Below are 62,635 nucleotides of genomic sequence, written 5' to 3'. Positions count from 1 at the left end.
ATGTATAATTATATTTAAAGATTATCGCAAAATGATAGCTATTAACTGCAGACGTCTAAAGGTGAAGAGATCAGTGCATTATTTATTATCCACAGGAAAACAAAATGATTCAACTGTTATGTCATCATATCATTTAGTAACTACATGGAGAACAGTGCTGACTGGCTGAGTTATTCTTAGTGTATAACAGTGACGACGGGAAGCCTGGACATTATCAGGATAACAAATCCATTAAAGAACACTTAGCCGGTCCAAAGCGCCCCCTGAGGAATTACACCTGTCACACCTGAGCACTCAGTGAGCCTCTGTCTCCAACAGCCACACACCCGCCTGAGCCTGTCTGTCCACCTGACACAGGTGTGTGTGTGTGTGTGTGTGTGCCAAAAAAAATACACACGCTGAGAAACATGTTCAAACACACACACACACACACACACACACACACACACACACACACACACACACACACAGCTCACTTTCACCTAAACAATTTACTGTGTTTATGGGATTCTGTTCAGACATGTATGATCTTCTAATGATCACTGATATATAATAGTGTGATAATGATCAGGTTCTCTCTCTTACTCTCTCTCTGTCTTCTTCATTCCCACACACAATCTCTCTTTCTCTCCTTTCTCTCCTTCCTCCTTTCTTCCCCTTCTCTCTTATATATATATATATATATATATATATATATATATATATATATATATATATATATATATATATATATATCCCTTTCTCTTGCTTCATCTTTTTTTATTTCTCTTTTCTTTCATTCTGTCTCTATCTGTCTTTTCTCTTTCTCTTTATCAGTCTTTTGCTCTCTCTCATCTCACATTCTCTTTTCTCTGTCTCTCTCTCTTTTTTCTTTCTTTTGTTTCTCTTTTCTCTCATTCTCATTCTGCGTCTATCTCTTTTTCTTTTTTCTCTCACTCTCTTGTTCTGTTCATGTCTATTTTCTCCGTCTTCTGCTATCTCTTCTATCTTTGTCTCTATCTCCCTCTCTCTCTTGCTATAAATGTAAGTCTAACAGAACTACATTTAATAACAGAAAATAATAATCCTAGATTTAATAAAATAATGTTCTAGATTTGTTCTCACATAAAAAATAAACCTATTTTTTTTTTTACATTTTCCTGCTAATTTCTTGAATGACTAGTTTTTTTGTTTGTTTGCTTTGTGTGTGTGTGTGTGTGTGTGTGTGTGTGTGTGAGTGAGAGAGAGAGAGAGAGAGAGAGAGAGAGAGAGAGAGAGAAGGAGATTTAGACTATGCATGCACGCATAGGTATGGTTAGAATGAAGTTCTGCTTGCTTACTCTCGTTCTAACCCCGGAGTAAAAAGCTTCATTGTTTCCTCAGGTACTGTCCTCTTCACACCTGCTGATCTGCACACATGAACCTCTTGAAAGTGGTAAAACAGAAATGAGAGGCAGAAAAAAGACAAAATAAATGGATAAATGAGTTCTTGTCAAAGAATACAGGGGAGAGTGAAAAGGAAATATGGTCAGTACTGAGATATGAATGCAGCTGCTGCCCCCTTATGAGGATCGGCAGTAGCTGCAGGCTGCCGGGGTGAAACGTCTCTGAAATACTTTTGGAATAGCATCACTAATTACAGTGCATTTTCTTTATTATTTAAAAACACATCTTTGGGATACGTAGGATACTTATAACAGCACACTATGCTAAATGAAGTATAATTACATAAACATTTTGTAATTGCTGAATATTTTGTATGGTAAGATTTCCCACATTTCATAACAGAAGCATGTCAAAAAAATATTTGTACTTTTGTCAGTCAGTCTTGTTCTTTGTGCAGCTCTGAAATTTCAAGTAAACCTAAACAGCTGCACTGGGGATGATTGAGTAGTTCATGGAAAGCAGGCCTAGTGGATTTATTCCTTTAATTTTCACTGCGCAATAATCATAAAAACATTGGTATTTGTGTGGCACAGGTCTACAGTCGGCCTTGCACTGGTACAAAAATCCTTGCCAACAAAATTTTGACCAGCAAAATAGAGCTACTTTAATAAGACTAGCATACCAACATCTAGTGTTGTTATAACGACCCTTAACAACACTGATAGCAAGAGGATAGTGGGCCACTTTGGGCCCACTGATGGCAAAGCTGGTGGTCCACTGGTGTTTTGCTCAGCATTTTCTGGGCAGGTGGTTAAGCAGAGTATTAGACTATTATTCCACTAATCATTGCTCATTTTCCAATTACCCTTAAATTTACTTATTTTTCCTTCTTTCTGTAGTTATCCTTTGTAAATTTGTCAAAATTTAGTGAAATAATTATAGCCTAGCACCGTGTCCGCAACAATGTTTTCTATAAAATCACTTTATATCAGGCCTAGTCAATTTTTTTTTCTCTCTCAGTTGTTTGTAATATTTGTTATAGTTTATTTTCTGAAATAAAAGTCTATGTGCATTCAAAATCTAGGTAGAGCTTGTAAGAAGGACAATAATCTGGATGGTCCGAGGGTGGACCAGCAGTGGCAAACAGTCAGCGGAGAGCTGACCTTATTGAGCCAGCAGACCGATACATGCTTAATACCAATGTTTAGTCACAAAGATGACAGACTATCTAATTCACAATTGTCAGGCTCCAGTCCTTGTGGGCCAAAACACCACAATCTTCAGCACACTGCTTCATTAAACAGACCTGATTCAGCTCATCAGCTGATTAGCAAGGCCTTCCTGAACTGATTTCCAAGTGTTATATGAGGGTAAACGCTAATCTCTGCAGCACTTTGGCCCAGAAGGTCCCCAGTTTGAAACGTCTGATCTAATAGCACTATAGAACTGGTCCAGTGGATCTTGAAACAGGTTAACCTTCATCAGCCGGCTGCATGGCTACACTGGGCTTTCTTTGAAATGGAAATGTTGAAGATCAACCTCAGGTTCTTTATGACTATAGTTCATAGGAACTTGAAGGACCCTACAGCCTGAAGTTTGCTAATGAATAAGACAGCCACAGGATTGTGCTGGATTTTGGCTGTCTGTCCAGGAACATATGAATTCCTTTCACGGAAACAGAATCCAAGAATTTACCCAATTCAACCCGTACAAAGAATGGATTACATACAACTCTCAAAGGTGCACTTTTGGACACTAGGCAGCGCTGCAACCACAAAATATCAGGTCAGAAAACATCAGATCCACTGAACTTAGTATAAAAAAATTAAGTCACTGGCTGAGTGTCCAGGAATTTTACCGAGCTGAAATGGCAACTCTATCAATGACACCACAGTCGCTGGTTTAGATTGAAGTAGTGATGAGTCAGATGAGTGGTTGAACAGCTGGTCCACTGGAGCAGTCACAACAACTTGGAGCCCCAACAGAAGACCATGTCGGACTTCAGGAGAAGCCCCCATCCCTGCCATCGATCCCATTCTTGTGTAGGATAGTGAGGAGCCCCTATCCTTGCCAAGTACATCATCTCCACTCTTTTAAGCATGATGAGCTACAAATTGCTGTGACCACTCCAGAAAACCAACTGTTCAAAGACCCGTCTGTGTTTTGCTATACTGACTGTTTTTGGTTATAGAGAAGAGGTAACTTGTTCTCACATGAAGTGTGTCTTCTTGTAAAATGTGAAAAAAACTTGACTGGCTGCCATGCCACACCTGTAAACCTGTTTCTCTTGCTCAGTCAGAGCTGTGGCATACACATCAAGACTGTTCTGTAACAGGTGTGTTAATCCAAATGACTGACTTCTTTGTTTCATTTCAGTGGACGTTCTCCATAGGCAGAAGCTTCTTGGAGTGATGGCGATCTCTCTATCCCCGCTCGAACAGGACCTGACGTGTCCCGTGTGTTTAGAAATCTTTACCGACCCAGTGATTCTGCCCTGCAGTCACAGTTTCTGCAGGAAGTGTCTAGAGCGGTCCTGGCAAGAGAAATTGGAAAACAACTGTCCTGTCTGCAGGTGTCGACCATCAGATCATTTTTCTCCCAACCTGGCTCTGAGGAACACCTGTGAATCTTACTTGCAGCAGAAAAGAGTGCGGGATTCAGATCCCCAGAGATGTTCTTTACACTCTGAGAAGCTCATTCTGTTCTGTGTGCATGATGAGAAGCTGGTGTGTACACAGTGTGTGTCTCAGGATCATCAGAATCACAGTTTCTGCTCCATCAGCAAGGCTGCCAGCCCACGCAAGGTAGGAGTTTTATTTTGTGTTTCAAGATTACTGATTGTTCCAAACATCAGGTGATTTACCACCCATAACTGTGCTGTAAAGCCAAACAAAATCTTGCTTGACCTCATGAGAAATTGCATGCCTTCCATTCTGGACATAGCTGCCTAATTGATCTCTGCATGCTCCTAATGTGTTCTTAGACCGTTAGAAAAGTTCAATGGTGGAGTCACAAATCCTATACTTGTGATTTGGTCATAGATTGTCAGTCAGCAATGCTGGGATGTTATTTCTGATAACACATGACCTCAAGTGTGTCACTGCTTGTATACAACCACAAAATGAAGAAAACATTGTATCAGATGCCTCAATATTCTCCCACTTTGTCTAAGTTCATTGGATAACTTGAAGAAAACACGATCAGATACAATGGCACATGTCCACAGTCTCATTGGTTGCTGTTTACATGTTTCACCAATTGACAGTCTACAGACAAATTTGGGTTTGACCTCCCAGAATACACACTGCCAACTGCCAAAAGTTTAGGCACACTGCCAAAAGTTTTGGCTGAGGAGGAATAATAAGCTGGGGCTGTTCTTTGTGGTTTGGGTGGGTTCCCTAGATCCAGTGAGTGACATTTTAGAGGATTGTTTAGTTCCAAATTTGTAGCAACAGTTTCCAGTTTCAACATGACAATCCCAAAAGGAATCTACTGTTGTAGAGTTGAGTACTGTCTTGACCTCAACCCCACCCAATATTGGGATGAATTGGAGTGTGAGACAGACATTAGTGCCTTACACACAGGCCGGCAACATGAGGCTCCGGAGCTGCATGCAGCTCTTTTACTACCCTGTTGCGGCTGCGTTTTCATTTCTATGATATTTTTAGCCTATACTAGCGCATTCGCACATACTCAGACATATTGACAGCCAAGATGGTAAAATGGACATAAAATGTTGTGGCTCCCAAGGTGGTTTGATTTCTGTTGAAAAAGACAAGATGGCTCTTCTTAACGTTTGGGTTGCTGACCCCTGCATAAAATGACAAAGAGCAGAGAAATCAGGGTGTGCAAGAGCAGTTTGATGTGTCAGTCATGTGTATATTGTCGTCTCTCACCACATTATAGCATGTTATGACATGTTCTGATAGATGTAAATTACCTAAAAAAAATTTAAAAATCATATAATTTTGAAAGACATCACATCATATGTTACATTCATCCTTATCAGTCTTGATTTTATTCAAGTTAACTAGCTCAAGACTTTGTAGTTTCCTTACTTTTTACAAAGAAGCATTTTCATTTAATTGAACAGATTGAATTACACTGATTTATTTAATTAATTTGAGTGTCATTTTATCTGGTAATTTACTGTGTCTTTTTAGGAAAAGCTGAAGACTCATCTAACAAGCTTAGAGGCAAAACTTGAAATTTTCGAAAAATTTAAAGATATCAGTGACCAGGAAGCTGCACATATTAAGGTGGGTCATCAGTAACGGTCTTCATATGAAACTTGATTTGTTAAAGAAATGTAAATGAAAACTTTTTTATTGCCCTGCTCCCAGTCTCAGGCTCAGAACATAGAGACACAGATAAGGGAGGAGTTTGAGAAGCTTCACCAGTTCCTCATGGAAGAGGAGGAAGCCACTATAGCTGCATTGAAAGAGGAAGAAGAGAAGAAGAGCCAGAGGATGAAGAAGAAGATCGAACAGCTAGATGAGCAAATAATGGAAATAAGTTCTAGAGTCACAGAATTAAACATTATACTAAAGAATGATGCACTGATTGTACAGGTAAGGTGTTTGATATACAATATGGCTAAAAGTATGTGGACACTATTCTAAATAGGAGCTCTGGCTATTTCAGCCAAAATCAAGCACATAGCCTTGTAATCACCATAGAGAAACACTAGAATGAGTTAGCGATGTTATTGTGAAGAACAAATGCCTAGGGCAGCTCAGCTACTGGACTCTGGAGCATTGGAACCGTCTTCTCTGGGGTGATGAATTATGCCTCTCCATCTGTTAGTCTGATAGACAAAATATGAGTTTAGCAGATGCAGGAGAACAGAACAGTTTAGGGAAGCAACCTTCATAAAGAAACTAACTGGCCTGCACCTGACCTCAACCCCATCCAACACCTTTGGGATGAATTGGAATGTGTGTAAGCCAGGTTTTATCACCTAACATCAGTGCCTGATCTCACTAATGCTGTTGCAGCTGAATGGGAGCAAATCCCTGCAGCCACCATGTTCCAAAATCTAGTGTAAAGCCTAGTGGAGGCTGTTCCTGCAGCAAATGGAGACAAAGTATATATTAATACCCATGTTTTTGGAATGAGATGCTCAGTAAGCACCTGATCTTGATGTGATGTCCATATACTTTTGGCAACAATATTGTTTGTATAAATATGGAAGTAACTCTATTAAAATAACTTAGTAATACATAATTTCTTAATTTATTTCACAGGATTTCAAGAAGGCAAGTCAAAGGTAAACACATACATGTATACATTTACAGGCTAATTCTGCATAAATTTCATGTGTCCTTTTTTTGATGTTATAAAATGTAAAGAGACTATTCTATATATTTGTATCTTCAGAGCTCAATACACAGTACCAGATCCAGAACTTGAGTCAGGAGCTCTGATTGATGTGGCCAAACACTTAGGAAATCTGAGTTGCAAAGTTTGGAAGAAGATGAAGAACCTCTGTCCTTACTGTGAGTTACAAATGGTTAAAGATGCACTGTGTAAGATATTTTTGTAGCACTACTGAGTCAGGAGAAAAACAGCAAGTCATCCATGTGCTGCTGCAAGACACCTTGTAAAGTCTGAAATGGTCATTTAAAAGAGATAGCAGGTCGGGTTTTGCAGTTTTTCATACTACGCCATGCATGTTTAAGCTTTAATCACACACAAGCTCAAAAAAAGATCCAGCTTGATTTTTAGGTCTCAAAAGCAAAGTCAACATTATACTGGTGAAGATATGAAGTTTTGATGCTTTGAATTCTCTTGTAACACACTCACAATCATCAGATTTATCTGCTTCATACTTTTCATGCAATTACACATTTCCACCAGAGGGTCTCCAAATCCCCAAGCTCACATAGTGCAGATTTAAATTTGAATTGTGTAAGATTATTTTAACTGAAAATTTAAAGAACTAGCGTAACTGTGTCAGTAAAGAAAATTATGTTCACATATGTTCCTTTTTTGTTTTGAGTCATGCTGCCAAAAATTCACTTAAGTCAACAAGTTGGATGTAGCAAGGTTGGCTAGCTGACTTTTTTCTCAAAATCCAGTTATTCTCATCTCAACATTTTACATATTGTCTATCCACCTAACTGACTCAAACAACATTGAACACTGAAGCCTTTATGTGAAATGTCGGAAAATTGACATAGCTAATTCAAAACCATTGTGTATGTGCCATACCTTTCCAATGGGAATTCTCTCGATTCTCCTGATTTTTCATTCTGGGAGTACTGGGGATATATTGGGATATAAAATAGTTGCCCAGGACATAGAAGAATTAAGGCTGCCAAAGGAGACCCAGCAAAAACTGCAACACAAGGCAAATAACTTTTACTTAAATATCTGCTACAAGTTTATTTGTTTAAGTTAAAGTTTATATGTTATTCCACACTCCACTGCTAGATTGCTTACATTGCAAACCCCATAGATATACTAGCAGAAACTATTATAATCCTGTAATCGGGGTAACTGTTAAAACAACGGCTAACAAATGTTCAAAAATGGACATCTGACTGTCACAAATATCACAACTTCATAATTATTGGCACGTTTGGTAAAGTTGGATAAAAAGTAATGTCTTTGTGGTCAATCACACACTAAATGTATGAGAAAAATCCTAACCTTGAATTGATAATTGAAGTATATTAGTCTACGAAAACTGAAAACGTTCTCTTGCAAGTTGCTCTTGCAATTTGATATATCCACCATAGAGGGCTCCAAATCCTTATTTAATGTTCAATATTTTAAATGTAAAAAAAAATACATGTCTGAATGTTGAAGCATCAGTTTAATATAAATATTTTTTGCTTTTCTGCAGTTCCAGTGGTCCTGGACCCCAACACTGCAAACCCCTCCCTCAGTATTTCTGCAGATTTGAGCAGTTTCTCACCCTCTGCTAAAAACCTTTCACTTCCAGACAACCCAGAGAGGATAAATGCATATAGCGGCATTCTGGGTTCTGAAGGGTTCTCCTCAGGAACTCACAGATGGGAGGTGGTGGTTGGAGATAGTGAGGACTGGATTGTAGGAGTGGCTGCAGAATCCGTCAGCAGGAAGGAAGCCTGTTTATCACTCCCAGAACATGGGTTCTGCTGTATATGGAGGGATGCTGACGAGATTAGTGCTGGAATTTCCATGAATTCTTCGAAAACTCTTATGACAAAGCCAACCATTCAGAGAATCCGCGTGACTCTTAATTGGGAGAAAGGTCTAGTGACTTTTACCGACCCACATTCTAATAAAGACTTGTATTCTTTTGATCTAACATTCACCAAGAAGATGTATCCATACTTCAACAATGATGGCAAGAACTCCTTAAAAGTTCTACCTGCCTACATCAAATTTTAATCAAGAAGCACAATTTCTGCTTTGTTTTTTTAATGGTATCATACATATTATATGTTATGCCTGAATGATCACAGTCTTGTTCGATTATGGTGTTTGTTATAGGTATTGTGTTGGTACATTTGTTTTGAATAATTAGGGCAATGATGTAAAAGGGATGTTAGGGAAGTTATATGCTTTTCTTTCATATATAAGTTAGACAAGGATCAAACAGATCTATTATAATGTATGATTTTCAAATACAGGAAAATGTTCATCAATTATGTTATTTAGTGATTTTATAAAATTCAGTTTCATCAATTTATTCTTTTACATCACACAGCTCCAAAACCTCAGGCCCTAGTAGTGAAACTCATATCTGCAGTATAAAAAGCAGTGGGGAAACCTCAAGGCTTGCTAGGCCTCCATGCAAGAAGGCATAAGAATTTCTGTGAAATAAAAAATTCATTGTTAAATTTAATTCCATTTGAGTGAACTTACAGCACCCCTGGCCACCTCCCGGTAAAGGTTTACCAGGCTCGGCCAACTGGGATGAGGTCCCGAGGTCATCCTAGGACTCGCTGGAGGGATTATATCTCTAAATTGGCCTGGGAGTGGCGTGGGGTCCCCCTGGAATTAGCTGGAATACCCTAGCTGGATTAAGCGGTTTAAGATAATGATGATGATGATGATGATTATGAGTGGATTTAACCAACTACATTTTGATTTCCAGTGAAACATATTTTCTGAGAAGAACATCACTCTAGGCCTTCTGGAATCTCTGCATACACTATAGACTGTGAATACGGGTGGAAGCCTGACCAATGCGCTTCAGTCCGTTGCTAGAAATAGAAAACAGTGGTGGCAGCTCTATGTTAGGACCAGTGGCAGCTGGTACTTTCCCACACAGGTGGAGAGAATCTAATGGTAAAAAAGTAATACTCATAAAGTACTGTTCAAAAGTTTCAAAGCCTTATTCAGTTTGTATTATTTTACCTGTTAGGGACCAGGTGAAAAAAAATCACTGAGATGCTAAGTAGCTAACAATTAGCATGCTATACCAGCTTTGATGACAAGGGGACAATTCAATTTGAAGTTAGCATGAAATGTTAGCCAGTTAGCTCCTCAATTAATTTTTCTCCACTTTGATGTCAAAGAGCAAAGCAAAAAAAAAAACAGATGCCCCACGTACTACTAGTAACGTACTACTAGTGGAAAAACATTGTGAGGGAGAAAAATAATTGAAGTCCTTGATGGATGGAACTGTGTGAGTGATTTTACTTGTATTTTTTCAGTTCTTTTTGGTATTTTAAACAAGCAGAAGAATAAAAAAAAATGTCGAACTTAGTCTCATTCACTGTACTTATCAAACGGGTTTCATTTGATTGAAAACATCAATTCCAAACCTTTGAATGTAGCTCAGTAAACAGTGTCTGCCCACAGCTTCAAAAAGCATTACACATAAGCTGTACTACACAATGCTTTCCTATTAATAGTTACCTTACCAAACAAAATGATCGGTCTCAGAATTCAGAAGTATTTACAGTTTATTCCAGATACATTTCTTGTTGACTAAAAAATAAAAAAAACAGTGAGTTTTATTAAGTCAGCAACACCAGTGCGAAAGGCTCCCCTGAATTACTGAGCATGTATTCAACAACAGACTTTCATAAGTTTAAGACAATAACAGTCAGGCACGTTACAGTGTCCGTACAGATGGTTTCTTTTGAGATCCTGCCTCTTTGACAACTCCACCAATCATCAGACACAGAAGCTGAGCTTCCAGGTGGGATAAGATGTACGTTTGTAAAAGCCTACTGGTCAGTAAAGTTGAGATATTTTTTGTATATGCAAAACCCACTTGCGAGAGCCTCAAAGACTCCCTGTGAAGCACAGCATCCAGGCGGCACCCAAAATAATCCTTAAAAAGCCTGTCGTCTAATGAATGTTGATCTTTTATTTCAGTAGCGTTCTAACAGCTGTGCTTCAGTGAAGTCTCTATGCAATATGTTTCAGTAGGGTTCTATTGGCTGAGCTTCAGTCAGGTCTCTATGCAATATGTTTCAGTAGGGTTCTAGGGGCTGAGCTTCAGTCAGGTCTCTATGCAATATGTTTCAGTAGGGTTCTATGGGCTGAGCTTCAGTCAGGTCTCTATGCAATATGTTTCAGTAGGGTTCTATTGGCTGAGCTTCAGTCAGGTCTCTATGCAGTATGTTTCAGTAGGGTTCTATGGGCTGAGCTTCAGTCAGGTCTCTATGCAATATGTTTCAGTAGGGTTCTAGGGGCTGAGCTTCAGTCAGGTCTCTATGCAGTATGTTTCAGTAGGGTTCTTGGCTGAGCTCCAGTAGGATTACGTTTCCGTTTCCACCGAGAGAACACCAAGCGCAATTGGCAGACGCTTCTTGGTGTGTGTGTGTTTGTTGTCATTGATCTTTTGTCATTGGATTACACATCACCAAGCTTTCATCCTGGACTGTTTCATGGACTGGACTGTCCTCTTACCTGGTTTGGGTTGTCATATTGCACAGCTTTTGGCCGGTCTGACATTTTGGACTGTTGCATGCCCTCCGAATAGCTGGACTTTTCCACTAACACAGTCTCATCCTTGCAGTGCCTAAAAGCCTTCTCTCCCATCGCTGTTCCAGGTGCACTGTGCTAATTGGCCTGTTTACTGAGTAAGTGTCCCCTCCCTTGGCAAACATTGACCGATGGCTCTGTTTGTTGCTGATGTAGGGCCAGATGGCTGGTGTTTTGATTTGGAATACTCACTTTGAATCTCCCAATCAACGTACTTGAATATACACCACCATACTTATGTAACTGGAACTGCTGTTTACATTTACATTTTCCTCAATAAATAAATGACCAAGTCTAATATTTTTGTCTCTTTTGTTGAATTTGGTTCTTTTTACCTACTATTGGGCTTGTTAGAAAATCTGATGAAGTTTTAACTTGAATTTATGCAGAAATTTAGAAACTTAGTATTTTGATATTTAGTCATCTTAATATGGCAACATATTCTAGACTTTTTTCAAATTCAAATTAAACTGTGTATTTGTAATTGCATTTTCCATGGGAGTGTGCATCATTTAATGTGTATTTGCATTTGCATTTCTGTGTATAATGCCTGGGAAATATTAATATGGAAAACTTTTTAACTTTTCATTGTCATTGTTTTAATGGTCTGACTCTGACTCTGAAAATCTGTTAACAACCATTTGTTTGCAATTGCATTTCCTCATCATTGCGCTCCAGCTCGAGCTCCAGCTCTGCCAAAATTAAAATGTATTTGCAACTCTATGTAATGCCATAAGAAAAGAAACTTTTTGGAGTCTATTTGTCAGGGTAAACAACAATCTTCTCTGCACACTTTCTGGTAGAGGTCTGAGTGGGACTGTGTTTTTACTCCCCCTCCTGCCCGCTCTGGCAAGAGATCATGCTGCTCTAGCCCATTCCCACAGAAAACTGGAATCATTTGTCCCGATCCCAACCACAACTGAAATGTTTTGGCCTGCTTCCACCCACACAGTCCCATTAAGGTGAACTGACATCCAATATTAGACATAATCTATTCGAAAATTCATTATTCTCTGCTGAAATAACATGGTAATCATGGTCATTGCCATTTATTCCCAGTAAACACAAACAAAGAATTAAACCACAGGATGGTTATTTTTGGTGTTTTGCAGGACTTGGCAGCTGTGGGCATCAGATTGTAGGCATGTGGTTCATGTGATCGGTTGCTTCGCAACTCTTTAGAATACATACATACATACATGCATACATCATCTAAACCGCTTATCCTTCTGGGTTGCGGTGGGGTGCTGGAGCCTATCCCAGCTGTCATTGGGCGGAAGGCAGGATACACCCTGGACAGGTCACCAGTCCATCACAGGGCACTCTTTAGAATGACTTCATTTATTTTAATTGTTTTACTGTTATATATATATATATATATATATATATATATATATATATATATATATATATATATATATATATGTATTGTTCTGCTTCCACCTGCAATGGACTGCTTACCTCTACTTCCTAGTTCTGGAGGTGTGCACATAAAGCAGGCTTGACAGATTAATACAAAAGGTCTGTAAATGCAGTTTGTAAATGTCATGTTTGGTCACAGCTGCACTAGACTGAGATGGTGGTGACAAAAAAAAAACAAAACAAAACAAAAAAAACAATAATAGAACTGAACAAGCTGGTCTCAAAACTGGTTAACCTACTTCAGTTGATGCATGAAGTTCATCCTCTGCTGGGCTTCCTTTGAACTGATGTGCAAGAAACTTGAATGACCCCATAGCCGTAGCCTCTTATGCTCCTTGGAACCACCGGTAGTTCCAAAACGCACTTTGTCATGTTCTTCATAACTTTTATATTTCATAAGCTACATTCAGAAGGTGGGGGTCGTATAAGAGCTGTAACTGTCTTCTTTCCAGTCAAATAGATGGGTGATGTAATTTTAAACCCTTATCATAAAAGAAGCTGAACTCACAATTTTTTTTTCTACTGAAAGTCGACCCATTTTTCCACAAATCTGGGCTATAAACTATAAACAGATGGCGTCTCTTCAGTGATCTGCTCTGTAACAATTATTTTTATAAAATAATACAAAGAGCGTCTAAGATTTTTGGCTTTCAGCAGTAAATTGTAAGCATTTATTAATATGTGTATGTTCATAAAACTCATTTTCTGTTAATTTGAGGGGAGCTTTTACCAAAAAAAAAATAAATAAATAAATGAAATACAAATTTGCATTTATTTCATGCAGTTACTGAATAATTTGCCTTAAGATGTGGTCATGTAAATTCAGATGGACAAACCAAAATATACCCTGGAGCATAAGAGGTTAAGTGTGCAGGTTGTCACTCAAGGTGCAGGTTGATTTTCAAAATGTCTCAGAACCCAAGCATTTACATATGTAAATATTTTGTGTGAATATTTTAGCTGCTTCTTTTTTTTTTACCCGATTTTCTCCCCAATTTAGTCGTCTCCAATTCCACCCGCTAGTTAGGACTCCCCCAATCACATGATGCTATCAACGCTAGGAGGGTGAAGGCTAACACAGGCTTCCTCCGAGACCTGTGAAACCAGCCACCGCTTCTTTTCGAGCTGCCGCTCACGCAACGTCATTGGACAGCTGAACGCGCTCGGAGGAAAGCGCCAACCGCCAGATCTGTTACGTCAGCTAACAGACGCCTGCGCCGACTAGCATCACGCTGAGTGATGGGGGGAGAAGGAGGGGCCATCCTACCCACCCAGAGTGAGCGAGGCTGATTGTGCTCTCTCAGACTCCCGGCTACGGATGGCTGTAGCATCACCAGGGATCGAACTTGCGATCTCCTGATGACAGGACCAACGCTTAGACGGTTGCGCCACTCGGGAGCCCTAGCTGCTTCTTTTTAACCAATTAAACCACTTCTCACTTCTCTAGGGACAAGGTAGCACTGCAACATGATGCCTGAGAAGAGTAGGTTCTGTAGCTGAACTGACAGCTACTTTGGTTTGCATCATGAGCACAGCTACCCATCACCTGAATTTAGTAAAATATCAAATCACTGAGCGTATAAGAATTTTACAGTGGCAATTACACTACAGTCATCGGTCACATCTGAGATCAGTGGGTGGTTGCAGATGCTTACAGGTGGGTGGCTGAACAGCTGGTCCTCAAATTGATGTGGCGGCCCAACTGTTGAATGACTCATCTGCATTTTGCTCCACTGAATCTACTTAGTGGTTGTAGAGAAGCAATGTCATGTTCTCACATATGGGTTGTCTTCTTGTAAAAACACAACAAAACTTGACTGGCTACCTTAACACACCTATAACCTGTTCCTCTTGCTCAGTTGGAGCTGTGGCATAGACATCGACAGTGCTCTGACAATTTTAAGGTAATTTAGTTTTTGACGTTTTTCACTCAGCTACATTTTTAACACTTAATATTCAGTGTTCATTTTGAACATCTAAAATGAAAATTGTCATTTTGTATGTATTTAACTAAATGACTATGACTTCTTCTCAAGCAGAAGCTGCTTGCAGTGATGGCCACCTCTCTCTTCCCACTCGAACAGGACCTGTCGTGTCCCGTGTGTTTTGAAATCTTTAACGACCCAGTGATTCTGTCCTGCAGTCACAGTTTCTGTAGGACGTGTCTACAGCAGAGCTGGGAGGAGAAAATTGAAAGAGAGTGTCCTGTCTGCAGGTGTCGGTCATCAGAAGATCATCTTCCTACCAACCTGGCTCTGAGGAGCGCCTGCGAGTCTTTCTTGCAGCAGAAGAGAGAGCGAGAGTTAGACCCCCTGAGATGTTCTCTACACTCTGAGAGGCTTCATCTGTTCTGTGAGAAAGATGAGAAGCTGGTTTGTGCAAAGTGTGTGTCTCAGGAGCATCAAAATCACAGTTTCTGCTCCATCACTAAAGCTGCCATCCCACGCAAGGTAGGAAAGACATTTTCCTGTCCTGTAAAAAAACAACAAAGTCTTGCCCAACCTCATGAGAAATTGTGTGCTTTCCTATTTATTCATAGTTGCCTAATTGACCTCTCAATGCTCTACCCAGAAATGTGGTCTTTTGTAGTTACTAGAAGGAGTATGTTATTGTGAACAACATCACAATCTGGTGACAGATCATGGATCATCACGGCCATGATGTTATTCCTGATAACGCAGGACCTCAAGGGTTCTACTGCTTTTATACAACATTTCTGCAAAATAAAGAAAAAAGTAAAGCAAATAAGCCCCAAACATTGAATCAAATGAGCCTCAATATCGGTGATTCCTTCCACCAAAAGTAGTCCCATTTTTCTATACGAAGAGAGTTAAAACCGTCACAACATCAGGTTCTGCTCAGCATTTTCAATAATTGCAGGTTGAACTTGATGGTTTTGTTCCAGTCAGCATGTAAAGCATTTCACAGCTCTTCTCGTTTGCTGAATTGCACTCTTTTCACTTCTGGCTAATTCCAATCTGTTTAGTTGTTCCATTACAGCTGCTGACTGAAACGCTTGCCTAGGATCAATGACAGGTTCAGAATTTGACCAAACAGGCTGCAGGCCAAATATTATCTTATGAAAGTTACCTAATGCGTTCATTTTCTGTTTTATACGTACTACAGTAGAAACTTTGTAGTGGTAAAAAAGTGAGTCGTTAATTGGCTACTGGTGCTCCACGGAATGATACAGTTATTGTGAAGAACAGCACAGCTAGAATACTTCTTAACCAGCTAGACTGTAGCTGTGGTATAATAAATATCATTAATCAGAAACAAATGACTTCAGAATAAATCGGTGTTAGTGTTATTACTCGTGTCCAGTTCCCACACAGTACAAACAACAGCACGTCAAATTTGGGGGTTTGTCTCTAAAACATAAGCATATTGACTTGTAGGTATGACACAGTTACCCCACCACATATCAACAATCTGTTTGGTCATCCAGAATGACCAATGAGAGCAGATCAATCAGGGTGTGCATCAGCTGTTTGATGTGGAAAAAGGCATATAATTTTGCATGATGTTCTCAAACTTTCGGAAACTGCAACCAAAACACCTTTTTGAATTTCTGGTTTTCAGCGTTGTCAAAATTCAGCTTGACTAAATTGAAGATTGCTCATAGTACAACTATTCTTGCCATCTTTAGTTTTCCTTACTTTTTCGAAATGAGCATTTTATTTAACCTTTACAAAGGCCAGGGCCCACCGGCGGCCCTTATTACACACTTCTATAACCTAAGAATACACTATATGGACAAACGTACTGGGACAACTACACATTACACCAACAGGAGCTTTAATGACATCCCATTCTAAATCCATAGGATTTAGTATAGGCTTTGGATTTCTGTCCTTCACTGGAACTAAAGGGACTATCTAGCCCAACCCCTGAAAAACAACCCCATATCATTATCCCTCCTCCACCAAACTTTACAGTTGGCAAAATGCAGTCAGGCAGGTAACGTTCTCCTGGCATTCGCCAGACTCGTCCATCAGACTGCCAGATAGAGAAGCATAATTCATCACTCCACAAAATACATTTTCACTGCTCCAGAGTCCAGTGGTGGCATGCTTTACTCCACACCCCAGCACCCGCCCCTATTTTGGCAACGTGCATTTTAATCTTAGGCTTGTGTGTTGCTGCTCGGCCAAGGAAACCCATTTCGTGAAGGTCCTAAAGCACACTTCATTTGCTGATGTTGCTTCCAGAGGCAATTTGGAACTTGCAAGTGAGATTCAACAGAGGATAGAGTGCACTTCATCACCCGACGGCCCCACTCTGCGTGTGTTTGCGTGGTCTACCACTTTGTGGCTAAGTTGTTGTTGCTCCTAGATGCTTCCACTTACAGTAATAGCACTTAGAGTTGACCGGGGGCAAATCTAGCAGGACAGAAATTTCACAAACTGTCTTGTTTGCTATAACAGTATCATGTTTAAAGTCACTGAGCTCATCAGTATGATACCTTCTACGGCCAGTGTTCGTCAATACAGACTGCAAGGCTATATCTCAAAATTTAGGAGTTGTGTTCCAATTCTTTTGTCTGTATAGTGTAGCTCAGCCCTTTTGTATTGAAGTCCCTGTAGTTACTGAACAAAAAGCCTAAGTATGTAAAAGGCCTGAGATTTTAAGAGGTTAATGGAACAAATTTAGTAACACCAATGTAGTCAATTGGTTTTAAAGTTATTTTATCTGGTAATTTACTGTGTCTTTTTAGGGAAAGCTGAAGACTCATCTAACAAGGTTGGAGACAAAACTTACAATTTTCCAAAAAATTAAAGACATTAGTGAACAGGAAGCTGCACATATTAAGGTGGGTCATCAGTAACGGTCTGCATATGAAACTTGATTTGTTAAAGAAATGAAAATGAAAACTCTTTTTTTGCCCTGCTCCCAGTCTCAGGCCCAAAACACAGAGACACAGATACAGGAGGAGTTTGAGAAGCTTCACCAGTTCCTCAGAGAAGAGGAGGAAGCCACCATAGCTGCACTGAAAGAGGAAGAAGAGGAGAAGAGCCAGAGGATGAAGAAGAAGATCGAAGAGCTAGATAAACAGATAATGGAAATAAGTTCTAGAGTCACAGAATTAAACAACATACTAAAGAATGATGCCTTGATTGTACAGGTATGACATTTTATTATGAACTATTTGGCTAAAAGTATTTGGACACCAGTTTAATTACATAAAATCACAGCCATGAAGTGTCCATAGAGAAACAATCATTCATTAATTCATCATCTATAACTGCTTAATCCAGCTAGGGTCATGGTAGCAGTTAGGAAAGCGGAGAATTTCAGACATCCTTGTCCCCCACAACTTCCTCCAGCTCATTCTGGGGGGCCACAAGTGACTCCCAAGCCAACTCGTAGACATAATCCCTCCAGTGGGTCCTAGGATGACCTCAGGGGTCTTGTCCCAATAGGCAGTGCCTGGTAAACCCCCACTGGGAGGCATCTAGGGGCATCTCAACTGGCTTCTCTCAATGTGGAGGAGTAGCGGCTCTACTCTGAGCTCCTCCCAGACGACCGAGGTCCTCGCCCTATCAAGTAGAGTGTAGCCCGCCACCCTGAGAGAAAAGCTGATTTCTGCTGCTGGTATTTGCGATCTCATTCTTTTGGTCATTACCCAAAGCTTATGACCATAGGTGAGGGTTGAGATGTAGACTGACAGGTAAACAGAGAGCTTTGCCTAATGGCTCAGCTCCCTCTTCACCACTACAGTCCAGTACAGTGACTGCATTACTGCTGCCACCTCTCAAAGCTTGCGGCCGATCACTCTTCCCATCACTTGTGAACAAGACCCCGAGATACTATGACTTCTCCATCTGGGGTGTAAAGAAAAGTAAAATGACTGATCAAATTTCAAATTTGAAATTTCTGTCTTGTTAGAGTCTGTAAGTGTTGTTATTGTGAAATGAAAGTCAGTGCGTTTCATTCTTGAGGCAGTTGCCTAACTAGTCACTGCCTTCAAAGGCACCATTCTCGTTGGGCAGCATTTTAACACAAAAGCAACCTTGGTAGGCATTCAGGCAGGTGGACATTTTTTAGAAGCATTATACATCATAACAACTGTTGTGCTGTACATGTGATATCTGTGAATAAGGAGGGATCCCGAATGTACAGCAGCTTCTTTAAGGAGTCATATCTGCCATTAAATACTTGACTTTGTGCTGCAACATTACAAATAATCATGACTACTAGTTTGTGAATCATCTCAATTCACTCACTGACCTCATCCACATTCAGTATAAAACTGCTTATGATTTTGTCCAAAATGCACCCAGTAAAAAAGGATCACACGTAATAAGCTGAGTTGGATTATATGCATTTTATAAAGCATTTTATGCATTTTCATGTGATTTATTGGCTCCTAGTCTGAAATCTCACTGTCAACATTTACCTAACAGTGGTGTGGCTGTGAAAAGCATAGCAATACCAAACAGAGAGGGAAAAAAAAAAGTTTTTGCTGTGTTTACTTTCAGAACTTACATCATCCAGTTGGTTACACTATTTTTATCTTTCCAGGAAAATGCCAGTCTGTAGCGTTTGCTTCCCACAAAAAGTGAGCTGCCTCCAGCCATTCAGGGCAGTTTTCCTCCATGTGATAGCCCCTCTTCCTCATCTCATTAGTCCCTGAAGACAGAAAAAAAATCTAAATTAGCAGCAGCATCTCAGAATATAGAATCAAATTGATGATTTATTTAACGACAAAATGCGTTGCTAAACAGTGAACAGTGATTTAAACTAGGTTTGTCTCTTGTACTGAAAAGCTGGCACGTTTACACAACTAGCCCACTAGCTAAACTAACTCAAGTTAGCTTCACCTAATGAGTTGCCTAAATTTAACCAAAGGGACCATTTTTAGTCATGTACAAACACAAAAGTGTTAAATATGTTACACAAACAAAGCAGTCAATCCAAGCAGACAATCCATCTGCCAAGTTTTTAAAATGGAAGTGATGGAACTCTTGGCCGTTGAACAGTATTACCATTAGAATTGCCAGTAGAAAAGGATACATATGATCAATTCTTCAAATTTGGTCAAAATAAGGCACATTAGAAGACTGACTTGTCTTCTAGAGAGCTGACTTATGCTGCCTTCCAAATCTCGGGAATATGCAAATGCTGCCTACTTAGACGGCTGCCTTCCAAATGGACCACACATATGTTTTGGGGTAGCACAGCCATTTGGCTCAGGACCAGTGGAAACATGTTCTCTGGTGTGATGCATCATGTTCCACCATCTGGTATTTGGCAAATGCAGGAGAAAAGCACCAGACCGACTGCTGACTGAAAAGTTTGGCAGAGGTGGAATAATGTGCTGGGGCTTTTCTTCATGATTTTAGCTACATGAAGGGAATTCAAAAGGCCAAAGTGACATTCTGGAGATTTGTTTGCTTCCAAATTTGTGGCAATTTTGAAATGAGCACCTATGGATGTGATGTCCACATACTTTTGGCCATGATGTACATATGTGGTTTGTAATAATATGGAAGTAAATCTGTTAAAAATAAATAAATAGAACATACGTTGTTATTTAATTTTACAGGATTTCAAGAAGGCAAGCGAAAGGTAAACACTAACCTGCACAAATGTGCATGTTCATATTTTCTCATACTAATTATGCACAAATTTAGCATGTACCCTTTTTGATATTATAAAAATGAAAGATAGTAAATTATGTTTTTGTGTCTTCAGAGCTCAATACACAGTGCCAGATCCACAACTTGAGTCAGGAGCTCTGATTGATGTGGCCAAACATCTAGGAAATCTGAGTCACAGAGTTTGGAAGGAGATGAAGTACCTCTGTCCTTACTGTGAGTTACAAATGGTTAACGATGCACTATGTAAGATCTAAGATATATTTTTTTGTGGCATTACTGAGTTAGGAGGACAAAACAGGTTAAATAAGGTGTGCTGCTGTGAGTGACCCTGTAAAGACTTAAATAATAATTTAAAAGCTGGAGGTGTCGGGTCAGATTTGGTGGGATTTTTTCGAGCCACATAATACGACTTTATGTATTAAGGTCTCAGGCACAGACTCAGAAAGAAGATCCAACTTGATGTTTAGGCCTCAAATGCAAAGTTAACATTATGCTGATGAAAATATTGTGACAATAGTAGATAAATCACTCACATCCTCAGAAGACATGTCCTTCACCAAGTTTTGCCTGAGTTCTCTTTGAATTCTCTTTCAATCATCAGATTCATCGCTTGGGGAAGGGGTCCAAAGTACAGACCACTTGACTTAATATTCTTCCATGTAGTTATATATTTCCACCAGAAAGGTCAAATAAATAGTATCAATGGGTCAGTAAAAAAGATGCAAAAATATGAAGTCCTTGCTTTGTTTTAAGACACACTGTAAAGCCTAAAGTATTCACTCAAAACTTAGAGTGGACTGGATTTAGCTAGGCTAACTAACAGCTTTTCTCCAAACATCTAGTTATTTTCATCTCAACATCATAGGTATATATTATGTAGGTATTTAGCTAACTCAAATAATACTATACAGAACTTTTATGCGAAATGTGGAATAATTACAATAGTGAATATGCTGAAAACTAAATCAGAACTATTTCAGAATGGTTTTGACTAATTCTACTAATTTTCCAGTCTTGAACTGGTGGACAAAATTGTTGCCTGGGACATAGCGGACTTAATCAATCCACTGTTCGATTGAGGCTCACACAACATTGCAAACCCCATAGAGCTAACAAAGGTTCAAAAATGGACATCTGCCAGCTGCATGCATTATGACCTGCAGTCAGCTTCATAATTTTTGTCGCCCTAAAGATAAGCAAAAATGTCTTTGTGGTTAATATGCTCAAGTTCATTCTGAAAATATTAGAAATTCCTAAGCTTTAAACAATGATTGAAATACATTTAGTGTAAGAAAATGTCTGAAAACCTTGTAGAAACATTACAAACATTTTATCCTGGAAGTTGTATATAATTATATATTTCCACACTAGAGGGCGCCAAATCTGTTCAATATTTTGATTGTAAAAAATACATGTCCTGAATGGTGAAGCATCTGATTAATATAAACATGTGTTGCTTTTTGCAGTTCCAGTGGTCCTGGACCCGAACACTGCAAGCCCCTACCTCAGTATTTCAGCAGATTTTAGCAGTTTTTCAAACTCTGCTGAAAAATATCAACTTCCAGACAACCCAGAGAGGATGAGTGCATATAGAAGTGTCCTAGGTTCTGAAGGGTTCTCCTCAGGAACTCACAGCTGGGCGGTGGAGGTTGGAAATAGTGAGGACTGGATTGTAGGAGTGGCTGAAGAATCTGTCAGCAGGAAGAAAACCTGTGGAGCAGTCCCAGAAAATGGGTTCTGCTGTATATGGAGGGATGGTAATAATATTAGAGCTGGACTCTCCGTAAGTACATCTGAAACTCTAATGACAAAGCCAACCATTAAGAGAATCTGTGTAACACTTAAGTGTCAGGAAGGTCTAGTGACCTTTTCCAACCCAGATAATGACACAACTTTGCATACCTTTGCACACAAATTCACTAAGAAGGTGTATCCATACTTTAACAATGGCAGCATGAACTCCTTAAAAGTTCTATCACAAAGTAACAATGACAACAAAAGCCTAACACAAAATACAAGTTATTCATTTATCAGTAGATACTTCTTTGGAACTTCGACATAAGATAAGGTACTTACAGAAGTAAAGAGAGAGTCAAAGGACAATAAGTGAAAAAAAAAACTGGAGTTTCCAAAACTGGAGTTCAAAAATTGATTGAAAAATACAGTAAAATTATGACTTAACAACCATGCAAGACCTGGTAGACAACTGAAAATGTACGCCTCCGATAAACATCACTTTAAAACTTTCATCTTCAAGAGAAAATCAATATTTACTCTTGCCCCAGATCTGAAAGCATCCACAGGTGTTTCTGTCCATCCTTCCACTGTGAGAAGACGACTCAGTGCTATGGGTCTGAAAGGATGTGTAGCTGATCAAGAAGCCTCACTGAGAAAAGGAGACGGACACATCAAACAAAGAAGCTGAACAATGGACTGACCACCCCAGAGTCCAGACCTCAACATCACTGAATGTGTTTAGATTACTCGGATTGTGAGAAGCAGAAAAGAACCAACCTCTAAGACTGAACTTTGGAGGTGTGGAAAAATATCCCTCGTATTTAATTGTTCAGGCTTCAGTGTAATTTTCTGATAAATATGTTTTCCTGATGCTGAAAATGTATAAATTGTTCTTAATGGCTGTTTTGAATGGAAACGACATCAATGAAGGTGGGTCTCTTACTTTTGCATTGTGATCTATATACATATTAAGACAAAAGGGATTCTTCAGCAGATTTTACCAATTAAGAAGAAGAAAATATGCAAGCATAAAAGACTAAACATATCTTTTTCTTTTTACCTTCAATGTCTACTAATATTATCATAGTATTATACATGTTACATATTATACATGCATGATCACTGTTTATACAGCTAGTGTTTGATATTGGTATTGTATTAGTGCTACATTTGAAGAACTGGGCATGACTGTAGGAAATGATGAAAAAGATGTTTGAAAGCAGTTACATTGTTTTGGTTTAAGAATTATACACAGGCATGTTAATACTCATTTCTTTTCATATGTATGTTTAAAAAGATTAAGATACAGATATTATGATGTATGCTTTCAAAATATAGGAAAAGATGTTCATCATTTTTAACATTTGGTAATATAATAAAATTCAATTTCAGCATTAACATAGATGTGTTTTTTTTCCTGGACTGAAGGCCAAGCTCTAATAGTCATGGTTCACCACTAGAAAAAAACGCACTGGGCCTCATTCACCAGTGTCTTGAGAAAGGGCCTTATAAAAAGCCTCCGTCAGATTCATGACGTGTTCTTAAACCGTAGAACTGTTCTCACCTTTGTGCTCTTGAGTGTGTGTAGATTCTGTTCTTACCTAAGAATAAATCCCAGATAGGAAAACACTGGTGGATGTCAGCATCTTCGTGAGGACTGCATAAGTGGGTTTTAAGAAGAAATTTCGTCTTAAGAACGGTTGGTGAATGAGGTCCATTGTTACCTAGGTGAACCAAATCCTAACAAGAGTTGAAATATGCTGTTATTAATTTACAAATCTACTATTTTTCAATGAAAGTTACTTATCAGTCACCCAGAAAAAGCATTTTCTACCTTTTCACACCTCAGCATAAGAGGTCCATGTTAAATTTAAGGAATTTACAACTTTATTTGCTGAAAATGAAGCCTGTCAGAGACCCCAGTGAGAATATCATTGTTGTTGGAAGAAAACCTTGTTTTTCAGTTTTCACATAATTTGAAAATGCCTCTTACCTTTACATTTTTTGTAAATTTTTATGAAGAATAGACTAAAAGAAATGAACCAAAGTTACTTGGAAAAAAGTCTGGTTCCATTGACTTACATTAAGAGTTAAGTATGTTTTTTCCTTCTCCTGTAAAGTTACCATTTTGGAGATACGAGGTTTTCCTCCGACAACAGCGATATACTGATTAGTGTTATCCTGATCCTGTTACTTTGCTGCCATGTGATTACGGACGTGCATCCAATGCGTACGAGTACACAAATTTGATTATTCGCAGGTTATGTTTACTCTAATGAGGTTAATAAAATTACATCTTTCTTTGTTTTCAAAGCAGACGGAAAAAGTACTGTGGGGTTTTTGTCAGTGACCATGTTAGCCAGCTTTTTTTCTTCATAACTAGTAGAAGATTTTGGATTGTGGTGGCAAAGAAAAAGGGGAATCGTAGAAATAGAGGAGCAATAGTTCACTAATATCACTGTCCGCTGTTTACACAACTTACCCACTCGTTATTTACCAATAATTCCAGTCAAGCCTGGTGTAGTACCTTTTCAATATTCCCATACAAGACCAGAGAACCGAGCGTGCAGTCCACCCCTACAGCAGAAAGCTGGTCCCTATCAGATGTTCCAGTTTCTCATGTAGTCATGCTGTATTTCCCACACAGCATATTGAATGGCCAATGGAGTTGCACTGTAAGGTAACATTTGCACATATAATTACACCATTTGACATTTTGCACTCTTTTCCAATGGCTGTGATACTGCGTGTTAATTGCACACTTGAGTGTATATATAATGGCAATAAACTTGAGTTGAGCATTAATATTGAGATCTGAATGCAGCTGGTGCCCCCTTGTGGAGATCAGCAGCATCTGCAGTCTGCTGACTGAACTCCATTCAGTCTTGTAGAATGTAGCTATGTATTATGGTAGAGTGGTAAAAGAATATAGATATAATAATAGTATAAAAGTACAAATGTAAAATATGGATGTATAAAGTATAAATGTAATACACATATATACAGAGTGAGTGGAGAGCAAATGTAAGTAGTACGTACAGTCAGAGCAGCATATGTAAAATGATAAGTATTCAGAGAAAAAACATGTACAGTAACTGTACAAATATGAATAGCGCAATAGCACTAGGACAAACGTATAATAATGCAAAGATGTGGTAAAAGTGATGGTGTGGAGTTCAGCAGAGTCACAGCCTCAGGGAAGAAGCTCTTCCTGAGCCTGCTCATTCGGGAGCGGAGGCTTCTGTAATGACTGCCAGAAAGGAGGAGGGTAAAAGTCCATGGTTAGGATGAGAAACGTCCTTGATGATGTTCTTCACCCTGCCCAGGCAGCGCTTATGGAAAATGTTCTGAAGGGCTTTCTCCAGGGCTGCGGTGCTCCCGGCCACCAGAGGGAGACGACGCACATCTCCCAGGTCCAATCAAGCCCAACGTGCTACACCTGGGCAGAGGGCTTTATAACTGCAGAGAAGGAGTCTTTGTCTCATCGTGAGCCAACAGAAAGGTAAAGTCATTTGTCTTTTTTCACTTACTTAATTTTCTCTCAACTTCTAAGAAAGCCAGTTTTCCCCTGGCGTCCTTTGTTCTTTTCCCGCCTGACACCACAGCTGTGGTGGTGTAGCGGAAGAGGGCTTGCGCAGCACCAACAGGGCCCATTCGATCCCCGGACTTTTTTTAGTTTTACACAACTTTACCAGCCTTTTGTTGCCCCTGTCCCAACTTTTTTGGAACATGTTGTTGCCATCAAATTCAAAATGGGCAAATATTTTTCAAAAAAACAATAAAATTTCTCAGTTTCAACATTTGACATGTTGTCTTTGTACTACTTCAATTAAATGTAGGGCTTAAATGATTTGCACATCATTGCATTTTGTTTTTATTTACATTTTGCACAGCGTCCCAACTTTTTTGGAAATGGGGTTGTACTTTCATGAGCCTCATTTTCAGAGGGAACGTTTCTGTATGGTCATTTTAAGTGAGCTTAGGTGAATTTCGCTTGCACCACCGCCGGTAGGAAGCTTTATCGTCTGTTCTTGTAAGACAGAAGAGAGATTCACCTCATTGTAACCCTTTTAACTGTATCAATAGTCAATGACCAGGTCACATTGAAGAATGTATTCTCGTCTTGAAGCACTTCTTGTGCCAGGACAGACGTTGCTTACGAAATGGAAAAATAAGTTGAAGACCATGCTCTTGGCTCTAAACTAAAACTTTGATTGGCTTCAGTTTGTTAAAATGTAATTAATTGTATCCATTTTTGTTTTTGGCAGATACTGAAAACAGAGCACTTTATTACTGATGGAGCAAAGAGAAAGGCTTGTTTGATGACTTGAGGACAAAGTCTATCATGTTAGAGTCACACCAAGATGCAGAGTGCTGCTGAAACAGGGGAAAAGGTGAGTTGTTCCTCACCAGATCCCAACTTGTGATGAACATAAGGGATTGTGAGGAACAACCCAGTGTGGGGCACAGTTTAACAGGACTTTTTATATTGTTAAACAAGGTCAAGCAGTGTGAGCTTCTGGCCACATTACCACATTTCCCACCAAAATTCTGAGCGATTTGTCAGCATTTTACAGAGATCTATGCCAAAGACTGTTTTCAGGGCATGTAAGTAATTTTTTTTCAACTTTTCCAGTTACTGAGCTGTTTGTAAATCACAAAATCCAATCTTATATCACTTTAATCACCATCTTGTTGCTGACAACATTGCACCGTTTTGAAGCAGCTGACAAGCTTAGAGCAAGTGCTAGTTAGGCTTAAGTACAGCCTCCACACTGCGGGGTTAGTTTTTACACAGCGTTACAGCTCAGACACCTTTAGTAAACAAAGACAAATACAGTAATTTATCTTTTTGTTCTGTATGTTTACACAGGTTTTAAAATAAAACAGAAAAAATGTGAAAAAAAAGATTTTCTTCTACTTTATTAGTATCTTTCAGATGTTAGTATTTTGGTTTTAAATAAGTATATTAATGAAATGCACATTGTCATTGTTTTATTCAGAAACAATGTTCCATATTTTATGTGTTATGTTTTTTATTTGCTGTTCTTCACTAGACAAAAATAAATCTGTCATTGTTTGACACACAGTCTCATGTCAGTGTTTATATATAATTTCATGTGTGTGTATGTATATCTATCCATTGAACTGTCTATCTCATAGATAATATATAATACAGTTTGGTTGGGAAATATATTTGTCTCTTGTAGCATAGAATTATATTGAATAAACTTTCTTTGCACCATTTTATCAGACTTTTCTAGCAGGTGTTGAACTGACCCTCTGTCTGTTACAGTGAACCCACCCATGGGCTAAACTGTAACACTGCACCTCCCCTCATTTTGGGTGGAATTGTACAGGAATGGTAGGAGCTAGAAACAAAGTTCAAGTGTTCATCTGCAGCAGAGATGTTTATGTTTCCCGGATTTGTTTTGAATTCTAAAATGCTGTCGTCACCTTATATGGATGGTGTAACAGTGTATATGGGCTTTATGTTTGTTCTGCCTGGAAATGAAGTCAGATATCTTGAATTTGTTGAGTTTAATGTTAAATTAAACGACTTAACTTTTGTATGTGTGCTCTCTGTTGGGTCATGAATCAGTGAAGCCGTGGTAGGAATTTAACACTTTTAATAACACTGGAAATGTTTAATACCCAGAACTTCATGTAGCCTTTTTCTGCAGCGCCCCCTAGTGGCTATTCCACCATCAGGACGGAAGTCAGCTGTTTTTTTTTTTTTCTTTTAATACAGTCAAATAAAATATTTTCCCTCATTAATTAATCAGTAATCAGATTAACGAGGGCACTGTTGCTTCTCTGTGTGTGAAATGTTGAGCTCCTAGTGAGCAACAACGGGGTGAAAGGAGAGGGGGTGAGGACCCCCTGCTGTGAAAGCAACTCACACCTCTCTACAAAGATGGCCATGCTGAGGTAAAACAGACAGCATGATTACAGCCTTTTTTGAATGTTGACTTGTTTGCTCACCTATGAAGATGAAAATCCAGTTCCATAAATACACACTTCCATCAAAATACATTTAGCAAATCACACTTTCTTTCTTCTGTGAACTTTTCACATGAGTTCTAATTCTGGGTCGAAATATAACCCTTCGATCTGGAGAGTACATTCCTTTTGATCTCTATCATACAGTGATGGCCTGTCTTGGTATGATATCTTGGTTTCAGATACATTTACAGTAGTCAAGTTCATGCCTTTAAACTTGACTGCTTACTTTTTTCCCCTCAAAAACACTTCCTTCAACTTCGTACTCTTGCTCAGTAGCGGATGTCCACACAGACATGAAGAGGTCATGTTAAAGGTTTGACAGGTAATTTGACGTTTTCATGTTACTTCTGTCCTGTTTTTCTATTTAAACTCAATCTTTCACTGCAGAATTCTGGATTTTACTATTATGTAACTAATAAATATCAACCTTTCTTCTTTTTATCCTTAGTTTCAGTGGACAATATCAGTTGGCCAAAGCTAATGTAGGGATGACATCCTCTTACTCCCTTCTTGAAGATGACCTCTCATGTCCCATATGTTTTCAGATCTTTAAAGATCCAGTGATTCTGTCCTGCAGTCACAGTTTCTGTAGGACGTGTCTAAAGCGGTGCTGGACAGAGAATTTGGCAAGAGAATGTCCTGTTTGTGTTGGCTGCAAGCTACACATTAAACATTCAAAGGTAAAAATCTGCTACACACAGTTTCTTCTCCTTATTTTTTCAGCTGGCTTCTAGTGAAGGCCACCTGACTAGTGCCCCCCAGCTAATCAGAGTTTGAGACCCCTGATCTCAAACTGTTAGTAGTCATGTAAGTGTATTGTAACCCAAGGGCTACTACTTATTAGAAGGGGCAAACCTCTTTTAGGAAGGCAGACAGTCTCCAATTTGTAGAAGGAGAACTCTGTTGCTTTATTTGACATAACAAAAATAGCTACAACATATGGTGAGAGAATTATATTCGATTGTATATAAACATGCAGTTTATGAGTTACAATTGCAATTAAAATGATTCAACCCCCATTACAAATTAGGTTTATTAGCCAATTTTACAAACTTTCAGCTACTTGTAATAAACCAGTCAAAGAAGAACAATTTAAAAAAGCTCAGCACAACTAATAGTTTCCAATGGGCTTAAAGCATTTTGATTGCAGCTGTACAATAAAGTGGCCATACAGATAAACACCCCTAATCACGTGAGACTCCTTGACTTTATGTACACTTTATTGTGTTGTGGATTTGATTTTGGATTTTTATCCATCAATCTACACTTAACCACTCATAATGACAAAGTGAAAACATGTTTTTAGAGTTTTTCAAAAATCTCCTGCTCACAAAGAATTCAGACTCTTTGCTTGTGGCGCAACAAATTGTGGTCAGGTTCATCCTGCTTGCTTTAATAATCCTTAAGGTGTGTCTAGAACTCAACTGGACTTCAGCTGTTGCAATTTGAATTGATTGGACATAGTTTGGAAAGGCACACATCTGGGTCTATTAGACTCCACAATTTACATTGCATTTTCAAAAACCATGCCATGAAGTCCAAGAAACTGTCTGAGGATCTCCTCGATCAAACTGTGGCAAGGCATAGATCAAGGCAAGGATATAAAACAATACCTAGGGCTTTGAATGTTCCCCATAAGCATCCAGGCAGGGAGGCAGGAAAGAACCCAATGGTCACTCTAAAAGATCTTCAAAAGCTCTGTGCAAAAATGGGAAAACCTGTTGGACAGGTTCAACCATCTCTGCAACACTCCACGAATCAGGCCTTTATGGCAGAGTGGCTGTTGAGGAGTTTGCTCAATGGCAAGTAAAGAACTCTGGCAGCATGAAGTAAAATATTATCTGGTCTGATGAGATCTAAATTCTTTTTGAGCAATACAGCAAGCACTATACCTGGTGAAAAACAGGCACTACACATCACCTGGCTAACACCATCCCATGGTGAAACATGGTGGTGGCAGCATCGTGCCAAGAATTGAAGTACAGAAGAATGCAGCCAAATACAGGGACATCCTTAAAGCAGACCTCCTCCAGAGCAAACACAAACTCAGACTGGGATGACAGTTTAGATATTTCAACATGACAATTATGCCTGGCTACAGTATGCATTATCCAAATGAATTAAGCTCATTGACCACTTGTGTAAGAATGCCATGTTGAAACACTTGCAGTATCTTATAGCAATGTAACAAATTTTCATTAACTGCAGTTTTATGTTAATGAACCTTGTTATTAGGAAAAACTTCAAACTAATCTAAGAAGCTTGGAGAAGAAACTTCAAGTTTTCAAAAAAAATTAAAGATGTCAGTGACAAGGAAGCTACACATATAACGGTAGGTCATCAACAGCAGTAATGTGTATGTGATGTTTGTGTTTGTGTGTGTGTATGTGTATATATATGTATAGTCTATATATATAGTCTATATATATATATATATATATATATATATATATATATGACCTCTGTGTGTATATATTTTTTATTCTCTCTTAGTCTCAGGCTATGTAAACAGAAAGGCAGATAAAGGAGGAGTTTGAGAAGCTTCATCAGTTCCTCAGAAAAGAGGAGGCGGCCAGGATTGTGGCACTGAAAAAGGAAGAAGAGGAGAAGAGCCAGAGAATGAAGAAGAAGATTAAAGAACTGGGTAATCAGATACAGGATATAAGTGCTAGGATCGGAGAATTAGAGGAGAAGCTGAAGGATGATGCACTGGTTCTGCAGGTAAGACATTTTGTAACATCATTTGTAGGAATATTGAACATCATGAAATAATCTATGAATTAAGTACATCATTTTGTTTCATTTACAGGATTTTCAGAAAACATGTGAAAGGTAAACATTTATCTATAAAAGCAAAATGTTGCATTTGGCCATTTTTGATGTAATAAAAGTAGGGCTAGTAATGTGCATATGTGTGTTTTCAGAGCTCAGTACACACGGGCAGATCCAGAACTGGACTCAGGAGCTCTGATTGATGTAGCCAAACACCTGGGGAATCTGAGGTATAGAGTGTGGGAGAAGATGAAGGATCTCACGCCTTATTGTGAGTAACAAATAGCTGTGTAAAGTTTTCTGGTGTTCTGAAAATACCAGTTAACGGAGCTGAATTTATGAAGTTATTTTCAATGTCAAAATAAACCGAGTATCTTGATTTTTTAAAATTATATATATATATATATATATATATATATATATATATATATATATATATGTATATATAAATATAAATATATAAAACTCTTGTCGGAAGAAAACCTGGAACCTTGAAAATACCCGTTGCCCTTTACATTGTGTTTAAATTCCATGAAGAATGGACCAAAAGAAACAACCTAAAATGGAACTAATTTTAGGTTGTTTCTTTTGGTCCATTCTTCATGAAATTTAAACACAATGTAAAGGGCAACAGGTATTTTCAAATTATTTCAAAAACTGAAAAATGGACAAAAATGGAGATACAAGGTTTCGTTCCAACAACAGCAATATATCTAAATTTGCCAGTAACATTGGAAATTACTCTAAGAGGTTTATATTTCAAAGACAAGAGACATGAAAAGCACATCCTTCAAAAAAGTACCCTCTTGATGTAATATATAAGCCAATTGTTCTACATCTCAGATTGGTAACAAGTCCAAAATTTCAGTGCAGTTCTATAATTCTGTGAGCAGTAAAATTCAATATAATGTAACTTAGAATCTCATAGGATTTTGAAACGTTAAAAATGAATGACTAAATCTATTTGTAGCACAGTTTTGAAACTTTGCATGGCTAAATCAATTAAATACATGTTTTTCTTGGATTTTCTGACTGGCTTTCCAGGACCTAGCTGAGCTGGGTGTGGAACAACCCTACGGAGATCTAACTCTTTACACCAAAATATGTTCTGATTACAAATGCATGTTATGATTGCACTTCTCTCTGTTCCTCTGCAGTTCCAGTGGTTTTGGACCCAAATACGGCAAACTCCTCCCTCATTCTGTCTGAAGATCTGAGCAGTCTCTCATGTTCTTCTACAAATTCTCTACTTCCAGAGAACCCAGAGAGGATAAGTGCATATAGTGGGGTTCTGGGCTCTGAAGGGTTCTCCTCAGGAACTCACAGCTGGGAGGTGGATGTTGAAGAGAATGAGATGTGGATCGTAGGAGTGGCTTAAGAGTCAGCCAACAGAAAAGAATCTCACAGAGCGGTCCCAGAGAATGGGTTTTGCTGCATATGGAGGAATACTGATGTGATTATAGCTGGAACTTCCAAAACTTCCATTAAGACTCTCTTGACAAAACCAACCATCAAGAGAATCCGTGTGACGCTTACCTGGGAGAGCGGTCAGGTGACTTTTTCCAACTCTGACAACAACACAAACTTGTATACCTTTGCACACACATTCACTAAGAAGATGTACCCATACTTTTACAGTGACAGCAAAAGCTCCCTGAAAGTTCTACCTGCCCACATCTCAGTCAAGCAGGAGTGGTATGGGCTAAAGAATCAGGCTAATTAAAGACATCATCAGGGTGGGGAGGGTTACTTTAACTTTTTTGAAAAGATTAGTAATTACCAACAAAAATAATCTCTAACCTAATCAAAAGGATTACTAGTAACACAATCTGATTACTTTCTGTTACTTTTCGATTACTGTCCTGTTTTATGAAGCATCATGATTTTATAGCCAATGTGTGAAACACCCCCTGGTATTCGGGGGTCTGATGTTTGCTGGCTACTCCAGCTTTGGGGGCTGCTAACTCATTTGCCACAGTGGCACTGCTGCTAGCTTCAATGGCAACAAAGTATATGGTTTCACAATTTTTTTGGAAACACTCTTTCTTTGGGTAAAGTGGTCTTCTTCACATTAATTAAGATCTTCTTAGTCTTCAGTTTGAGAAATGAGTAACAATTCACTTTTTCCTTCAATCTCTTGGGAAACTGGGCAAGTTTTCAGACTTACTTAAATACGCAGTTCAAGCCATTGTAAGAGGCCTGAGAATCTGTGTATACAAATATGAACGTTAATAGGATTTCCTATTCAGTGTAGGTACCCCTGATGACCACAAGGTGGTGACATTACTGTAACCTCTCAACGTGTTGCCTGGAGTCTAAACCACAAGACCACAAAGCTTTCCTGCTCAACTGCACATGTTCTTTAAAGTTACTGGTTAAAAGCCTTGACCTTTATAACATATCGCTGTTGTTGGAACAAAACCTTGTATCTCCAAAATGGTAACTTTACAGGAGAAGGAAAAAACATGTTCTACTTTTAATGTAAGTCAATGGAAGCAGATTTTTTTCCAAGTCATTTTGTTCCATTTCTTTTGGTCATTTTTTTTTCATGAAATTTACACAGATTGTAAAGGACAATTGACATTTTTACATTATGTCAAAAACCGAAAAACGACAAAAATGGAGATACAAGGTTTTGTTCCGAAAGCAGTGATATACATGTTTTAAGGTAGTTTTTTTAGAAACATTTATTTCCAATTTTTGTTTTTAGAAAAAGTTAAATTTTTTTGTAGGAATGAACTTCACTATTTCTTTCTGTGTGAAACCTGTTTTTAAACATTTTAACATTAGTCTTTAGATCATGTCTTTAATAACAATGTCTTTCAATTCAAACTTTTCACAATATATATGTCCCATAATTATGTGTTCCAGGATGTGATGCTTCATTTATTTGTACCACTCCTTAATGTTGCACAGATTTCAATTGTTAACTACACTAGTTACAGATTGTAATGCTTTGTCTGAATAATTGCACTATTAAAATTAATAAAATGATTGTGATATTAATCAACATTATTTGTGAGATGCATTTCAATTAATTCAAATATACTGTATTACAAACAATAAAGCACTAAATTACATTAAGCAAAAAGAAGCAAAAAAAAATATTCATACATTTTGATAAACACGTTGTACATGTATTTCCTTTCACTTCTGTTCATCTCTCCATCCTCACGTTTGTTGTGAAAACTGCAATTCAGGGAAGTAGGAAGGTCTTTTAGACTGAGCACTGAAATGTTAAACAGCATACAGGTGAGGTGAACGGTGACGTCACGAAAAAATCATGGCGCATTTACAGAAGGTGTCATAACCTGACGTAATGTGGTTAGAGACACTGACACATCAGACTGCAGATCACCCGCCTTATCTGCTCATCCTGCTCTCTCTCTCTTTCTGGACCAAATTGATGCAAATGAGCTTTGTGGCGGCCAATCAGATTATTGATGCTCGACGCGATGGACAAAAACATGAAAATACGCTGTAAAGCCTGCCACGCGCTGGACTTTACTATGTCAGAGTTATTGTAGTTTTTAACTTTATTGAGCTTTTCCTTTGGGTTTTTGATCCCAGTTTAGTTTCAGTCACTTTTAAGGGAGTGTTAATTGTTTTGGTTCTGGATTCTTTTTCTGAAAAGTACCAGTTTTAGTTTAGTTTCAGTTTCAGTTTCAGTTTTACTTATTAGTCTTATGATGAGCGCTGTGATAGCAGGTATTTGATGAGGGTAGAATAAAATTAAATCAGTAGACTGAGCTCAGCTCAACTCCAGCTTTCCTTAAAACACAGAAACGAACTTTTAAATCGTTATTCTCTCACTGAAAATCTTTTTCTCAGTCATTCCATTTTGTTTTAGTTTGTTTTTCGTTTTGGTGTTTTTGAAATTTGTCGTTTTTATTGCAATTACAGTTAATGATCACACCTTTTCACACTTTTTCACTGTTACTTTTGGGTTATGGTTTTAGTACTGAGCCTCTAAAGTGCCATTGTGGGAAGAATTTTTGCGTTCACTTGCAGTAGTTTTGCATCCCATCGCAAATATTTTGCGTTCTCTCGTAAAACACATTGCATTTGCGAGGGAATACAAAATCAGTACGAGGGAACGCAGCATCATTTTTTTAACCAAGCCCTCTTAGGCTTTGTGTATTTTAGTAATTGTTTTTTTTTATTATTATTATTGTATATTATTACAATTATTATGAACTATAATAATACTGTATTACATTCAAATTATTTTTAAAGATCAAACTTTTATTTAAAAAAAAATATATATTTTTAGCAGTTGCTGTTCGACAACCCTGAAATCTGCCTGCCCCTCAACACCCCCCACCCCCGCCAACTCCCCTCCACGTCCCTGATGTAGTCAGCAAACGCATTGTTAAGACTTCATCGCGAGGACTCGCCTAACCGCTGGAATGTCGCTCCATCCGGCGCCCTTAACCCCGCCTGTCTCCCTCCCTCAGGCCGCCTCCCTGTAGCGGATCTCGTTTCCAATCTGCCGTCGCTCTGAGATCAGGAGCTCTCCTTTACCACGTACTGTATTCTTCCCTCTGCGCTCTCCTCCCCCTCAGTTCTCTCTCTCTGAGAGTCCTGACTGAGTGCCACAGCTGCAGAACCTCAATCTGACTTTTACTTTTTACTTAACTTTACTTTCAGTTTCGATTCAGCTGTAATGGCGTCGCTACACCAGGACCTCTCGTGTCCCGTCTGTCTGGAGATCTTCACCGACCCAGTGGTTCTGTCCTGCGGTCACAGTTTCTGTAGGACGTGTTTACAGCAGAGCTGGACGGAGAGTTCAGGAAGAGTGTGTCCTGTCTGCAGGAGACGGTCTTCTAAAGATCATCCTCCTCCTAATCTGGCTCTGAGGAACGCCTGTGAGTCCTACAAGCAGCAGAAGGGAAGCAGTGATTCAGGTTCTCAGGGTCTGCTGTGCTCTCTGCACTTTGAGAAGCTCAGTCTGTTCTGTGTGGATGATCAGAAGCTGGTGTGTGGACAGTGTGTGTCTCAGGATCATCAGTGTCACAGTTTCTACTCCGTCAGCAAAGCTGCTGCTCCACACAAGGTAGGAGAGAATGGGGTTTGTTTCATTTTCTAAAATATATTTCAAATATTTGATATTTCTGATTGTAGTTTGCTGCTGTGATGGATTTTTTTTTTAAACAAACCTCATATAAATAAAACCCTTAAAAAACTAAGTTGCCTTCTTGTTTAAGAAAGCATTTATGTGGCTTAAAGGGGAATTCCACTGAAATTTCTGTATAATCCAGTGGTTGAGATATAAACAGAGTCATTTAGAGTGGTTTGGTGTGACATGGCTGATTGTAGAGGCTCACATGTCTTTACAGTGGTGGTGATAGGAACCAGGGGTCGCCATGTCTACAACACAAATATAGACATTTTATTTACTATCCAAACCACCAGTGAACCTACACAAGTCTTCTGAATTTCTACATGGAACGATGATGGTGGTAAAATAGTCTTAATTCTGAAATAATAAGTGTTCTTTTTGCTCTACAACACCCTCAATGTATCCCTCCACCAAGGGAAGATTAAAATAGATCGATTCAAATACATTTTAGACTAAAACTTTATTACAAACTACAGTAAAACAGTGTCTCAGACATCAGGCAGTGTATTTATACGCATTTAATGTAGTAACTTTCTGTGAGGGAGCTTTTAGAGGTGGATGTCAGGTTGCTATCACCACCACTGTGAACAATTCTGACAGAGCATTTCACATTAAACCTCTCTGAACGACTTTGTTTACATCTTAACAGTGTATTTATGCAGAAATATTTAAAATCCAAGAAAAAAAAATACAACTTAAAAAGTAAATAAAGATCCCTATACATAAAATAATAGACATGAATGAGAATGAATGAAACATTTTTCAAGATATTTAAGAGATTGTACACATTCTGACACAGGTAAATGTAAAAGATGTAATATATAGGGGAAGTGGGGTAGAATGTAACCTCACCTCTAATACAATGCTACTGATTTTCAGTGCCATAACATAAAATTGTAAATCCTTTGTGGGAAAAGGAAAGATTTAGTATTTTTCTCTTGGTTATGATGAAGAAATGTTCGATATTTGCTAATATTTTAAATGAAAAATCAGAAGGATAATAAATTAAGGATATTTTTAGTTTTATTTTACATAAATGTACAATTCATGAACCTGTATGATAAACCATTTTAAGCCATGATGTATTTATTGTGAAGTAATAGTGATGAAACCTGATGTAAAAATACTCTAACAAGCAAATATTTCATACATATTTTTCCATCACAGCTTGATTTTATGGGGTGCTTCCTGAATATCTGTTCACTTGACAAAAATTATACACAGATCCGCAGATACAGGTGGGGTGGGCATCCTACCCAACTCCCCCTAAATGTATTAAGGTCATTATTTGACTACCTTTGCTTTCTAAGAGTAATATTTGTGCAACTTCTGACATGTTTTTCATTTCTTTTTCTTTACTTTCTCTGTTTTCATATTTTCCTTCAGTGTTGGTGTAGCTGTTTAATACTTTGTGTCTTGTTAGAAAAAGATACATACACGTCTAACAGAGCTGGAGAAGAAGCTTCAGATTTACCAAAAATTTAAAGACATCAGTGACCAAAAGGCTGCACACATTAAGGTGGGTCAGCGGTAGTAGTCTTCCTATGAAACCAGCCTTTTTAACCATACTGAACACAAATAACTAAAAATGAAGAATATATTTATATGATAACATTTTTCTGTAGGCTGCTGTTCATAAGGCTACATGACCGCTACATAAGCTTGTCCTAACAACTGACATAACCCTATATAAATGTTTATTTCAACAGGCGTCATTCACTATAAAGGTTATGTTTGCCAATTTTGATCAAAGTCAGCTATAGTAGCCTTTATGACAAATGATGCCTGTTGGAATTACAGTTATGTAGAGCTATGTCAGTTGTTAGGACAAGCTTATGTAAGTGTCATGTAGCCTTATGAACAGCACCCTACAGTAAAGTGTTACCAAAAATATGTATTTTTTTAATATATTCTTTTTTTTTGTAATTATTTATATAAATATATTTTATTGACCTGCTGCCAGTCTCAGGCCCAGAACACAGAGAGACAGATAAAAAAGGAGTTTGAGAAGCTTCATGAGTTCCTCAGAAAAGAGGAGGAGGCCAGGATTGCTGCTCTGAGAAAGGAGGAGATGGAGAAGAGCCAGAGAATGAAGAAGAAGATTGAAGAACTGGACAGTCAGATAAAAGATATCAGTGCTAGAATTGCAGAATCAGTGGTGAAGCTAAAGGATGACGCTCTGGTTCTGCAGGTAAAAACATCATAACAGCTGTTATGAATATGAATAACATGGAATAACCTGAATAGTAAACACTTTATGACCTTATTTACAGGACATCCAGGGAATGCATGAGAGGTAAATATTATTCTGTACTGGCTTTTTATGTGGCTATTTTCTATCTTAAAAAACAAGGGAAACTAATCGTGTGCTGTACCTGTGTGTTTTCAGAGCTCAGTACACAAGACCGGATCCAAAACTGGATTCAGGAGCTCTGATTGATGTGGCCAAACACCTGGGGAATCTGAGATATAGCGTGTTGGGGAGGATGAAGGACCTCTGTCCTTACTGTGAGTAACAAACACTTACATTTGTAATACTTCTTGTGAGGTGTAGATACCCACTGATGTCCAGTAGGTGGCAACATATCACAGCCATGGGTGCCATTTATATCTGGCCATTTAGACATTTAGGCTCCTTAATCCCAGCGCAGTGAATGTGCATGGCACAGTGTGATAGCAGTAGAACTAGGCATCAATGACTGCGCCAGCAGTGACCAAAATAAAAAGCATGTGAACTTAACTTGCTCCTTCCTGTTAATCACATTTATAGAGCCAACTTACTATTCTTCATTTTGAACGTATTATTATTCTGTGCTGCAGCTTTTGAGCTAAACCTTCAAGCTAGTGGTCTCCAATGCACCGTCCTACAGAATCTAGTTCTGACTATAGTCTGCTTCACCTGCTCCAGCCAGTTATTAGATGCATTAGTGTTTGGTAAAGAGGGGGGCAGCATTTTAGATACAGGCTGGAACTGGACTCTGCAGGAAAGTAGATCTTCAGGAGGAGAAACTTTGCTCGACCATGGATCCTAATCCATGTGTTGGACCCAAATAATGTGCTTGTGCTTTTTGAACTGATGATCCGACATGCGGTTTGTGTACAGCGTTCATTCAAAGGTGAATTTTATCCCATAGGAAATCTTTGAAATACCCAGAAAATTCAGAACTAGCTTCCTCAAATGATGTCACAATGGTGGCCCCTCACACTGCTCCTCGTAGATATTACATGCAGACTCACATACATAATAGCAACCAATCAGCAACCACAACAGATATAGTGATCACCTGCAGTGGTGCTTTGTGAAGCTTGTGAAATGTTTTATATTTCTGCATAAATTTGATCTAAAACTTTATCAGATTTTCACACAAGGCCTAATAGTAGATAAAGAGAACCAAACTTTACCAAACACTAATGCATCTAATCAAGGACGTGTGAAGAAGATAACTGGCTGGAGCAGGTGAAGCAGACTATAGTCAGAACTAGATTCTGTAGGACGGTGCATTGGAGACCACTAGCTTGAAGGTTTAGTTTTAAAAGCTATGAGACAATTGGATCATTTTCCCCGAAAAAATAAATGAGCAAGTCTAATATTTTTGGCTCTTTTGTTTAATTTGTTTAATTTTCTCTTCATCTATTATTAGGACTTGTGTGAAAATCTGATGATGTTTTAGGTCAAATTTATGCAGAAATATAGAAAATTCTAATGGGTTCACAAACTGTCATGCACCACTGTAGCAACACTGGAACACCATAGCAAATATCTGGGATACCTTAGCAACCACCTAGCAACAATCTAGCCATCTGAGTAGATGAGAATATCGCTGTCGGAATGAAACCTTGTATCTTTAAAATGATAACTTTATAAGAGAAGGAAAAAAACATACTTTAATGTAAGTCAGTGGAACCAGACTTTTTTCCCAAGCCGTTTGGGCTCTTTCATTCGGACCATTGTTCATGAAATTTACGCACAATGTAAAAGACAGCAGTCATTTTCAAATTATGTCAAAAACTTGAAAAATGACAAAAATAGAGCCACATGGTTTTGTTCCACCAGCAGCGATATGCAATTACAAAGAGGAGAGGCGGTGTTTCTTTTGGTATGTTTAATTTTTTCCTTATCTAGCTAGCTGTTCTCTTTGATAAAGCAAATTCAAATGCCTTGTTAGAGAGGACAAATGCATAGAAGGTAAATTTACTTTTTAATTATTATTTTGACACCACAGTTGTCTTTTCACATGAAGCACAAGCACACTATGTGATTCTGTCAATACATTTTCATTTAAATAAAGCTAATTATAAAACGTATAAATCTTTTGTGTAAATGCCTGTACTAGTATAATCAATGACAAATCAATTTTAATTTTGAGCCCAAAATTGCATGTTTGAGAGAGATATTTAAATGCAAACATAGGAATACATAGATATTTTGCATATTATGTTTTCATTTTAATTTTGCGGCTGATATGCTTCTACATGATGATAGGCTGCAGCCCCTAAAGACCATTTAGTTAATACGGCTTCGTTCACTAAATGCAGTATACGAGCATGGGGGCATAATCACAACATTACTTTCTGAAATGAACTAAATAAACTTAAAATGGTAATAAAACCAAAAATATTCACCCACAATTTATTGGTGTAAGTGTATTAGCAGCTAAGTACAATATGCATTGAATAATGGTAGAATTATACAAGACAATTTCTGATATATGATGAAAACTCTGCCCAACATAAAACTGTTCTGCTCTTCTGCAGTTCCAGTGATTCTGGATCCGAACACTGCAAACCCCTCCCTCAGTATATCAGCGGATCTGAGCAGCGTCTCACCCTCACCTCTCACCCAACTTCCAGACAATCCAGAGAGGATGAGTGGGTATAATGGAGTTCTGGGTTCTGAAGGGTTCTCTTCAGGAACTCACAGCTGGGAGGTGGAGGTTGGAGACGGTGAAGTGTGGGTTGTAGGAGTGGCTGAAGAGTCCGTCAGCAGAAAAGAATACTGTGTGGCAGTCCCAGAAAACGGGTTTTGTTGCATATGGAGGAGAGAAAATGTAATTTATGCTGGAACTGCTGTTAAGTCTGTTGATGAAGTTGCAAAGGCACAAACCATCAGGACAATCCGAGTGACATTAAATTGGGAGACAGGTCAGGTGATTTTTTTCTCAAAAGATAAGAACAAAGTCTTACACACCTTCAAACGCAGATTCACAATGAAAATGTATCCGTACTTTTATAATAACAGCACAAAATCAGTGAATTCAATGAAGATTCTGTCTTTCCCTTCAAAAGTCTCAATAAAACAGTGACTATAGGAATTTCATTCATTAATCAGTTTAATACGTTCACAGAGTTTTTCAGGGCTGTGATTGCAGTGTAAAAACTAACAGTGTGTTTGTCAATGTGTCAGTCATATGTATACAATATTCATAAACTAGGCATAAGTCAACACCTGGAGACTAAACCCACAACCAGATGTCTCTCTCAAGGGTACTGATTTATCCTCCTCATTACTTGCTTATCATTACCACCTGTTACATGTCATCTATTACATGATGATAAAGAGAAACTCCATTCATTTTCCATTATTTCTGCATGTCAATGCAGTCAATCATCAAATTGTTGTAATGTAAAGTCATTCAGAGTGGTTTGGTGTTAAATGGTTCACTGTAGAGACTGAGGGCGTTTTGACACTAGAGCTTTTTACCTGAGTCAGAACCGCTTTTTTACATTTGGTGAAGAGTAAAAGCTGTTGTCGAGTCTGGGAGCGATACACTGACCCGATCTCTGGGTCCTCCTGAAATCAGCGGTCTGGGATTCGCTTTCAACAGACTCTGGTGCGCTCTGCAATAATGACCAGAATCAGTCCTGGGTGCGGACTCAAGTTTTCAGGACAAAGGGTGAAAACGCCATCAGATTTCTTTACAGTGGTGGTGATAGAAACCAGGGGATCGCCATGACTGCAACACAATTATAGCCATTTTATTTGCTATTAAAACCATCAGTGAAACCTACGCTAGTCTTCTGAGTGTATATATGTAATGTTGATGATGGGAACTATTTTTCTGTAACACCCTGCATGTACAAAAGAGGAAAATAAAGCTTAAACAAATTACGAAAGCCTAACAGTACTTCTACTTAAGTTGTTATTTCAGTCCAGTAGGAAGGCTTTTATTGTACCATGTCCCTCGGCTCCTCCACCCACCTCTATATGTCACTATCTGCGTTTAGCCAATCCAACCAATGCATTTTGATTGACAGTAGCTCTGACCAATCACTTATGCGTCAACATTTTCCACTGGTCAATGAGAGATTTTTTTTCCACTGGTCAATGAAAGATTTTCCTCGCCGACACACAGACGTGAAGGAGCTGTTACAAACTACTGTTTTTCCAAATTTAGTTGCACTACTAGTCCATTACTAAGCCCTACTAGCTTGTGAAAACCAACAAACACAAGGTGGATTTTTTGGGCCAAACCAACAGCAACCACATGATATATTGCCACAAATATCTGGTTATGTGTGTGAGTGAGGGAGCAAAGTGTGTTTGTGTGTTGTCTTGATCAAGTAACCACTTAATACTAGTAATCACTGACAGTTGCTGCATTTATGAATTATACTTATGAAAAATCCCAGCAAAAACTTGCTATCTAGTCAACTGCTGTTAGCTAGAACTATAAGTGCTATATGTACAATGGCTAAAACTACACTGCAGCTAGCTTTAACTACACTGCAGCTAGCTTTAATTACACTGCAGCTATCTTTAATTACCTGCAGCTATCTTTAATTACACTGCAGCTAGCTTTAATTACACTGCAGCTAGTTGAAACTACACTGCAGCTATCTAAAACTACTATGCAGCTTGTTGACTGATGATGCTCTGTCTTCCCCTCTTACCTTCTTTTTCTCTTTTTCTTTCTTTCTTTCTTTCTTTCTTCCTTTCTTTCCTAATATTACGCAAAGAAGTGAGGTGTCTTCACTGCTTTCATAGACCTGTCATAGAGATCTGCATAGGACTGTTTTTTCAGTCCCACTCCTGCCCACTTCCGCAAGATTTCATCCTACTCCCGCCAGAGCCATAGTCATTGGGCAGAGGGCAGGAAAACACCCTGGACAGATACGCTTTTATAATAAATGCTTATTATAAAGAAACAATAATATTTTAAAATATCTATGCTGAGATTTGATCAGTATTTTTCAAATAGGAGTTCTGGATATTAACAAAATTGCCATTTTAGAGTCATCTACATTTTCTTCATTCTAGACACATCGTCAGTCTAGAATCTAGAATACAATCTTTCAGACCAAGAGTTATATAATGCAGAGCAGTCAACTCTCACAATGCAGCACGGTAGCCATTTGTCACATTGTCTTTGTATTCAGCTGTCAACACACAAAACTCAAAATAACAATAAAAGCAAATCCTATTTATGACTAGTTGATGTTGTTTGTTGTTTGTTGTTTGCACATTCTAGAAGACTACCCATTATTACCAATTACCAATTACTAATTAAGATATTGGAAATATTTTGGTGGCTGCCACTTGCTCAGTGTTTCAGTAGTGGCTTTAGATGCGTTGTATGCATGGCTGAGCCATGTAAAAGAGAGATTAAATGTACCCATATTGGATCAATAATTCAGCTACAAAATGAGCAGCAACGACAACAATCTCAGGTTGCATTATGTTTGAGAGACCTGATGAGCCAACTGAGCACTCCTAGTACTCCAGTTTCTTCTGTCATTAAATCAGAAACCCCGCACAGCAACTCTGTGTAAAACAAACCGGAGTAAGTAAACTAGGTAAGTTTGATGGCACGCCCAATTTATGTTGAGTTTTTTTGCTACAACGTTCCATTTATTTTGTCATCTCTCCACCCATTTCTGATAAATTGCATATCTCCTTTGTCATCTCACAGCTCACTGGTAAAGCCTTAGACTGGGCCACTGCCGTACGTGTAGATGCTCTGTTTTCGATTATGCTCTTGATTGTTGGCCGCTGGCAGCTGATGGAATGAACCTGCCCTACTAGTTATTTTCCGTAATGGTTTTCATTCAAATATACTTGCAGAAATAGCCTGCAAAGATGATGGACTATCAGTGGAGGAACTTGTAGCTTTAGCTATATGCCTGGATCAGCTTAAATCTGGTCAACACCCACAGGACCAGTCAAGTGTCATTAAGTACTCCACAAGTCTACCTCGTAGTTCTAGAAATTCAAATGACACCCGAAGAACTCAGTGATCATGTGTTTCCCAAACCCATGCAATGGGATGTGTCCTGCTTCTCCAAAGAAGAAAGGCATCGCTAGTTACATGGGGGTCTGTGCTTGTACTACAGTGTAGCTGGTCATGTTCTATGAGACTGCCAGATCTGCCCATTCAGCCCTCCACATGCTAAAGTTGTGAGTTACCACAACAAAGTTGGTTTCAATGCCATTTAAATTACCGGTAACTTTGTTTTGCCAAAATTCCTCTTCTGTGTTTTCAGCTTTGATTGACTCAGGAGCTGAGGGGAACTTCATTCATGCGCAGATCGTGAAGGACCTTCAAATTTCCACCGAGACACTTAAACATCACCTTAGACTGTCTGCAGTAGATGGAGATCCAGTTGGAGAAGGATTTATCACTCAAGTAACCAAACCATCTGTATGTCCACCAGTGCCCTTCACAGTGAGGAGACTAGCTTCTTTGTACTGAACATTTCTAAAATTTACCCGCTTACTCAGGCAGAGGAGTTGGCCATGGAAGAATATGTTAAATAGGCTCTTGAACAAGGTTTTATCTGCCCCTCCACTTCTCCAGCTGCCCCTGGATTTTTTGTCAAAAGAAAGGATGGTGGGTTAAGACTGTGTATAGACTATCGTGGTTTGAATTCCATTATGAAACCATACCCAAATTATCTACCGTTAGTCCCAGTAGTCTTGGAACAACTGCAAGGCACTTCTATGTTTACCACATTTGACCTCAAGAGTGCCTATAAGCTAGTTAGAATCAAGCAGGGGGTGAATGGAAAACAGCATTTCTCACTACTAGAGAGCTCTATGAGTGCTCTGTCCTGCCATTTGGTAAATGTAATGCGCCGTCTGTTTTTCAGGCATTCATCAATGATGTTCTTAGGGACATGTTGGTTCATTTCATAATTGCTTACATTGACATTCTGATTTACTCTCCTGACTTAACTACTCATGTACATGTTCGCTTAGTTTTGACCAGGCTACTTGAGAATCAGTTACATGTAAAGGGTGAGAAGTGTGAGTTCCATTCCTCCTCCATCTACTTTTTGAGATATATCAGTAGTACTGGGGTTGTTATGGGTGACCGTAAGATTGAAGCCTAACTAGCCAATACCCACTTCAGTAAAGGAACTCCAAAGATTTCTGGGATTTTCTCATTTCTATAGGCCTTTTCTCCACAATTACAGCAGCATTGCAGCACCCCTTACTGCTCTGCTAAAAGGCAATGCTAAGAAAAAAGTTTGGACACCCCAGGCTGATCAGGCATTCACTGTCCTGGAGGAGGCTTTCGCATCTGCCCCAGTCTTGAAACATCCTGATCCCTCTCAGCCGTTTATAGTTGAGGTCAATGCTTCTGAGGTGGGCATTGGTGCAGTGCTGTCCCAGCATGTAGGCACTCCTCAAAGTTACACTCACTAGCCTTCTATTCTCACAAACTTACCCTAGCAGAAAGAAACTATTGTATTGGTGACAGAATTGTTGGTTATCAAGCTAGCTTTCGAGGAATGGCACCACTGGTTAGAGAGTGCTGTTCATCCTTTCCAGGTCCTTACTGACCACAAGAATTTGAAGTGCTCAGCCAAGAGACTCAACCCACATCAGGCTTGGTGGTCATTAATCTTTTCCCATTTCCAATTTAACATCACACATCAACCAGCGTCTAGACATACCAAAGCTGATGCCTCGTCTCGTTTATATACTAATACAGAGCCTAACCATCAAGAACCTGAAATTATTTTACCTCCATCTGTCATACTTGCTTCCATTAGATGGGAGATTGATGACAAAATAGAGGATTTAACTACCAGTAATCTCATTCCAGACCAATGTCCCCCTGGTAAAACCTATGTCCCAGCCTCCTACGGAGATAAACTCATTACATGGGCTCACCCATCTTTATATTTAGGCCATTTAGGTCACACTCAAACCCTTCAGCTGTTGGAAGGTAAATATTGCTGGGAAAATATGATTTCAGATATTCACCATTTTGTGGCGTCCTATTCAACCTGGTCCTGATGAAGACACCCAAAACACCCAGTCCAGTCTCATCCATAGTCACATTTGGCTATAGATTTTGTAACTGACTTGCCCCCATCACAAGATAAAACCATCATGCTCACTGTCATTGACAGGTTTTCGAGAGGATTTAGATTTAGCCCTTTGTTCGTCTCAGCCCCCTGCATTTCAAACTGCAGAATGTTTATTTGATCATGTCATCTGTCTGGCATCCCTGAGGATGTTGTGTCTGATGGGGGTGCCTAGTTCATCTCCCAAGTCTGGACAGCATTTTTTGAACGTCTTGGAGTCTCTGTTAGTCTCACATCAGGTTATCACCCCCAATCTATTGAGCAGTGTAAGAGAATGAATCAAGAGTTGAATAAATTTTTCAGAACTTCTTGTCATAACAACCAGATTGGGCCAGATACTTACCATGGGCAGAGATGGCACAGACTTCCTTTGTAAGCTCCACTAAAGATCTGACACCCTTCCAGTGTTTCTTAGATTACTAAACTCCCTCGTAGAAGTGATATTAAATGTTGTGTTCAAAGTGTGTTTATGTGCTTTTTGGGTTTTGCTGTGTGGTTCACCGTAAAGAGAATGGTGAAAGGTAGTCTTTCCCACTAAAGCAGCTGCGTTCATGTGGTTTTCTGCTGGAGTAAGTAAAAGATCACTTCTCATGGCAGAAAAAGTGGCTTCTCCCACGTCTTCTACGCTGACGCCACAGTATTACCAATATGCTCTAGTAGGAGGAGTACTGGATTACACACACATTTTGACAGTGCTCAGTGAAAATGCATTGCAAATTCTGATACAAAGTCCATTTGTTGTAATAATTAACTTTTCTCCTACTGAGCAACTTCCTGCACACAAACAAGAAAAAAGTGCATGCTTTGTTTTAATAGAAGACGTTGTTAAAGAAAGAAACGTTTCTTTCCATGTAAACTTCAGACTGTTCACATCATATATTAAATTATCTTTAATAAGTGACCTTTAACCTTTTTGACTAGTTTATCCATAATGCTTCCATGAAGTGGTATTGACTGGCTGTAATCCCAATGCATCTGTGAACATTAACCAACAGATATGAGCACATTTTTATTACTGGGAGTTTTTTTAAGTAAAACATGATTTTGTGTTATAGATTTTTTTCGTGCATAACACTTTACAACTGTATGATTTAGCTTTTACTATTCTTCATAATACTTAATCCAGACAGATTTAAATAAGATTTTGGGTTCTTGGATTTGTACCTTTGAACAGTCAGCTGACATGCCTTCATACAGAGTTCACACACAGCTCTCCAGGTGCTACTCCAGCTGAATTTCAGCGATGGCGTCCTCTCTCTCACCACTCGAACAGGATCTCTTGTGTCCTGTGTGTTTTTTTATCTTTACCGACCCAGTGTTTCTGTCCTGCGGTCACAGTTTCTGTAGAACATGTTCTACAGCAGAACTGGACAAAGAGTTCAGGAAGAGAGTGTCCTGTCTGCAGGAGATGGTCATCAAAAACTCATCCTCCTCCAGATCTGGCTCTGAGGAAAGCCTGTGAGTCCTACAAGCAGCAGAAGAGAAGCAGTGATTCAGGTTCTCAGGGTCTGCTGTGCTCTCTGCACTTTGAGAAGCTCAGTCTGTTCTGTGTGGATGATCAGAAGCTGGTGTGTGGACAGTGTGTGTCTCAGGATCACCAGAGTCACAGTTTCTGCTCCATCGGCAAAGCTGCTGGTCCACACAAGGTAGGAGAGAATGGGATTAATTTAATTTCTTGGTATGTATTTCATATTTGATATTTCTGAATGAAGGAGAATTTCTGACTGTAGCTGTATCTCAGTAGAGTATGACGCAGTCAAAACATTTTCTCCGAGACATACTTCATTCTAAAATGCTGCCCCTGCTGCATGCAGCATGCAATGGTTTTCAAAATTCCTCTATAATTCAGTGTTTGAGATGTAAACAGAGTGATTTGGTGTGAAATGTTCAGATGTCTTTACAGTGGTGGTGATAGGAACCAGGGGTCGCCATGACTACAACACAAATATAGACATTTTATTTACTATGCAAAACCACCAGTGAACCTACACGAGTCTTCTGAGGTTTAATATATAATGTTGATGATGGTAAAATTGTGAAAAATCCGAAGCTTTCTTTGGGCCTACTTTCCCTCTTAATACGCCGTATTTCAAATTAAAACAAATCACATTTATTGTCACATCACATTTATACAGGTGTGAAGGTGAGTTAAAATCGTCGGTGTGTGGCCCACATGTACTACTTAACTACAAGAATACATAAAAACACATAAAAAACGTATACATTGGTGCTTGAAAGTTTGTAAACCTTTCAGAATGACCTATATTTCTGCATGAGTTTGACCTAAAACTTCATCAGATTTTCACAGAAGTCCTAATAATAGATAAAGAGAACCAAAAGTAAACAAATGAGACAAAAATATTAGACTTGGTCATTTATTTATTGGTCATTTATTTATTTATTTCATATAATAACTTTCTGTGATGGAGCTTTGCAGGCATTGCTCGCTTTAGACGTCTGGTTCCTATCACTACCACTGTGAACAATTTTAAATTGCTTTGTTTCCGTCTTGAGGATTTATTTATGCAGAAATGTTGAAAAAAAGAAAGAAAATATTTAAAAATACATAAAATTTCCACAGATTCTAAAGATCCCTGTGCATAAAATAATATCTGTACATATCTAAAAAAATGGCATGTTAAACTGTCTAATTATAACAATAAAGAAGTAAAACGTCTGCCCCCATTTTGAGATATTACCTATAAACTAAGATTATAAAAATGCATGTCATGTATAATCAAGGGCTGTAAAAGTATATCTCAAATAAAAAGGTGGTCTTGTGGTTCAGATAATTCTAGTCAAGGTGAACAGAGCCACAGACTTTCTCAAGAAAAAGCCTGAACATAATTAGAATTAATTTGTTTCTTTATGAAATATTAACATTGTATTCTTCCATTGTAGTAATAGTTTAAATATTTTTCTACACCCAATTTTAAAAAGACAAAATCACAATGGTTTTTCATATCGCACAAGATAAATGTGCAAATAAATAAATTTGACACTGAATATGAAGAATAAAAAGTACACATCTAATTATATACTGATTTTCAGTGCCATTACATAAAACCAGCAAGTCATAAACCTTTACTGTGGTAAAAGCTGATGTAAAATACTCTCACAAGCAAAAAACAACTAATTAAAAAATGCTTTACTTTTTTTCCATCACAACTTGATTTTATGCTGTGCGTCCTGAATATCTGGTTATCTGACAAAAATTCACAGGTCATTATTTGACTAGTTTTGCTTGCAGTAATATTTGTGCTACTTCTGACAAACTGATTCTTTTTCTTTCTTTATTTCTGTTTTCATAGTTTCCTGCAGTGTTATTGTAGCTGTTTAATACTATGTGTCTTGTTAGGAAAAGATACACATTCGTCTAACAGATTTGAAGAAGAAGCTTCAGATATTCCAAAAAGTGAAAATCATCAGTGACCAGGAGGCTGCACATATTAAGGTGAGTCTTTAATAGCAGTCTTCAGATGAAACCAGCTGCTTTAAGCTGCAAAACACAATTGTTCTGCTATCAGTCTCAGGCCCAGAACACAGAGAGGCAGATAAAGGAGGAGTTTGGGAAGCTTCACCAATTCCTCAGAGAAGAGGAGGAGGCCAGGATCACTGCTCTGAGAAATGAGGAGATGGAGAAGAGCCACAGAATGAAGAAGAAGATTGAAGACCTGGACAGTCAGATAAAAGATATCAGTGCTAGAATTGTAGAGTCAGAAGAGAAGCTGAAGGATGATGAAGTGGTTCTGCGGGTAAAAAAAATCATAACAGCTGTTATGAATATGAATAACATGGAATAACCTAAATAGTAAACACTACATGATCTTATTTACAGGACATCCAGACAGTGTATGAAAGGTAAATATTACTATATACTAGCTTATTTTGTGTGGGTGTTAAAAAAAGCAGAAAAACTAATTGTGTGTGTGTGTGTGTGTGTGTGTGTGTTTTCAGAGCTCAGTACACAAGACCGGATCCAGAACTGGACTCAGGAGCTCTGATTGATGTGGCCAAACACCTGGGGAATCTGAGATACAGAATGTTGAGGAGGATGAAGGACCTCTGTCCTTGCTGTGAGTAACAAACACTTGCATCTGTAATACTTATTGTTAGGTGTAGATACCCACTGATGTCCAGTAGGTGGCATGTGTGAATTTCACTTGCAGCTTCTTGATGCCATAGTCTGACCTTTTAGCTACTGAAATCAACAAAGCCAACCTAGGATGTCTTTATACCGTGAAACTTTCATGCATCTAGTGCATGTGCTGTTCAACATAATTTTTGTGTTTCACAGTTAACAGTTACACATCATCATCATCATCGTTATCTTAAACCGCTTAGTCCAGATAGGGTTGCAGTAGCAGTTGGGATGACCCTGTCCCCCACAACTTCCTCAAGCTCATTCCGGGGGACCCCAAGCCACTCCCAGGCAAACTTGGAGATGTAGTCCCTCCAGAGGGTCCTAGGACGACCCTGGGGTCTCATCCCAGTAGGCCGTGCCTGGTAAACCCCCACCGGGAGCCGTCCAGGGGGCACCCTGATCAGATGCCTGAACCACCTCAACTGGCTCCTCTTAATGCAGAAGAGTAGCAGCTGTACTCTGAGCTTCCCCGGATGACCGAACCTCTCACCCTATGAAGTAGAGTGTAGCCCGCCACCCTGAGAAGAAACCTCATTTTTGCCGCTTGTATTTGTGATCTCATTCTTTCGATCATTACCCACAGCTCACGACCATAGGTGAGGGTCAGGATGTAGACCAACCGGTAAACAGAGAGTTTTGCCTTATGGCTCAGCTCCTTCTTCACCACTACAGTCTGGCACAGTGACCGCATTACTGCTTCTGCCTGTCCCAGCCTGCAGCTGATCTCATGATCCCTCTTCCCATCACTCGTGAACAAGACCTCAAGATACTTAAACACTTCCACCTGGGGCAAGTCCTTTCCCCTTACCTGGAGTGAGCATGCCATCCTTTTCCAGCTGCTTTACACTAAGCTGCAAACCTCTCCAATGAGTACTGGCGGCATCCATGTGATCCAGCCAAAAGGACAACATCATCTGCAAATAGCAGAGACGCCATCCTCTGGCCTCCACACATAATGCCCTCCTAACCTCGGCTACGTCTTGACACCCTGTCCATTCTTAAAAATAGGGACTACCACTCCAGTCCAAGGGTACTGTTCCAGAGGTCCATGCAATATTGCAGAAGCATGTCAGCCACGACAGCCCCACAACATTCAGAGCCTTAAGTATTTCCAGGCAAATCTCATCCAACTTGCCAACTACCTGAGTGACCTCCACCAGGGAAATGGAGCCTGACATGCCAGGAGCCTCTGGCCCTGATGCCTGTGAGGGAGGCATGTCTCTTGGATTAAAGAGTTCCTCAAAGTGCTCCTTCCACCAACCGACAATATCCTCATTTGAAGTCAGGGTTTCTCCACCCCTGTCGAATACAGCTTGGGCAAAGCCACCCTGACTGCTCCTGAGTCGCCGGATAGTTGTCCAGAACCTCCTTGAAGCCGAACAAAAGTCTTTTTCCATAGCCTCGCAGAAGTCCTCCCATGCCCTGGATTTTGCTTACGCCACCATTACCACTGTCGTCTTTTTTGCCTGTCTGTACCTTTCTGCTGAGTCTGGAGTTCTCCGGGCCATCCAGTCCCTAAAGACTTGAGCTTGACAGCCTACCTCACCACTGGTGTCCACAAGGGGGTTCTTGGGTTACTGCCCTGACAGGCACCAACAAGCTTTAAGCAACAGCTACGCCTTCCACAATGGAGGTTTTGAACAGGGTCCATACAAACTCCATGTCCCCTACCTCCTCCAGAACACTCTTACTATTCACTTGGGCCTACCGGGTCTGACCATCAGTCTCCCCTACCATCTGATCCAGCTCACCACCAGATGGTGATCGGTTGACAGCTTAGCACCTCTCTTCACCCGAGTGTCCAGAGCGTATGGTCCCAATGACAACAAAGTCAATAACTGACCTATGACCCAAGGAGCTTTGGTACCATGTACACTTATGAACACTCTTGTGTTCGAACTTGGTGTTCGTTATGGACAATCCATGTCCAATAACAATTCACCATTCACCAGTTCAGATTGGGCAGGCCATTCTTCCCAATCACACCTCTCCAGGTCTCCCAGTCATTAACCACAGTTACACAAAGCAATTCAAAAATGTTAATAATCATATGCCAGGTGTAATTTATATATTTGCAGAATATTTCTTAATATATTTTTGCAATCGTCATTGGCATTCTTTTTTATAGCTATATGTGTGTCATTTAAGTATTTATTTATCTATGGTACTTCACTTCGTACTTGAGCTTTTTGTCTGGTGTGTGTTAAGCCATTGGAAATTAATATTTGAGTAGCCATTATGGTTTTAGCCTTTTTGAAGCCTTACTCATCCTGTCCTAGTAGCACAAGACCATCATGGGCTACACTTCTGTCTCTTCTTATGTAATATTTTTCATCCGTGGGATCCCAAATGAATCTGATCTCTGTGTAAAATTCGGCAGCATCATAAGAGAACATTAAGATACAGGAGGGAGTCTCCTTTTCAACCATCCCATAAACCCTCTTCATCTCTTATTTTCTTGGTGATCTTGTTTGACATGATCACATGATGCATTTCATTAAACTTGTTTGCAATACCACATTTGCAACTGTTGAGGCTGAGAGAATTTCATGTAGATTTCAAGCAAATGAATTTGTAATATATATATATGTTATTGTTCTTCATTTTAAACTTTTTAAAATTTTAAACACATTTTCGTCTACAGCTTTTGAACTAGAAACTTTGCATGATGGTAGGTCCAATACCCAAATAGTGTTTTTGTAATTTTTGCACTCATCGGACATGCAATTTTCTTTCAAAAGATCATTCATTCAGAGATGATTGTTTTTCCTCATAGGAAATGAGTGGGAGAATGTTCCAAAAATTCAAGTCTCACTGCCACAAATGATGTCACAATGGATATCTTTTTCCTTCTAGTTGATTTTATCATTTTTTTAGATATGTTAGCTGCTCATCTCATTACAACAGATGACAGTACGCATAAATCAAATTAAATCAATGTCCTCAATTTTTGTGGGCTTATATGCACTGTTCATTAATTACAGAAACTAGTAAACTTATTTATTTATTTATTTATTTATTTATACTTCTCTAGGTGACATTCTTCCAACTACCTACTACCTTTTGTGAGGAGGGTTTTTGATTCTGTGAACTTATCATTTAGTTCAGGTTGTGTCCCAGATTGTTTTCAGCTGGCGATGGTGCAACCTATTCTCAAAAAAAACTGGTCTTGATTGAATTGTGTAAATTACAGACCGATCTCAAAGTTGCCTTTTGTCTCAAAAATTCTTGAGAAAGTGGTTGCAAAACAGCTGTTGGTTGTACTAGAAGAAAATTGTTTTTTTGAGAAGTTTCAATCAGGTTTGAGGCAGAAACATAGCAAAGCGAAAGCCCTTGTGAGAATTTTAAATGACATCTGAATGAATGCTGAAGCTGTAGAGGTGTCTGTTTTGGTATTATTGGATATCAGTGCAGCTTTTGACATTTGACCATAATATTTAGATAAATAGGCTGAAACAGTGGGTCGGAATATAAGTGACTGCCTTAGACTTATTTGTTTCATATTTATCCAAGAGAAAATGTAGGGTATCTGTTGGAGATACGTTGTCATCATGTGCTGATCTTTCATGTGGGATCCCACAAGGTTCATTGCTTGATCCTTTGTTTTCTTTATATATGCTCCCACTGTGAAATGTGATTTGCCATTTTAAGATATCTTATCATTTTTATGCTGACAATACACAGCTTTATCTCTCTGTAAAGAGGGATGATTACAGTCAATTAGTAAGTCTTACTGAATGTATTAAAGTTATTAGGGATTGGATGGCCTGTAACTTCCTTAAGCTACATGAGGGAAAAACAGAAGTACTAGTTCTGGACCCACAAAATGTTGGCAGTGACTTAAAGAAGGAGCTTAACAAATCCTTATCCTAGAAACTTGCATGTAATGTTTGATTCACAATTAAATTTCTCAATGCATATAACAAAGCTGGTAGAGGCTTGTTATTTTTGGTTGAAAAATATTGCAAAAATTAGAAAAATGCTTTCTTTTCAAGATACAGAGAAAACTATTCATGCTTTTATTCCATCACGTCTTAATTACTGCAATGCCTTATTTACAAGTCTTAGTCAAAGAGCCACGACACGGCCGCAACTTGCCCAAAATGCAGCAGCTCAGGTACTTAGTAGGACTAAAAGAAAGGAGCATACACTGACATGGCAGAAATCATGGGATAGCAGTATGTAAATTGATTATGATTGGTGTTACCTCAGGGGATGGCCTGGGAATGCCCACACCTGTATAAGTTGTGAGGTGTTACAAGTGAGTTTGAAAACTGGCCAATGTGCTCATGGCAAGGTGACGTGAATTATCAGAGTTCGAAAAAGGCATGGTAGTGGGTGCCAGATGGATAGGACATTCCAGTTCCAAAGTTGTGAGGGCATTGAACATTCCTCAATCCACAGTGTTGCATGTGTATATTGGGAATACATCATAGAAGGCATTACCACCTACAGTGGACAGTGCAGTGGCAGCCCTTCATGGATTTCATGTACCCCTACAATGATGGGATATTCCAACAAGACAATGCACTGTGCCATTGTGCCCAAGTTGTCTAGAACTGGTTTGAGGAGCATTCTGGAGAGTTCCGACGAATGATGTGGCTTCCACGTTTGCCCCAATCAAGCATTTGGGATGTGGTGGAGAGGTCCATTCACACCAGAGATCCTGCACCCACAAACGCCACAGTTCTTGGAAGGGCTATCCAGACAGCATGGCTCAACATCCCTCCAGACGTCTTCCGTCCACGTGTGGAATCGATGTCACATTGAGTTGCTGCACTTTGCCTGGCTGTAGGGGATGCTCCATGATACTAGTTTCTGTCCCATGACATTTAGCATGTCAGTGTATTGTACCCATATTGGTATCTCTTCATTGGCTGCCTGTTACCTTTAGGGTACATTTCAAAATTTTGGTTTTAACATCTGGAAACTATCTCTGAGCTATTAGTGCCATATTCAAATGCTAGCACACTGAGGTCCTCTAAACAAGAGTTTTAAGTATTCCTTAGGCCAAAGTAAAAATTGGAAGGGACACTGTGCTTTATCAGTATATGCTCCTAAGCTCTGGAATACTCTGCCCTTAGACATTAGATTGGCAGAATCTAAGGAGAGGCTTAAAACATGTCTGTATGCTTTAGCCTTCGAAGTTGGTAATAGCTAATGTTCTTTGTTTGTGTTGTTTGTGGATGAAGCTATACTGCAGTGTAAAACAGAAGGACATTTATCATATGATTTTCCAGTTGCCTCTTATTACTGTATTTATTACTGTATTTACGGTCAGGCTCACAGGGACACAAGGTGGCCAGGTACTTGGGCTGCAGGGCCTGTTTAACCCTACTGGGTTAATACGGCTTTGTTCAGTGAATGCAACGTAATCACACAGAGGCATCAGCATAATATTACTTTTAATTAGGTTTCTGAAATGAACTAAATAAAGTGGAAAACTTTAAAGTATTCACCTACGATTTAAATAAAGTGCAAATAAAGAAAGAAAGCAGAGAAAATGTACTTTGCCATGTATTTCATAGCAGGCAGTACGAACACAAGATATTTCATATTTTATCTCATCAACTTCTTTTAATTTGTAAAAGTACACCCATTCCTGCCATTCAGTCCTGCAACACATTCCAGTAAAGGATGGGATGGAGGCAATTTAGGACTAGTAATGAGGTAAAATAAATAATGATGTGATTTAAAACAGGTGATGCCAACAGGTGATTGTAATCATGATTTGGTACAAAAGCAGCATCCAGGAAAGGCCTAATCCTTCAGGAGCAACAATGGGCTGAGGATCAACTCAGTATTTTAGGGGGGTGGAAGAAATGGATGCCAAGTGCTCCGGACCAAAGACCAAAAGGACCTTCCAGAGTGTTACCAGCAAGAAATCCAAAAGTCAGTGTCTGTCATGGTGTGAGGGTGTTTCAGCGCCCTTGGCAAAGGTAACTTGCACCTCTGTGATGGCACCATTAATGCCAAAAAGCACAAAGAAATTTTGGAGCAAAATATGCTGCCTTCAAGATGACATCTTGTCCATCTTGTCCATGCATTTCAACAAGACAATGCAAAACCACATTCTGCACACATTACAAAAGCACAGCTATAGAAGAAGAGGGTGGATTCACGAGACTGGCCTGCCTACAGTCCTGACCTGTCCTCAATAGAGAATGAGTGGCCCATTTTAAAATGCAAAATGCGACAATGAGGACCCTGTGCTGCACACTTTAAACGCTTCATCACTCTGTGTCATCAGTCCCCCTAGTATTGTGAAAAGGAATCACAACATTACAAAGTGGTAACTGCTTTACTCTCCCAACTTTGTTTGAAATAAGTTACAAGAATCAAAATTAAAATAGGTGTTTATATTGAATATTAAATTCAACGAAACATCAAATAATATGCTGTTATATTGTAATATAGGTCCAAAATAATTTGTTTTCAGTTTTAATTTTTAACATACTGTCCCAACCTTTTCTGATTTGGGGTTGAAGATTAAACGTACTAGCAGCTAAGCTGTAAGTGTGATTTACATTGCATAAGGTTAGAAAGATACAAAAAGATCTCTTATAAATGATGTCCAACATAAAATTGTTCTGTTCTTCTGCAGTTCCAGTGATTCTGGATCCAAACACTGCAAACTCCTCCCTCAGTATATCAATAGATCTGAGCAGCGTCTCTCACTCTGCTGAAAACCCTCAACTTCCAGACAACCCAGAGAGGATGAGTGGGTATAATGGAGTTCTGGGTTCTGAAGGGTTCTCCTCGGGAACTCACAGCTGGGAGGTGGATGTTGGAGATGGTGAAGAGTGGGTTATAGGAGTGGCTGAAGAGTCCGTCAGCAGAAAAGAATACTGTGTGGCAGTCCCAGAAAACGGGTTTTGTTGTATATGGAGGACAGAAAATGTAATTTATGCTGGGACTGGCGTTAATTCTATTGACAAAATTGCAAAGGCAAAAACCATCAAGACAATCCGAGTGACAGTTAATTGGGAGAAAGGTCAGGTGATTTTCTTCTCAAAAGATAAGAACAAAGTCTTATACACCTTCAAACGCAGATTCACAAAGAAAATGTATCCATACTTTTATAATAAGAGCACAAAATCAGTGAATTCAATGAAGATTCTGTCTTTCCCTTCAAAAGTCTCAACAAAGCAGTGACTATAGGAATTTCATTAATTCATCAGTTTAGTAAGTCCTTTTTATGGCAGTGATTAAGCACTATAGAGCTTATGCAGTGTAAAACTAACACTGTTTGTCAATGTGTCAGTCATATGTATACAGTATTGACAAACTGGGTGTGGGGATTCCACCATCCACATACAGATGTCCTGCTCAAGAGTACTGATTTATCTCTCCCATTACGTCTTATCATTACCATCTGTTGGTACATGTCAGTGGTAATAATTCTCCTGTTTATATTAATAATTTCTTATATATTTTATAAATATATAAAATCTTTCTGTATATCAAAACAAACAATCATCCAATTGTTCAGATTTAAACAGAGTCATTCAGAATGGTCTGGTGCATAATGGTTGATTGTAGAGACTCAGATGTCTTTACAGTGGCATTAATAAGAACCAGGGGTCGCCATGACTACAACACAGATATAACCATTTTATTCACTATCTAAAAGCACCAGTGAACCTACATGTTTCTTTTGAGTTTTTATATAATGTAGTGATGAATCTGAAAAAAAAAAAAAGTTTTCTTTGGGGACTATTTTGCCTTATAACACACTTCATGTATCCGTCCACCATGAAAGGATTTTGAAAATATTATAAACTTATCTCAGGTCTGATGACGTCAGGCAGCAAATCCGTAAACTTTTGATGCAACAGTGTTCTGTGTGGGAGCTTTTAAACTTCAGTGTTAAACTCTTCAAATATCTGATTTTATCTGATCCACTCCTATTGCTCTGAGTAGTTTCCATCAACTTTTGCATAAATTGCAAGCAATAAAATAAAAATGCTTGCTGATTTCCATCAGACTGACTTTTTGGGATAAAATGTTTTGTGTAATGATGGTAATGGTGGTACTTGACATGTTTCTATCTCTGATGTACATTTGACATCTGTGGTTTTACCCTAACATTTTGACATTTTTATTTTTAAATCACAATGTGAGAAATCACTCACATGTAGAGCTGTTTGAGCTCTTTCAGAAGGGCTGTGGACTTTTCTGCTCATCTCTTTCTGTGGGAGCTCAAAAGTGGCAGCTTTCCTTTTAAAAACTCTCTCAGTCCAGCTCTACCTCTCCACCACACTGTGTTTATTTGTTATAAGAGGCACTTTAGAGAATTCTGTCGCATCACACTAAACTCATGTGCAAATGCATTTTTTATAGACCACATTAGGTTTCTGCAACATTTTAGGCATCAATAAACATTATTCCACTAAAGCTGAACAGAAAAAAGTTTTTTTCTACAAAATATTAATGATTAATTCCATTTCCATAGCCTACATCACCAAACTATTTGAAGTGTTAGCATGTTTTTTTGTAAACACTCCTTTGTGTGGAAACTTTTGCTATTAAGCTCATGAAATGACTAATGTCCCTTCACTACAGCGCCTGTTAAAACTTTGTTTTATGTGCTTTTGACATTAAATGAATTCAACCAACCAACAAAACTGCTTATCTTTCTGGGTCACCGGGGCACCTATCCCAGTGGTCATTGGCGGAAGGCAGGAAACACCCTGGACAGGTCGCCAGTCCATCACAGGGCAGACAGACAGACAAATAGTCAAGGCAAGTCAAAGTTTATTTATAAAGCGCTTTTTACAACAAGTGTTGTTACAAAGCAGCTTTACAGAAAAATGAGCATCGCCAATGGTGACAGTGGCAAAGAAAAACTCCCTAAGAGCAAGAGGAAGAAACCTTGAGAGGAACCGAGACTCAAAAGTGGAACCCATCCTCCTCTGGTCGACACCAGATAACAAACAGCGTTAGTATAAAGTATTATAGTACAAAATGGGGAAAAACAGGTGGAGCAATGGTTAATTAGACAGTTTGAGTTTATGCAGCAGCAGGAGGGTCAGTTCATGCAGGTGAGGTTTGCACAGCTTTGTACAGCATGAAGCTCAATGGTAGTCAAGACGGTCCAGAAGGATGAAACGGTCCAGGAGGCTGAAACAGTCCAGAAGGCTGGCGAGCAGTGGCACCCGATCAAAGCAGAAGAAGCAACAGCATCAGACGCACAGCTGTTCAAATCGGCAAAGAAAGGAAACACACAGAGAGTCAGTTCTGTAATGAGTGACTGATCACAGATTACAGTGTTAACAGAGATTAACTCCAGAAGGTCTTGTCATTACAGTCTAACTAAAAGGGAGAAACCAGAAAAGTAACAGGGCCATGAGGCTCCCTGAGATGTCGGCGCCCCTCTGCTCCACCGTCAACAAACCTGAGTGAATGCGTGAGGCAGTGGGAACACAGCACCAACACTCCCAGTTTACCATAATACTCTATGACCATGAACCCCCAGACCTGCACCTTTTATCTAACAGGGAAAACTAATTACCAAAGGCCCGACTAAACAATTAAGTTTTTAGCCTAGACTTAAAGACTGAGGCCGTGTCTGAGTCCCGAACACTGACTGGTAGGTTATTCCAAAGTTGGGGGGCTTTGTATGAGAAAGCTCTCCCCCCTGATGTAACTTTATTAATTCTAGGTACTAATAGTGAGCAGCACCTTGTGATCTAAGTAGGTGTGATGGTTCATAATGGGAGAGAAGTTCACTCAGGTACTGAGGGGCGAGTCCGTTTACAGCTTTATAGGTTAATTAAAGAATTTTGTAATTGATGCAAAATTTAACTGGCAACCAGTGTAGGGTTGATAGAACTGGGCTGATATGGTCAAACTTTCTGGTTCTTGTAAGGACTCTGGCTGCAGTGTTCTGGACCAACTGAAGCTTGTTAAGGCTTTTGCTGGGACATCCAGCCAGCAGGGCATTACAGTAATCTAGCCTTGAAGTAATAAATGCATGAACTATCTTTTCTGCATCCTGTAGAGAGAATGCATTTCTCAATTTAGCAATATTGCGGAGATGCAGGAAGGCTGTTCTAGTAATATTAGTTATATGTGCGTCGAAGGACAGATCAGGGTGTATAATGACACCAAGGTTTTTTACAGATGTATCTGGCACAACTGAGAAACTATTAAGTTCAAGTGTTAAATCAGATTTCAGTTTGTTTCCAAGAAGTAGAACCTCTGTTTTATCTGAGGTAAGTAGGAGAAAGTTACTCAACATTCAGTCTTTTAGGTCTTTTATACAGTCCTCAATCTTGCTAAATTTAATTTTATCATCTGGGTCGCTTACTAAATATAATCGGCATAGCAGTGGAAATTGATGCCGTGTTTACTGATAATGATGCCCAGTGGTAGCATATATAATGTGAATAATACAGGTCCTAAAACAGAGCCTTGTGGAACACCATACTTTCTTTTTGCAAGAACAGATGATTCACAGTTTAAATTAACAAACTGATAGCGATCAATGAGGTAAGACCTGAACCAGGAAAGAGCTATTCCTTTTACCCAAACAAGGGTTTCTATCTGTCTATCTAGTAAGATAGAGTGGTCTATTGTGTCAAATGCCGCACTAAAACCGAGGAGCATTTCCTTGCTCAGAGAATAATAAAAGATTGTTTACAATTTTCACTAGTGCTGTCTCTGTACTATGATGTGGCCTAAAAACTGATGAGTTCATTATTGAGAGAATAGGCGTGGTTATTTCTGGCAAAATTTCCTTGAGTAAACCTGTAGGAATCGGATCTAACATACAAGTAGAAGATTTTGTGGACGAAATAATTTTAACTAGTTCATTCTCTTGAAGTAAGGTAAATGATTCCAGCCTCTCTGCAGGGATTATAATATTTTCAAGATCTAGACTGGCATTATAAGGCAGCAGGTTTGTAGAGTTTAACTGTGTGTTCTGAATTTTCTGCCTATTTTTTTTTTTTATTTTATCACTAAACAAGTTCATAAAATCATTGCTGCTATAGACTAATGGCATCTGGGGTTCACTAACTGTTTGGTTCTTAGTTATTTTAGAAATTGTGCTAAATAATCTAGGATTATTTTTATTGTTTTCTATGAGAGAAGAGAGATAGGCTGAGCGTGCCATATTAAATGCTCTTCTATAGTCTATAAGGCTCTCCTTCCAGGCGGACTGGAACACTTCTAGCTTAGTCAGGCGCCATTTTCACTCAAGTTGTCTGGCGTTCTGTTTTAAAGCCCGAGTGTTGTCATTATACCAAGGGCGAGTTTTTTCTGCCTTACTATTTTACTTTTTAATGGAGCCACACTATCTAGAGTAGATCGAAAACTATCCTCTAAGAACTTGGTCATAGTATCTAACTCGGTAGGATTAGATGGACAGCTGACAGAAGCTGATAAAAATAGACATTTGCATAGACATATACATTCACACACACAGTCACACCTAGGGGCAGTTTAATATCTCCAATTCTCCTGACTGCATATCTTTGCACTGTGGAAGGAAACACACAGACATAGGGGGACCATGCAAACTCTACACAGAAAGGACTCTGTGTAGAAGGAATCGAACCCAGGCCCTTTTTGCTGTGAGGCGACAGCACTACCCACTAGTAATAATTGCTAAGATATCTGAAAAACTCCCAGGCCAAACCAAAAGTTTAAGCCTAAGATTAGTTCATATCAGCATAGTGCTGTTAAACTGGCCCAGTGTTAGCTTACTAACCACACAATTTGCTTTCATAGAGATCACCTCAGTCCGGTTGTGTGTGAGAGAACCAAAAATAGATTTTGTGCCTTTTCAGTGGATTCTTTCCCCTTTTCCCCCGAATGGACATATTTTATTCAATGTTCTTCTCATGTCCAGTTCCCAGGAGGCTTATTGGTGGTACAGATATTATATAGAATTTATTATTATATAGAATTTTTTAACAGAATAATGGAAATTTAATTCAATTTAATTAATAAGTGTAATTAAGAAGGCCTGAAACAAGGCCTATGCTTAATGCTGATGTTGGGCTAATGCTAATGCTAATGGCTAAATCATCAATAAAGATAACATTACTGCAAATGCTAGATGCTAAGGCTAATGTTAAAGCTAATGCTAAATCTAATGCTAATTAAGTCGCAAGGGTTAATACTTAAGGCTGGGTGTGCGCTGCCGGGGGGCGGACCCTTCACAGCTACTAATTAGCATTTCAAGCTGACGTTTTTTATTGGCGCATT

The 62,635-nt window shown here is 38.9% G+C and overlaps 3 protein-coding genes and 2 pseudogenes across 4 annotated transcripts; all 5 read left to right on the top strand.

Moving 5' to 3' along the window:
- The first annotated feature begins 3,687 nt into the window (after positions 1 to 3,687).
- LOC118797810 (nuclear factor 7, brain-like) lies at positions 3,688 to 9,789 on the top strand. The gene is made up of 6 exons (XM_036557080.1): positions 3,688 to 4,169; positions 5,529 to 5,624; positions 5,709 to 5,936; positions 6,612 to 6,634; positions 6,745 to 6,863; positions 8,216 to 9,789. The coding sequence occupies exons 1-6, from the start codon at positions 3,777 to 3,779 to the stop codon at positions 8,743 to 8,745; spliced, it is 1,389 nt and encodes a 462-aa protein (XP_036412973.1). The 5' UTR covers positions 3,688 to 3,776; the 3' UTR covers positions 8,746 to 9,789.
- A 4,786-nt stretch (positions 9,790 to 14,575) lies between these two features.
- Positions 14,576 to 22,464, top strand: LOC118797803 (zinc-binding protein A33-like). 2 transcript variants are annotated; one of them, XM_036557072.1, is made up of 7 exons: positions 14,576 to 14,624; positions 14,756 to 15,170; positions 17,438 to 17,533; positions 17,618 to 17,845; positions 20,270 to 20,292; positions 20,419 to 20,537; positions 21,791 to 22,464. In XM_036557072.1, exons 2-7 carry the CDS (start codon positions 14,775 to 14,777, stop codon positions 22,384 to 22,386), a joined length of 1,458 nt encoding a protein of 485 aa, XP_036412965.1. In that variant the 5' UTR covers positions 14,576 to 14,624; positions 14,756 to 14,774; the 3' UTR covers positions 22,387 to 22,464. The 2 variants fall into 2 exon arrangements, with proteins under 2 accessions (XP_036412965.1, XP_036412966.1); XM_036557073.1 differs by having other exon boundaries at positions 14,585 to 14,624; positions 14,760 to 15,170.
- A 2,884-nt stretch (positions 22,465 to 25,348) lies between these two features.
- Positions 25,349 to 32,562, top strand: LOC118797953 (annotated as a pseudogene).
- A 2,730-nt stretch (positions 32,563 to 35,292) lies between these two features.
- On the top strand, positions 35,293 to 42,076 carry LOC118797809 (E3 ubiquitin-protein ligase TRIM39-like). The gene is made up of 7 exons (XM_036557079.1): positions 35,293 to 35,366; positions 35,490 to 35,895; positions 37,385 to 37,480; positions 37,925 to 38,152; positions 38,235 to 38,257; positions 38,351 to 38,469; positions 40,717 to 42,076. Exons 2-7 carry the CDS (start codon positions 35,506 to 35,508, stop codon positions 41,262 to 41,264), a joined length of 1,404 nt encoding a protein of 467 aa, XP_036412972.1. The 5' UTR covers positions 35,293 to 35,366; positions 35,490 to 35,505; the 3' UTR covers positions 41,265 to 42,076.
- A 5,382-nt stretch (positions 42,077 to 47,458) lies between these two features.
- On the top strand, positions 47,459 to 58,031 carry LOC118797806 (annotated as a pseudogene).
- The last annotated feature ends 4,604 nt before the right edge of the window (positions 58,032 to 62,635 follow it).

The sequence above is a fragment of the Colossoma macropomum genome, unplaced genomic scaffold, assembly GCF_904425465.1.
Source record: "Colossoma macropomum unplaced genomic scaffold, Colossoma_macropomum, whole genome shotgun sequence".
In the NCBI taxonomy this organism is placed as follows: Eukaryota; Metazoa; Chordata; class Actinopteri; order Characiformes; family Serrasalmidae; genus Colossoma; species Colossoma macropomum.
The sequence above is the reverse complement of the archived record's forward strand: the minus strand, read 5'-3'. Positions and strand labels throughout refer to the sequence as shown.

Excerpts from the sequence above, each read along its gene's own strand:
- LOC118797809 (XM_036557079.1), top strand. The coding sequence starts at position 35,506 with ATGGCGTCGCTACACCAGGACCTCTCGTGTCCCGTCTGTCTGGAGATC. Across the intron at positions 35,896-37,384 it reads AAGCTGCTGCTCCACACAAG|AAAAAGATACATACACGTCT; the intron begins GTAGGAGAGAAT and ends GTGTCTTGTTAG. Across the intron at positions 38,153-38,234 it reads ATGACGCTCTGGTTCTGCAG|GACATCCAGGGAATGCATGA; the intron begins GTAAAAACATCA and ends CCTTATTTACAG.
- LOC118797803 (XM_036557072.1), top strand. The coding sequence starts at position 14,775 with ATGGCCACCTCTCTCTTCCCACTCGAACAGGACCTGTCGTGTCCCGTG. Across the intron at positions 15,171-17,437 it reads AAGCTGCCATCCCACGCAAG|GGAAAGCTGAAGACTCATCT; the intron begins GTAGGAAAGACA and ends GTGTCTTTTTAG. Across the intron at positions 17,846-20,269 it reads ATGATGCCTTGATTGTACAG|GATTTCAAGAAGGCAAGCGA; the intron begins GTATGACATTTT and ends TTAATTTTACAG.
- LOC118797810 (XM_036557080.1), top strand. The coding sequence starts at position 3,777 with ATGGCGATCTCTCTATCCCCGCTCGAACAGGACCTGACGTGTCCCGTG. Across the intron at positions 4,170-5,528 it reads AGGCTGCCAGCCCACGCAAG|GAAAAGCTGAAGACTCATCT; the intron begins GTAGGAGTTTTA and ends GTGTCTTTTTAG. Across the intron at positions 5,625-5,708 it reads AGGAAGCTGCACATATTAAG|TCTCAGGCTCAGAACATAGA; the intron begins GTGGGTCATCAG and ends CCCTGCTCCCAG.